General features: G+C 41.5%; 1 protein-coding gene across 1 annotated transcript; it reads left to right on the top strand.

Annotated features, from left to right (window-relative positions):
- The first annotated feature begins 31,562 nt into the window (after nucleotides 1–31,562).
- Nucleotides 31,563–65,624, top strand: NPC1L1 (NPC1 like intracellular cholesterol transporter 1). Its single transcript, XM_073653765.1, has 20 exons — nucleotides 31,563–31,795; nucleotides 32,773–34,107; nucleotides 37,912–38,126; nucleotides 38,503–38,603; nucleotides 39,306–39,478; nucleotides 39,714–39,842; nucleotides 42,914–43,096; nucleotides 43,532–43,646; nucleotides 43,759–43,886; nucleotides 44,008–44,145; nucleotides 44,271–44,360; nucleotides 46,226–46,416; nucleotides 49,060–49,178; nucleotides 52,380–52,506; nucleotides 53,593–53,648; nucleotides 53,749–53,899; nucleotides 55,435–55,666; nucleotides 59,114–59,227; nucleotides 59,343–59,505; nucleotides 64,614–65,624. Exons 1-20 carry the CDS (start codon nucleotides 31,742–31,744, stop codon nucleotides 64,823–64,825), a joined length of 4,026 nt encoding a protein of 1,341 aa, XP_073509866.1. The 5' UTR covers nucleotides 31,563–31,741; the 3' UTR covers nucleotides 64,826–65,624.
- Nucleotides 65,625–72,089: the final 6,465 nt, after the last annotated feature.

Genomic DNA, 72,089 nt, shown 5'->3' with positions numbered 1-72,089 from the left:
GCCATGCTTGATGACAGTGCCGGTGGGTGGTGGCAATTAAGCAGCAGAGCAGGGGTGCAGGAGGGGGGTGACTGCTATGGGGCCCCCCAGCTCACAGGCCCCATAGCAGTCACATGGCCTGCCGCCATTGGAGATACGCCACTGGTGGGAAGGTGTCTACAAATGAATGGTCCCGCCATGATGCACCGAGTGCCTGTACTTGGTTTGAACAGTCATTCTGTGAGAACAGAGTCCCATTAACTGAAACAGAAACTGTGTAGGAGACTTTAAACTGGAGGAGAAACTTCCAAACTTTGCTACAATGGTGGGGTTGTGAAAGACAGTTTTATGTCACAGGTCATACACCATGGCAAGACTGAGCACAGCAACAAGAGACAAGGTAGTTATACTGCATCACCAAGTTTTCTTCCAGGCTGAGATTCTAAAGCAGACTGGGGTTCCAGGATGTGCTGTTCAGCATTTTTAAAGAAGCCCCAAAAATGGGCAATGTTGAGAATCATAGATTCATTGGTTGGCCAAGGAAACAGTGCAGCAAATGAAAGACACCTCCTGCTTACTTGCCTTCAAAATTGGAAGATGTCCAGCAGTGCCATCAGCTCAGAACTTGCATCAACCAGTGAGACATTTCTACACTCATATTCTATTGTACAGAGAAGCTGGATTTTAAGTGAGCTTCAGGGAAGAATCGTAGCCAAAAAGCCATACTTTCAACATGGACAAGGCTAACCAATCCAACTAGGAACTAGGTTGCAGAAAAATGGCAGCGGGCGCTGTGGACTGATGAGTCCAAATGTGAAAAAATTGGCTGTAACATAAGGCAGTTTGTTCAGCAAGGGCTGGAGAGCGGTACAATAATGAGTGTCCGCAGGAACACTGAAGATCGGTGGAGGGTCCTTGTAAGTTTAGGGCTGAAAATTGAGTCAGATTTTCATTAATGGTGTCCTCAATGCTTAGAAATACAGGCAGTTACTTATCCATCAAATGCAATTCATTCTGCGTGGTATCTGATTGACTCTAAATTTATTCTGCAGCAGGACAACAATCCCAAAATTACGACCAATGTCATTAAGAGCAACCCTCAGTATAAAGAAGAACAAGGAGTCCTGGCAGTGCAGATCTGGTCCCACAGAGCCCTGATCTCAACATCATCCAGTCTGTCTGGGATTACATGAAGAGACAGAAGGACAACCTCCCTGCCTTGTTGCTTCGAAACCTGTGTACCTAGAAGAAATTATGCTGTTTTGAAGGCTTAGGACGGTCACACTAAATATGGATTTGATTTCGATTTCCCTTTTGTTCTTTCACTTTGCATTATGTCAATTGATAAAAATTAACTATTATTTTTTTTTTTATTAAAGCATTCTTATTTTGCAGCATTTTTTCCCTCTCCTAATTTTTGCACTATATGCGATATTTTTGAAGATGGTAGTAGTATTCTTTCAGTGCTGAGACTTTCTCCATGACAGGTTTCCTCTCACATTCCAAAACGATAATAATTTATCACTTCATATAAAAAGTATGTAAATGGTGAGTAGACAGCGACCAATGTGACATTGGGGAATGAGGTCATTGCAAAAACAAATTGTATGATCATTGGACTTGGATCGTGTTTTTACTAATTCCTAAGGGATCTGTCGCCCTTGGCCCAATTGTCACCTAAAAGGACACCAGACATGACACATGGTGGGTGGTGACCCCTGTTACCAATTGTGCATCGGAGCCAAAAAAACTACACTTCTGTCCTTTCCAGATTACCCAATTTACTAGGAACATTTCCTGCAGCTCTTAGCTACATAACAATGGCCTAAACTTATCTGCCCTTTGCATGTGTTCTCAGAAATAAGTCATCTAATATCAGTCGCTGGATTCCAGGGAGATATTTATACACTGACTGCTCCATAAGCAGATAGGCGGCCAGTGCTTGTGTGTACACAGACTCATTAGAGGGAAATTCACGTATCTCCCAGATCAGCAATAACAGAATTCCAGGAGCTGATAAGAGTCATCCCACACGACGTCACCCAGTATTACCCAGCGTCATCTCACCAGATCTCCAATCACGGCCACCAGATTGGTAAGAATCAGAAAAGCCACTCCTCAAAGTGACACATCACGGACACGCTGTATCGCTGAGCAACAGAATAAAAGCAGGATGCTCCATTATTGGATACGTTGGTACTCAGTGGTACAGACAATAATGTGGTCAATTACAGGTGTCAGTGGCTTTTACACCTTGAACTTATAGATTGAATGTATGTTTTTCACGCATTGCACATATGTAACAACCAGTTACTAGGAAATTTGTGGAAAAATGTGGAAAAGTCTCTCTAACTTTCTAATACTGTCTATCTTTTAGACCATATATGTCAAACTCTGGGCCGTGGGCCAAACCTGGCCCGTAGGGTTATTATATTTGGCCCCCGACACCAGAATCACCACCCCTATGTGGAGCCCATTATTCTGTATGGAGGACTATGTGGGGCTTATTATTCTGTATGTAGGACTATGTGGGGCTTATTATTCTATATGGAGCACTATGTGGGGCCCATTATTCTGTATGGAGGACTACGTGGGGCCCATTTTTCTGTATGGAGGACTATGTGGGGCCCATTATTCTGTATGAAGGACTATGTGGGGCCCATTATTCTGTATGGAGGACTATGTGGGGCCCATTATTCTGTATGGAGGACTACGTGGCCCATTATTCTGTATGGAGGACTATGTGGGGCTTATTATTCTGTATGGAGGACTATGTGGGACCCATTATACTGTATGGAGGACTATGTGGGGCCTATTATTCTGTAAGGAGGACTATGTGGGGCCCATTATTCTGTATGAAGGACTATGTGGGGCCTATTATTCTGTATGGAGGACTATGTGGGGCCCATTATTCTGTATGGAGGACTATGTGGGGCACATTATTCTGTATGGAGGACTATGTGGGGCCCATTATTCTGTATGGAGGACTATGTGGGGCCCATTATTGTGTATGGAGGACTACGTGGCCCATTATTCTGTATGGAGGACTATGTGGGGCTTATTATTCTGTATGGAGGACTATGTGGGGCTTATAATTCTGTATGGAGGACTATGTGGGGCTTATTATTCTGTATGGAGCACTATGTGGGGCCCATTCTTCTGTATGGAGGACTACGTGGGGCCCATTATTCTGTATGGAGGACTATGTGGGGCCCATTATTCTGTATGGAGGACTATGTGGGACCCATTATACTGTATGGAGGACTATGTGGGGCCCATTATTCTGTATGGAGGACTATGTGGGGCCCATTATTGTGTATGGAGGACTACGTGGCCCATTATTCTGTATGGAGGACTATATGGGGCTTATTATTCTGTATGGAGGACTATGTGGGGCTTATAATTCTGTATGGAGGACTATGTGGTGCTTATTATTCTGTATGGAGCACTATGTGGGGCCCATTATTCTGTATGGAGGACTACGTGGGGCCCATTATTCTGTATGGAGGACTATGTGGGGCCCATTATTCTGTATGGAAGACTATGTGGGGCCCATTATTCTGTATGAAGGACTATGTGGGGCCCATTATTCTGTATGGAGGACTATGTGGGGCCCATTATTCTGTATGGAGGACTACGTGGCCCATTATTCTGTATGGAGGACTATATGGGGCTTATTATTCTGTATGGAGGACTATGTGGGACCCATTATACTGTATGGAGGACTATGTGGGGCCTATTATTCTGTATGGAGGACTATGTGGGGCCCATTATTCTGTATGGAGGACTATGTGGAGCCCATTATTCTGTATGGAGGACTATGTGGGACCCATTATACTGTATGGAGGACTATGTGGGGCCTATTATTCTGTATGGAGGACTATGTGGGGCCCATTATTCTGTATGGAGGACTATGTGGAGCCCATTATTCTGTATGGAGGACTATGTGGGGCTTATTATTCTGTATGGAGGACTATGTGGGACCCATTATACTGTATGGAGGACTATGTGGGGCCTATTATTCTGTAAGGAGGACTATGTTGGGCCCATTATTCTGTATGGAGGACTATGTGGGGCCCATTATTCTGTATGGAGGACTATGTGGGGCCCATTATTCTGTATGAAGGACTACGTGGCCCATTATTCTGTATGGAGGACTATGTGGGGCCCATTATTCTGTATGGAGGACTATGTGAAGCCCATTATTCTGTATGGAGGACTATGTGGGACCCATTATACTGTATGGAGGACTATGTGGGGCCTATTATTCTGTATGGAGGACTATGTGGGGCCCATTATTCTGTATGGAGGACTATGTGGAGCCCATTATTCTGTATGGAGGACTATGTGGGGCTTATTATTCTGTATGGAGGACTATGTGGGACCCATTATACTGTATGGAGGACTATGTGGGGCCTATTATTCTGTAAGGAGGACTATGTTGGGCCCATTATTCTGTATGGAGGACTATGTGGGGCCCATTATTCTGTATGGAGGACTATGTGGGGCCCATTATTCTGTATGAAGGACTACGTGGCCCATTATTCTGTATGGAGGACTATGTGGGGCTTATTATTCTGTATGGAGGACTATGTGAGACCCATTATACTGTATGGAGGACTGTATGGGGCGCCACACGTCTTATACTAATATAATTTTTCTTGGGTTTGAAGAAAACTTGTTCAAAACTTTACTTTCAATCCAGTCCTGATTTTCCTTGAAGAATTTCCGATGGACACTCATCAAACACAATCCAGTCTGTCTGTCCTCCCCCATTGTACTTCTGAGCCAGGTCTTTACCCTTCAAAGGGTACTGAAAGATCGTTCAACAGTAGCTGTGGTGGACTGGAAAGCACTTAAAATGAAGAGTGCGTGCCTTGTTGCAGGGAAAAAAATATTAGCCTCCTCAAAAAGTGCAGCCACTTCAATGTCTTTAACGACCTGTCCTTTCTCCAGGTCCAGACAGGTTCCTACTCCCAGGGCCCAGGCCCTTCCAAATTTCAATAATTACACAGTGAGTGAGTGTATTGTGTAATTTACACTGGCTGGCTGCCACAGTCACTGGCAGCCGGCCCACAGTAACAGGACAAGCGCTCCGCTCTGGCAGGATTCTCAGAGACAGGAAACAGGGGTGGCAGGCAGCGTGCTACGTTAGCATGCCTCAGGAGTCAGGACCCTGATCAGGTGACATGCGGCGTGCTGTGTCACTTAGCGTGCGTTAAAGGTAATCCCGGCCGGACCCCATGCAGTGACACTGCGCAGTTCCGGCCGCAGGGTGCAGAGCAGAGCAGTCACCTGCGGCCGGCCGCAGAGGGAACTTTCACTGGCCGCGACCACCGGTGATCTAAGTGTGTGTGCGGCAGGGCCAGCTCCAGGTTTTTGTGGGCCCCGGGCGAAAGAGTCTCAGTGGGCCCCTTTAACACATACCATGATTCATGATGCACAGATACCGAAGAGAAATATATATAAAGTACAATGCAAAGATTTCACTACTTACATTACATGAGTGATAGCTATTGTAAATTCTACAATAGCTCAGAAACCAGCGAATCGCTCCACACAGTATACTGGCCCCCATAAAATGCTCCATATAGGATACTGGTCCCCATATAACGCTCCCTACAGGATACTGGTCCCCATATAACGCTCCATACAGAATACTGGCCCCCATAAAATGCTCCATACAGAAAACTGGCTCCCATATAACGCTCCATACAGGATACTGGCCCCCATATAATGCTCCATACAGAATACTGGCCCTCATATAACGCTCCATACAGAATACTGGCCCCCATATAACGCTCCATACAGGATACTGGCCCCCATATAATGCTCCATACAGAATACTGGCCCCCATATAACGCTCCATACGGAATACTGGCCCCCATATAACACTCCATACAGAATACTGGCCCCCATATAACGCTCCATACGGAATACTGGCCCCCATATAATGCTCCATACAAAATACTGGCCCCCATATAACGCTCCATGCAGGATACTGACCCCAATATAACGCTTCATGCAGGATACTGGCCCCCATTTAACGCTCCATACAGAATACTGGTCCCCATATAACGCTCCATGCAGGCTGTTCCCCACACATAATGCCTCATGCAGGCTGTCCCCCCCCCATAATGCCCCACGCAGGCTGTTCCCCCCACATAATGCCCCATGCAGGCTGTTCCTCCCCATATAATGCCCCATATAGGATGTCACCCCCCCTTATAATGCCCCATGCAGGATGACATACACACCCCCTTCCTTATAATGCCCCATGCAGGATGTCACAAACACCCCCCTCCCTTATAATGCCCCATGCAGGATGTCACCCCCCCTTATAATGCCCCATGCAGGATGTCACACACACCCTTATAATGCCCCATGCAGGATGTCACCCCCCCATTATAATGCCCCATACAGGATGTCATCCCCCCTTATAATGCCCCATGCAGGATATCACCCCCTCCTTATAATGCCCCATGCAGGATGTCACCCCCCCCTTATACTGCCCCATGCAGGATGTTACACAACCACCCCATATAATGCCCCATGCAGGATGTCACACACCCCCTCCCTTATACTGCCTCATGCAGGATGTCACACACCCCCACCTCACCCCCCTCCCTTATACTGCCACAGGCCTCCATACAATAAAAAAAAAAATCAAATACTCACCTCACGTCTCACCTGCTGCCGTTGCTCCGGTCCCCAGCTTCGCCGGCCTCATCCCGCTCTGCGCTGTGACTGCTCAGGAGATAGCGCGGTGTAAAGACGTCACCGCGCCCTCTGACCTGAGACGTCACAGTGCAGCAGCCGCGGAGGATGCAGGAGCTGCTGTGGAGGTACGGGGAGAGGTAAGTATTGTGCCAGCTGCTGGGGCCCTGAGCAAGTGGGGGGGAGTGGGCGCTGACACCGTTCTCCTCCGCTCACGGGTCCCATAGCGCGCGGGGTGCCCGACAGTGAGGCCCCCCCCCCGCCTGCTCCGGGCCCTGGCATTTGCCCGGGTGCGCCGGGTGCTGACGCCGGCCCTGAGTGTGCGGCGTGCATCCCTTGCCCCACGGTGGGTACGCCCATGGCTGTATCCATGTTGACTACTGGCATTTCTGCGATTGGCTGGCCACATCGCGTCATCGGGTCTTATATAAGACCAGGTGAAGCGATGCTTGGCACACTGTCTTTAGGAAGCATTTCAGGGTGAGTTGTTATAGGAGGAAGAGCTTATTTTAGAGCAGGCTTATAGTCAGGGTTTAATATTGCTATTGCAGTACTTATATACCAAAGCTGCACCATTAAAAGTCATTTTCAGGCCTACATATTTTCCTTACTCTAGTAAAATCACTGTTACCTGCATTCAGTGGAGGGATCGTTTTGAATTACAGGCATATATGCAGGATTTAATATTGCTGTTGCAGTACTTGTATACCACTGTTGTATCATTAAAAGACAAGTCCTTATCAAGCCTACATATTTTCTTTTCCCTATTAATACCTGAAAATTTGCAGGCATATATTATATACCCAATTTAAAATGCACAAGGCGTGCGGTAAGGGACAGGGAAGTGGACGTGCTACTGATGGTGCACGCATAGGCCGAGGCCGTGGGCCAGGTGATACTGTGCCTGCTGCAGGAGATCTAACTTCCTGTCCCATTTTGCATGGGGGGCGCTGGACACCACTCTTGAAGCCAGAACAGTGCAAACAGGTAGTCGATTGGATGGCAGATAATGCTTCCAGAATGTTTCCCAGCACCATGTCGGTGGCACTGGTTTGAGGTCTGTCTTCCGGAGGCCCGGTCTTAGTGCATAGGCTTTAACAGTCTAGGAGTCCCACTCCTTAAAAATGGGAATACAATTTTTTCTGAGGCCCTTCTCTATGTGTCTTCCAGTTCGCATTGCAGTCCCTCCTTCTAATTTTTGGCAGCCTTGCACTTAGGTCTCCCTAGACTCATAAAGCCTATGCACTATCACATAAACATTTTAACAGAATGTGTATGAGGCCCTCCTTTATGTCTAATACAGGGTGTATTGCAGTCCCTCTTTCTTCTGATTTTTGGCAGTTCTTGTAATTAGTGCATAGACTTTACCAGCGTAGGAGTCACAGAAAAATGTTTACTGAGGCCCTTCTCTATAGGTCTTCCAGGGTGTATTGCAGTCCCTCCTTCTAATTTTTGGCAGCCCTTGCACTTGGTGCATAGGCTTTATGAGTCTAAGAATTGCACTACCTAACAATTTGAACATAAGGTGTATGAGGCCCTCCTTTACGTCTAATACAGGGTGTATCAGAGTCCCTCTTCCTTCAAATTTTTGGCAGTTCTTGCATTGTCCGCATAGTCTTTGTGAGTTTCAGGGTGCCTCCTTCATAAATTAAACAGGATGTGTTTGACCATGTCACACACCCTACATTCCCAGATAAGGTAGTAAAATGTTAAAATCACATTTACCGGTGACTGCCGGTGGGTGTAGTTTTATTTCCCCCTCTACTATGTCATTTACAGTAGTCATAGGCGACGGGGAAATACGGTGAGAGATGGCCCGGCTATTAAGGGATGGAGGAGGTTTTTTTTTTCTCTTTTTAATTTTGCCTTGTATTCAAGTCATTATATAGGATAAACTATTTTCTAACATTTTTTCTTGTAAAATCTTTTTTATCTTCGATTTTGTATGTTTATTGTCAATCTATAAAAGTGGAGTAATACTCTGACAACATTGTTCTCAGCAGCGACCTGGGAGTCAGAGATGCATCCAGGCGTCTTCCCCATGCTGTGTCCATCCATTTCAGTGAGTTTTCTGCCCTCCTGCTAGGGTTTCCTATTGATTTCCATTATACTCGTTACTCAAGCCCATCCGAGCATCCGACCTGCTCGATTTGAATACCGAGCATTCGAGCATTTTACATCTTGCTGCTCACTCACTCATCACTAGTTTAAGTATTAAAAAAAAATTCAAATGTAACACCTACACATGGAACTGTCAGGGCAGCTACCGGTTTACTGAAACTTACAGCCACTAAGAAGAGCTTTGCAGCTGCTGTTAAACAGGGACCTACAGACATTAACTGTTTTTCCCCTGAGCTGCAGTGGACTACAATTCCCAGGGACCCTTGTTTCAGTCAGATGACACAGCCTGGAAGGAAAGAAGGAGAGAGAGTGGATTGGAGGAGGAGGGACTTGGGGGAGGGAGCTGGGCAGGAAGTGAAAGTGAAAGTTCAGAGGAGAAGGAGCGTGGCAGCTTGCAGTGAAAGACAGAGCGGTGTGGATCTGCATTCCTCTACACTGCAGAGTGTGGCGGCCCCCTCTGAGATACCCGCACTGCTGGAGAGAGCGCAGTCCTGTCACCCTCTGAAGCAAGTTACATCAAGGACTCGGAGAGTTCTGCCGGCACTCCCACTGTATAAAGGCCTGAATCCTGCCGCCCCCAGCTGGTGTCCAGAGACCCATCTGACTGTTTGAGACACACAGTGAGTGCCCTTCTGAGACTTGTGGTTCTACCAGCGCTATTTACAGTGAGTACACTACAACCCAGACTATTGACATTAATATTCATCTAAGTGCACCAACGGTTCTAATTTGCGCGCCAACATCCGCGGCAACTGGGCCCCAACGTTTGGACTGAGTTAATACAAAAAGGGAAAACCTGCTACGTTATATTTGCAGCGTCGGAGTAGAAGTAAATTGTGATGTGCATATGACTTTTATAGAGCACTGTTACTTGTATTGTATGTTATTCCTTTACACCCACCTTAATTCTGCTGCATAGTAATAAACCTGTTAAGCGGTTTTACTCCTGTTCCCTGTGTGTGTACTGAGCTGTGGCAGGGGCTTCCCGAATCAGCCCCTGGCAGAAGATAACCGTCCTTCTGCAGTCCCAGAAAGAGAGCTCCAATCAAGATTCGGGTGGAGGCACTGCGCCCTAGAGAGGTGAGACCCCCCATAACTCCCAGTGTACCGTGGTAGCCCTAAAGGGGTGTTACACAAAAAAGATCGTCAATGTGTGGGGTGACATCCCTCAGGGCATGGATCGGATGTGATGGAAAAGAATAAACAACATGAGGGAAAAAAAGTAAAAAACAGATAAAGACCAGGCAATTCGCTAATTAACCCCTTAACGACCGCCCATATGCATTAAACCAGCGGTCGTTAAGGGGCCTTATTCCCTCGGGAATAAAGTTACAGTGCCTCCCGGGGGTGTCAGCTGTACATGACAGCCGACACCCTGCAGTATCGGTCCCAGCCGGATTTGTAACTAATTGGAACTGATTAACTCCTTAAATACCACTGTCAAACGCGACAGCAGTATTTAATTGGTTACAATTGGTTACAAGTTACAAGGTTTCAAGACCCTCTTTGTAACCATTGGATCCCCGTGATGAGAATCGCAGGTTCCGATGGTTACCATGATTTATCTTCTATTTTGTATATAAGCTAGGTCTCACAGACTCATTGACAGTCTCATGCAGCGTATGAGACCAGTAATCAAAATAAAAATGATACGTGTCCTACAGTGGGACTATGTAAAAAAAAGTCAAATAAAATATGTAAAAAGGTATAACAACACAAAAGAAAAGCACGCACAAATCACAGTCGTTTTGCCACTGAAAACGCAGCATTTGTGATAAAACAAAAATAAACAAAAAAAGTACATGTAATTGGTGTCACCGTGACCAGAATTACCCGCTCTATAAAACTGACACATTATTTATTCCATATGGCGAACGGCGTAAAAAAAATAATGAAAAACACACCAAAAATGTCACTTTTTCATCATACTGACGCACAAAAAAGTGAATTAAAAGTGATGAAAAAGTCATATGTAAAAAAGCCATGGTATAAATGAAAACGCCAAACCGTCCTGCAAAAAACAAGCCCTAATATGGCTCATTTGGCAAAAAAAAAATAAAGAAAAGTTACAGCTTTAAGAATATGACAATGCAAAAACAAATTAAATTTTGTAAAATATTTTTTTAGTGTGTAAAAATAGCAAAGCATAAAAAACAATATAAATCTGGTATCGCTGTAATCGTACTGACCCAAAGAATAAATGGGTCTTATCATTTTTACCGTACGGTGAACGGCGCAAAAAATAATAAATAAAAGCAATAACTTAATTGCTGATTTTTGTTCATTCTGTGTCTGAAAAATCTGAATAAAAAGGGATCAAAAAATATGTGCCCCAAAATGGTATAAAAAAAATCTGCAACTGGTCCCGCAAAAAATAAGCCCTCATGCAGCTCTGTTTGCCCAAAAATAAAAAAGTTACAGCTCTCAGAATACGATTAGAAGAAGAAGCAGAGGGCACCACAAGAATAATAATAGAAATACACTATGGTGTTCAACCCGTCACATACTAAGCACTTAAGTCATATGGGGGAAGAAAGGAGTATGCATAGACAGGGATCACCAAATTTTTATCATATACTTTTATTAAACTAGACAACTGGACAAACAAACCAATGATTAAAAACATTTAAAAAGCACAAGGCTTCAATGTGACAACAAAGCCCACCACAATATTATGTGGGCTAAACCTCAAGCATAAAGTCATGATAAATACAAATTGGCACACTCCAAAGAATGATTATAACAGTATATCTAACATCTGCTTAAAATGCAAGATAAAGCAGGGGACATATGAAATAGTACTCAAATAGGTAATAGTACTCACATAGGTAAATTCTATTATGCTGTAGGCACAACCATATCAGGAGGAAATGAAGAGCCTTATCTAGAAAAAATGCCCAAAGTGCCATGCATGTAATGTGTGCAAAAATGCATGAAGAGGTAAAGAGAGGGGGAAAAAACCCAAAAAAAAACACGCGTATCGCCACTACCAGGGTGGCTTCATCAGGGGAAAAGTAGTAATGGTAAAGTTCATCCAGTCAAATACTTTATATATCATTAGGTAATTACCTTTAAACACTGTCAGCTGGAGAGAGCTGCCGTCTGACCGGCCGCAATAGTGCCCATACACATGAGCAGTGGAGCAGAGCAAGGGAACACAAACCAGTGACCGGGAAGTGAAGCAACGCCAGCTCCGGGTCAACCATGAAGCACATGGTATGATACACGCGTGCGCGTTGTTTGTTTGAGGGAGTGCGCTATGCACATGCGCTCTCTCTGGAGTGCATCAGTCATCTCCCTGGAAACCTGCGCGCCGGCAGTCAAGCGGGCACGGAGCGCGTCCTGGTTTCAATGTGCACGCGCCCCATTCAAGCCTCAGGGCGTCGCCATGGAGATTAAATATCCAATGGGTTACAAAGAGGGCGTCCAGGCATATAAGTCCAGACACACTCCATAAAATCCCGGTAACCTATGTGTATATATCTATAGTTTAGAGCGCACATAAATAATTCAATAATTGCATGCATAGAAACCTAACAAGAAGCTTCCTAGCAAAATGAGTCCCATATTATTACTAAGGCATGCACATAATCGTCCAAAGTTGATGGCTATCAAAACAGATTATAATGCCATTTGGCCACTCAATCAAAAAATATATACATATATATATATATATATATACACACACACACACACACACACACACATATATATATATATATACACATAAATGCATATTAATTCAGTAGTGTCAAAAAGTAATAATAAACAAATAAAATAGATATAGACCAGAATTTTTTAGTGAATAGTTCAAATACCAGTCGTAAAGAGAATAGTGGGCCCTATCTGCAGGACCCAAAGTTTAGATAGAGGGTAAGGTTGTTCAGAGATAACACGCACATACGTATGGCCATACCATCCACTCAACCATACACAGAGTAAGAAATGTATCAGAGAGTTGTATCCCTTCATGGTATTGTTGACATTTTTATTATTGTTATTATACCCATTGTGCATATGTATACAGATATATTGGTAGAAATAGTTCAAGCAATCAAAAAATTCCACATCACGAAGATGGGCATATATATATAGGGGACACGCATAAAGCGTAAAGCGTGAAAATAATGTTCATCAAAGGAGGTTAAAAAAAATCACTGCATGGTTGTACCCACAGCATATAGCAAAAAGACATATGCCCTATCGGAAAACAAGTCAGCAAGTATACATATTGCGGGGTACCAGTCATTAATACCGCCAGTATCCAAAAAGAGAAATAGCCATTGTTGCCGAAATATAAAAGGGGCATACCTTATGAATTATGTATACGCAGGATATAATGAGAAATATAATAATGCCCCCAGGAATCTAAAGGCATGGAGGTTATCTTGATCTATAAAACCCCGTAAAAAGAAGTTCCTCATTAATACCATTTGGGGCTAAGCTGTTCAGCCTGAAAATCCATTTGGACTCTTGTTGTAAAAGTTCTGGTACAATATCCATATTTCGGATGTTCCTGCGAACCGTTTCCAAGCCCACAAGTCGGATATTCTTTGGTCTGCCCTTATGAAAGTCCAGAAAGTGTGCAGCAATCGAGGTGAGTGTCTTGCCCTTCTCCCGGTCCTTCTCGGCCGTATTAATGGTGGATAGATGTTGCTGGAACCGGCGTCTCAGTTCTTGTGTGGTTTGTCCTACATAAATTTTGGGGCAGCCACAGATGATCGCATAAACAAGATTACGTGTCTTACAATTGCAGTATTCCCGAAGGCGTAACTGTTCAGGGAGTACAGGGAGAGAGATGTTATCAGCAGCCCACATGAATGGGCATACCGTACATTCCCCACAGGGATAGGTACCCCGCAATTTAAAGCCCCTATTTAAAGAACAAGTGGGACATCTAAAGTGGCTAGCTACTAGGCAGTCCTTCAAGTTACGGGCCCTCCAGGCAATCACCCTTGGTTTAGTGGAGATGATATTACAAAGCTTAGGTTCTCCTGATAATATCCCCCAATTCTTGGTAACGACGTGGTAGACATCCTGCCACTGATTGTGGTATGTAGTTATAAAATTGACCGTCCCCCGATTTTTCCGACATTTTGGTATAAAAGTCTCTTTCCTGTCTATATCTCTAGAGAATTGATATGCTGCAGAGATAACCTTACGGAATAGCCTCTGGCAAGGAACCTTTGTGTTAGGTCTCGAGCCTGTAGCTTGAAGTCTTGTTATGAACTACAGTTTCTTTTTAGCCTCAAAAATTGTCCTTTAGGTATACCTTTTTTAACATGGTCGGGATGGAAGCTGGAGAAGTGCAGTACACTATTTGTTGCCGTAGGTTTTCGGAAAAGAGTCGTGGTGAGGGTTGATCCAGTCAAGGTGATCTTGAGGTCCAAGAATTCTACAGAGGAGTATGAATGGTTAGATGTTAAAATGATGTTCCAAGGGTTGTCGTTTAGCAAATGAAGAAAAAACAAACATTCCTCCAAAGGGCCTGACCACAGCATGAGGATGTCGTCAATATAACGATACCATCCTATAACATGCTGTTGAAAAAAGGTTCATCTTTCGTACTTTTGTCTCCTCCCACCATCCCAAGAAGAGATTTGCGTAGGCAGGGGCACATCTCGCCCCCATCGTGGTTCCAGACACTTGTCGATAGAATATACGGTCAAACAAGAAATAATTATTTTGTAATACCATCCGCTAAAGATCCAAGAGAAAGGAATCATGTGATCTCGTACCTGTGGGGTGTACATCCAAAAAATGGGAGACAGTATTTATACCCAAGTCGTGTCCAATATTTGAATATAAGGACTCCACATCCATAGTAACCAGCAGTGTATTCTCTGGTATATTCAGGCCATATTCAGGCCATCCAGTTGTTGTAGGAGGTATGCGGAGTCCCTAATAAAAGAAGGCAAGGATGAGGCTAAGGGTTGTAGGAAATGATCCAGATAGAAACACGGGCGTTCGAAAAGGCCCCCTATCCCCGATATGAGGGGCCTACCTCTCCGAATACGGCGACGAAAAAAAAAACTTTTTATAAAAAAGCATTTTTACTGTGTGGTAGCAGCAAAGCCTAAAAAAAAACCAATATCAATCTGGCATCGCTGTAATCGCACCGACCCACAGAATAAATCCGCCTTATCACTTATATCGCACAGTGAACCACGCAAAATAAGAAATAAGGACTATTCTTGTACTGCTGTCTATATGTTCATTTCAACTCCCAAAAATCAGAATAAGGCTCGGGTCACATTTATCCTGCGCTCTCCGCTGAGTGCTTACGTCGGGGTTTCCATGTATATTCCCCAAAACCATGATTCAGACAAAACCTCCAACGCAGCCACTCACTTATGAGGCAGATGGAGTCCCTTTGGACTGGTCTCTGCTCCGGCGGCGTCCCATCATTTTAGCTGTCTTTTCAGCTCACAATTGTGGGCGACCACAAATCTGTGCATGCTTAAAAAGATGGACACCACCAGAACGGACACCAAACGGACTCCAAAATATCTCCATCTGCTTCATTATGGTGGGTGGTTCCATTGGGGGTTTCGTCTGAATCGTATTTTTGTGGGATTTACACGGAAACCCTGACGTAAGTGATCAACGTAGAACACAAGATTGTGATCCAGCCTTATTCTGGAAGTGATTATGTACCCCAAAAATGTTACCAATAAAACCCCTAAATTATCCAGGACAAAACCAGCCCCCACTCAGGTCCATCATCTGTCACTGGAATTATAGGGGGTCCCACGTTATTGGTAGAACAAAGACTCCGGAAAAGCGACGGCTTTTGCACCCTCAAGTAAAATCCAGTGAATTCTGTGCTCCCAAATCCAAATACCCCCTCCTTCTGAGCCCCACTGTGCCTAAAAAGAAGTAAGCGGCCACATGTTTGGCATTATTGTAGAGGGGAGAGACTATTAAGAGTATTTAATGAAGAATAGTCTACATTTAAATGTTTCTATCATTTTACAGCTGCACACTGTCTGTAAGTCCTTTATTTTGCTCAGCGCTTTAAAAGAAATATTTAGTATACTGGGAGGGAAACTCCCAGAGAGAAAAATCTTAAACTTAGTTCAATCTGCAAACTGCATATAACGGTTGGTCTGGAAGATGAATAAAAGAATGATGATACAGATTGAAACTTAGTGCAATTTTATTAACTAAAGGCAACCATTAATATATGTTTGAATAATTTTTTCAAGGTTAAAGGAATCCATTTTTATTTATTTTACTCACTTATACAGCATCATTAATTCCACAGCGCTTTACAGACAGCACTGTCCCCATCGGGGCTCACAATCTAGATTCCCTCTCAGTAGGTCTTTGCAGTGTGGGAGGAAACCGGAGAACCCGGAGGAAACCCACGCAAACACGGGGAGAACATACAGACTCCTTGCAGATGTTTTCCTTGGTGGGATTTGAATCCAGGACGCCCGCCCTGCAAGGCTGCAGTGCTAACCACTAAATTCATAGCCATTAATTGTATTTATTTCTTTTTCCAACCTTTATAAATTCAACCTAAAAACACACTCAGGAACCCTGTGCACGAGAGGGATATCTTGTGAAAGCCCCTGGTGAAACGCGCGTCGGGATTGAGCATATGATTTATGGTTAGTATCTTAAGGCCCTCATTCTCTGTACCTTCATACTGATGGACTGACATGTATATGTCCCACTTTGGGGTTTACTTACTGCTGTGCACTTTGGTAACTGATATGATATTGCTTTGTTCTATGCTTTGACACGTATAGTGGGTCATCTCCCTATATTTGCAATCATTCTGGTGTTTATCATCTATTACTTATGTAGTACTCCTGATACTTATTTTACCTAGCTCTCTGATATTACACTTTATTAAGCATTTTTTGCACATATTTTGCATTTTTTGCACACATAATCTCTCATGAGATCTATAGCACGGTTATGCAAAGTGGAACAATTTCTATGTATACTTCCATTCATGTATACTTAGTCATTTACGTGCATGATATAGGGACATTGTCCATTTACTTACTGATATAGGGACATTGTCCATTTACTTACTGAGTAACCATTCTTCTTTCACCAAATGTTTGTATGTTTTTAAACTTTACTGTGGTATTTTCTCTTTGTCAAATTATATAATTTGTATTCAAAATACTTTAAATACTTATTATACCTATTATTGCCTTTGAAAATTTGTGGGTCATGTATCTTATTTGTGTTTTTTACTCCACCGATTCTGAAACTCTTTGCAACACACTTTGTGGATCTGTAGGCAATAAATCAATTGAGAAAGAACAATATACCGTAAAAAGCCCAGCTCAACTAATATAACAATTGGTTTCTTCAAATTCAACACAAAATGCAACTTTTATAGACTACAGCAGCCTTGTAATTGTTCAACCCCTTAGTGATAAGCCTAAAGCTTAGTAAATGGCTGTTATAACCTGCCCTTTTGCTAATTGAATTGAACCACATAAAAAAAAATCTTTGGTGCAACACACAAACTGAAGAATATTAGTGAACTAGAGGCCAGTGGCTGGCTATGTAGCAGGTTTGTAGCAGGTCATAACACCCAAACTAAGTAAAAAAAAGATGCGTCATTTAGAGCATGTGCACAGTATTTGCAACAGAAGTTTCTGCACTGAAAAAGCATCTCTTGGCAGGAAATACGCTGCTAAAATACTTGCATTTTTTACGTATTTTTGATGCGTTTTTTTTCCTCTTCATTTGAATGGTGAAAAACGCAGCAGAAACGTTGAAGGAATTGATATTAAACTACTTCAAATCCACAACGAAAAAATAAGCAGCATGTGTATGAGATTTCAGAAATCTCATTCATTTTGCTTATACTGTAAACTACTGTGATTTGGTTCAGCAGTTTTGGTGCAGAAATTTCTGGTGCAAATCCTATGTGCACATACCCTAAGGCAGGGGTGAAAACATCTAGCCCGTGGGTCGTTTCTGGCCCGCGATGCCCTTTTCTCCGGCCCTGGAGATTCCCAGGGACCACAGTGCTCGGGCAGGATTATTTCCAGTCACTGACTAGTTTCAGGATGCACTTTGTGGACAGAGACAGAGTCAGAGTGCTCTATGCTCCAGTTCCACCTATGAAGACAGCAGCTCCAGCGTCTATATGATGCTCCAGCCCCAACGTCGACTGTGATGTATGTGCTGCAGCCCCAATGTCTCCTTTGATGTGTATGCTCTGACCCCAGCATCTCCTGTGATATTTATGCTCCAGCCTCAGCGTCTTCTATGTAATGTATATTCTATAGTCCCAATGTCTCCTGTGTGATGTATATGCTCTAGCCCCAGCATCCCAGTGATGCATATGCTCCAGCCCCAGTGTCTCCTGTGATGTATATACCCCAGCATCTCCTGTGTAATGTGTATGCTTCAGCCCCAGATTCTCATTTGATGTATATGCTCCAGCCCCAGTGTTTCCTGCGTGATGTATATGCTTCAGACCCAGCCTCTCCTGTTATGTATATGCTCCAGCCCCATTGTCTCCTGTGTGATGTATTTGCTCCAGCCCCAGTATCTCCTGTGATGTATATGCTTCAGCCCCAGCATCTCCTGTATGTTGTATATGCTCCAGCCCCAACGTTACTGTGAGATGTATAGTATTTGCTCCAGCCCCAACATTTTCTGTGGAATGCATATGTTGCAGTCCCAGCATCTGTGGGATTTATATACTTCAGCCCCAGTGTCTCCTATATGATGTATATGCTCTGGAGTCTCCTTTGTTATGTATATGCTGCAGTCCCAGTGTCTCCTATGTGATGTATATACAGCAGTCTTGGTGTCTCCTATGTGATGTACAATGGGGAAAAAAAGTATTTAGTCAGCCACCAATTGTGCAAGTTCTCCCACTTAAAAAGATGAGAGAGGCCTGTAATTGACATCATAGGTAGACCTCAACTATGACATACAAAATGAGAAAACAAATCCTGAAAATCACATTGTCTGATTTGGAAAGAAATTTTTCTCAAATTTTGGTCGAAAATAAGTATTTAGTCAATTACAAACAAGCAACATTTCTTTAAGAGGCTCCTCTGTCCTCCACTCTGCCCTCAGTCCTGTTTGAACTTGTTATCAGTATAAAAGACACCTGTCCACAACCTCAAACAGTCATACTCCAAACTCCACTATGGTGAAGACCAAAGAGCTGTCGAAGGACACCAGAAACAAAACTGTAGCCCTGCACCAGGCTGGGAAGACTGAATATGCAATAGGTAATCAGCTTGGTGTGAAGAAATCAACTGTGGGAGCAATAATTACAAAATGGAATACATACAAGACCACTGATAATCTCCCTCGATCTGGGGCGCCACACAAGATCTCACCCCGAGGGGTCAAAATGATCTCAAGAACGGTGAGCAAAAATCCCAGAACCACACGGGGGGACCTAGTGAATGACCTGCATAGAGCTGGGACCGACATTACACAGGCTACCATCAGTAACACACTACGCCGCCAGGGACTCAGATCCTGCAGTGCCAGACGTGTCCCCCTGCTTAAGCCATTACATGTCCGGGCCCATCTGAAGTTTGCTAGAGAGCATTTGGATGATCCAGAAGAGTATTGGGAGAATGTCATATGGTCAGATGAAACCAAAGTAGAACTGTTTGGTAGAAACACAACTCAGCGTATTTGGAGGAGAAAGAAGGCTGAATTGCATCCAAAGAACACCATACCTACTGTGAAACATGGGGGTGGCAACATCATGCTTTGAGGCTGTTTCTCTGCCAAGGGACCAGGACGACTGAGTCGTGTGCATGAAAGAATGAATGGGGCCATGTATCGTGAGATTTTGAGTGCAAACCTCCTTCCATCAGCAAGGGCATTGAAGATGAAACGTGGCTGGGTCTTTCAGCATGACAATGATCCCAAGCACACCGCCAGGGCAATGAAGGAGTGGCTTTGTAAGAAGCATTTCAAAGTCCTGGAGTGGCCTAGCCAGTCTCCAGATCTAAATCCTATAGAAAACCTTTGGAGGGAGTTGAAAGTCCGTGTTGCCCAGCGACAGCCCCAAAACATCACTACTCTAGAGGAGATCTGTATGGAGGAATGGACCAACATACCAGCAACAGTGTGTGCCAACCTTGTGAAGACTTACAGAAAACGTTTGACCTCTGTCATTGCCAACAAAGAATATATAACAAAGTATTGAGATGAACTTTTGTAATTGACCAAATACTTATTTTCCACCAAAATTTGAAAAAAGTTTCTTTCCAAATCAGACAATGTGAGTTTCAGGATTTGTTTTCTCATTTTGTATCTCATAGTTGAGGTCTACCTATGATGTCAGTTACAGGCCTCTCTTATCTTTTTAAGTGGGAGAACTTGCACAATTGGTGGCTGACTAAATACATTTTTTCCCCACTGTAACAGCAGCCCCAGTATCTCCTATGCAATGTATATACTGCAGTCTCGGTGTCTCCTATGTGATGTGTACAGCAGATCTCCCACTGCTTGAGTTCTATATTATATGAGCAGAGATACATTTTCTACTAGACATGCAGTGTAATATATTGTAAATTTGTGTTCAGAACTTACTGCTTTGAGTTCTTTTCATAAATCATCGCAAAGAGTCGACTGTGCTCCCGACCCATTCAAATTAGGAAAAGCAGTTGTGAGTAGTATCATCAATGCCACCCAACATCACATGTCACACTGAAGAAAAGCACTTACAGGCATCACACTAGGGTTGAGATAATTAAAAGTTTGACGAAATTTAGTAGAATAAATTTCAATTTTGTATGAGCCCCGCATGAGGTTTTAAATATCCAAATCGCCCCTGGCAGAAAAAAGGTTCCCCACCCCTGCCCTAAGTCATCAAATAATTCTAAGACTGCAGTAATCAGTAAAGTGGCATTTTGTCTAAAATTTGGAGAAATCACTTATCATTATATTTGTTGTGTTGAACATTTTACATTGTTCTAGTTTCATTGCTTTACTGCAAAAAGTTTGTTCATTTTGGTAATAAACCTACTGTAACTTGCAATAGGGATTAAATAATTTTTTAATGCAACTGTGTGTACACATCTCTAAGTATGAGAAACATTGTAGCTTCACGTGTATATCAGCAGCTCAGCATGCTGTCACGTTTTTCTTTATTTAATTCTTAATTAGAAGTTGTATAGTTAGTAGTAGCGGAGGATCTAGGAATTACCTTGGCTCAGTTCCTTGCTGAAGTCCTTGGATTTGCTCTTATCAGCTCCCGAGCTCTGCACCCTGAGATAATCTGATGGCATCAGTTATTGGGGTCAAATACCAAGGTTGTTCCAAGCTAAAACAATAAGCAATGTCATATTTTAAGGCCAAACTGCCTTGACCTGATCCAGCATTTTTATACAGAATAAATTGCCAATCCTAGATGAAAATTGCATCCAAGTGTCTTGCATTCGGTAAGTTCCTTGAGCCACGTACTCACCTGTATCAGTATATTGTTTGTCCCCCTCCCCTGCCATACACAACTGGCAGCTTCCTAGAAAAACCATGGCGCCCATTCATACATTTTTTTCATCACTTTATTTTTGTCTTGTAGTACTCGTTGACGATTTTTGCACCAAGTTGCTCAAAATGACAAATGTGGAGCATGAATTTTCCACAAAATAAAAATGTTCTTTATTTTTGTTTCTAGTATTTCTTGAGCATTTTTAGAGCAAAAAGTTGCATGTTCTGCTAAAATGATACACAATCTGTCAAAAAATTTCAGAAATACGTAAAACCAGAGACTAGAGTACATTTGTGCCCACAATGACAAACAAAAAAAAGAGATACACATAAAATAGATCGTAAAAAGAAGAATAAAGCACATATGACAAACAAGCAAAAAAGACATTGGAGTCACAGTGATATCTGTGTATAAATCACATAGGATACACTTTAACTGCTATGTATATCACATAGGAGACAATGAGACTGCTGTGTTTATGACATAGGAGACACTAAAACTGCTGTATATATCACATAGGATAAACTGAGACTCTGCTGTATATATCACATAGGATACACTGAGATTGCTATATATACTGTAAAGTCATAAAATGAAGCAGCACACCAATTGACACAGATATGTTCTTTTGATTTTATTGGTTCCTTTTCATATCCGATTTCCAGACCATTATAGTTATTTGACAAAAGGTACAGCATCATTTCAGGTTTTTAAACTCTTTATTGGGCCTAAGTAAGTCACCAAGTCAATATAGAGGGCTATTCAGAGGGTTTCACAGTCCAGGAGGGTATTTACCAACAGGAGAGCCTCAACAAGACCCCAGATAGGTAAATGTAGGGAAGAGAACATGGTTCTGGAGTTATATTTCCCAATTGAAGGCCATTTAATGTTACACATCCTTTGTTGTAAAAGAGAGGCTATATATACACATCACATAGGAAACACTGAGGCTTCTGTATATACATCACATTGGAGACACTGAGATTGTACTTTATATACATCACATAGGATACACTGAGACTGCTGTGTATAAATCATATAGGATACACAGAATGCTGTATATACATGTAACAAAGCTACTCACTTGGGAGCGGGATCAGGTATCACAGGAACCACTTCTATTTAAAAGTTTGGCTGGTTTATTGCAGTCCTCATAACCTACACCACAAAAACTTAAATACAGCCTTTGTCCAGCACAAAGTGAAACATACAGTAAACAGTCCATACAATAGTGCAGGTTCGCCCGCTTGGGATAGAGTCCAGCTTCTTAGTCTTTTTGCAAAGGGACAAAATCCTGGAGGTCTGCACACCTTCACACACAGACCATGCGTAGGACAAGCAGGCCATATTTTACAATGTGAAACATCCAGGGGTGGAGATATGGTGAGCAGCTGCCCCGCCCAACTCTTCAGCTGCTCACATTAAACCCGGCCTTGTCATGGCCGATTAACCAATCTTAGTACTACGTGTACTAGAGCACTACTCCAGGTTTACATCACAGAGGACATCCACCTCTGTGATACATATCTCCCATCCACTTTGTGCCCAGCAGCCATCTTACAACACATCACATAGGACACGCTGAGATTGCTGTATATACATCACATTGGATACACTGAGACTGCTATTTATACATCACATAGGATACACTGAGGCTGCTGTACATACATCACATAGGAGACACTGAGATTGCTGTATATTCATCATATAGGAGACACTGAAACTCTGTTGTATATACATCACATAAAAGACACTGAGACTACTGTATACATTACATATGATACACTGAGACTGCTGTATATCTAACATAAGAGACATTGTAACTGCTATACACATCACAGAGACAGGAGCAGGATAGGAAAGTAGAGTGCACTAACCCCACCAATAAAGAGTGACCCGATGCTGCCACTGGTCACTGTCAGGCTTAATCCAGCGCGTGCATGCTGCGGCAGTGTTCAGTAGTGACTGCTACATACACGCACACTACAGAAAAATTAAAGGGCCAGCGGACAGGAAAAACTGAGTCAACGGCTCACTCTTTGCAGCCCCCATCGATCTGCTCGGAGGTGGCAACAAATGATATAGTGCGCTGTAAACAGTCTGTAGACTGGATGTACCCAACCCCTGAGTCATTCCAGTAGCAGGATACCATGTGATTAGCTTATCATTATGGATTTATTTTAATAAAAAAAGCATTTTCCAACACAATTGTTCCCTTTAAGCTATTACCGTACATCATTCGATGAACATTGTCCTCTCATCACAGAGATCACCAATCATGGATACCAAATCAATAAAATCTCTTGACGTGTTACTATGATGATTTTATGGCGGATTTCAATCTTGGGCTCTAAAACTCCAAAGCAAACAATGGACAAAGGTTCCCTGCAACCAGAGATATAATGAGGCCCCACATGATAAGATGCGTATAACTTTAACCTATATTGCTATAATGCTATGTTTTGTAACAAGTTAATATTTTGTGGTAGAATTTCTTCTTTTATTAATAGTAACGTTTGAAGAGTGTTGGTTTCACTGGCTCTAAACTTTATTAATTTGGTTCGCAAATGCTCCTTTTGTAATACATGGTTGATGTAATATCACCAAGGACTGTCAAATAATATCACAGGTTCTCGAATGTCCGCACACAATTGCAACGGAACGGATGCTCTACTATGTCATCAATCATTGAAGACCACTTTGAGGGAGTTTGCTTTACTTTATATAAGAGCTAATCAACTTTTTGAAGGTTGAGAACAACTTGCAGAGCATTAGAAATATGAATATTAAATAAAAATAATTTAAAAGAATTTAACAAAAAGTATAAATTAGAAATATAAAAGAAAAAAAAAATAACATGTTAAAACTATACAAGCCTTGCAGCAATGCTGTCACATACATCATTTGTATGACCACTGTAGTCAATCACTGGCCTCAGCAGTTGGTTGCAGCATTATTCTAAATGATATCATCATTGCAGGACAGGCAGAGATTTTATAGGTGAATAATTATTTTTCTTTACATTTCCTTGTCTTATGCAACTTTCCTAAAAATCTGGAAATCCCATTAACCACTAGTGATGTGATTTACACATTTGGACACTAGTCCTAAGTTTTAGGAATGCTAAGTCCTTCCACAGTGTTCAATAGTTTTACTTCTGCTTACAGGCTTTTTAGTTTTTATAACTTTATATACAGTGGAGAGAATAAGTATTTGATACACTTTCGATTTTGCAAGTTTTCCCATCTACAAAAAATGGAGAGGTCTGTAATTTTTATCGTAGGTACACTATAACTGTGAGAGACAGAATCTTAGCCCCTTCCCAACATGCCCCGCAAAAAACAAGTCACTGTACAGCTCTGTCAGCGGAAAAATAAAAAAGTGATAGCTCTCAGAATAAAGCGATGCAAAAATAAATATTTTTTCTATAAAATTGTTTTTATTGTGTAAAAGTCCCAAAACATCAAAAACTATATAAATGTGGTATCACTGTAATTGTACTGACCCAAAGAATAAAGCTGCCTTATAAATTTTTACCACTCGCAGAATGGCATAAAGAAAAATCAAAAAAACAATTCCTGTATTGCTGTTTTTTGTTCATTCTGCTTCCTAAAAATTGGAATAGAAAGCTATCAAAAAATGTCATGTGCTCGAAAATGGTACCAATAAAAACGTCAACTTATCCCCCCAAAAAACAAGCCCTTACATGACTCTGTCGGCAAAAATATGGAAAAATTATAGCTATCTAAATATGGCGATGCAATAACTTGTTTTTGCAATAAAAAGCATCTTTTAACGGGTGACAGCCTCCAAACATAAAAACCCAATATAAATCTAGTATCAGTGTAATTGCACCGACCCGAAGAATAATGTTATATAATCACTTATACCGCATGAGGAACTGTGTAAAAATAAATAAAACCAATTCTTCACGTGCTGTTGATTTGTTCATTCTCCCTCCCAAAGATCGCAGTATTGCTCGGCTCACATTTATCCTACGCTCTGCACTGAGAACTTACACTGGGGTTTCCGTGTAAATCTCTGAAATATGTGATGCAGATGGAACCTTTGGTGGAAGAGTCCTTATAATGAGGCAGATGAGGCTGTAATCCGGCAGTGTTGATCATTTTAGGCATGCATAAAAGTACTGTCGGAAACAGTTTGGTGCACTTCTGAAAAGAAGGACAACGCTGAACAGAGGTCAGACAGAGTCCAGAGTAACTCTGCTGCCTCATTATAGTGAATGGATCCCTCAGGGGTTTCATCTGTCATGTCACTCCGAGATTTAGATGGAAACCCCAAAGTAAGTGCTCAGCATAAAAGCGCCTGATAAGTGTGATCCAAAATGTTATGTAAAATGTTCCCAATAAAAGCTTCAACTCAATCCACAAAAAAAGCCCCCACTCAGGTCCGTCATCTGTCAATAGAAATATAGGGGGCTTCCATGTTACTGGTATACAAAAGCTCAGGAAAAGCGCTATGGCTCCTTGGCCACCAGAAGAAATTCAGCAAATTCTGCTCTCCCGTACTGGGTAATACAAAGTACTGGTCACAACAACTGCTGCCATTTTTACCCATTTCCCAGTGTGAAAATGTAAAATCTGTGGCTAAAACAATTTTTTTGTGATAAAAATGTAATTTTTTTTTCTTCACTGCCCAATGGTATATAAAGCTGTGACACATCTGTGGTGTCAATATGATCACTGCACCCATAGATGAATTAATTGAGAGGTGTAGTTTGTAAAATGGGGTCACTTATGGGGATTTTGCTGTTCTGGCACCTCAGGGGCTCTAAAAATGTGACATGTCACCCTCAACCCAGTCCAGCAAAATCTGAACTCCAATATGGCACTTCTTGTCTTCTGATCTTGGCACTGTGCCTCAAAAGTAGTTTTCAACCACATATGGAGTATCGGCGTACTCAGAAGAAATTGCACAACTAATTTTGGGGTCCATTTTCTCTTGTTATCCTTGTGAAAATTAAAACATTTGGAGCTAAAACAACATTTTTGTGAAAAAAAAATTGCTTTCATTTTCACAGATCAACGCTGTAAAATTTTGTGAAGCACCTGTAGGCTCAAGGAGCTCAACAAATGTCTAGATACATTCCTTGAGGGGGGTCTAGTTTAAAAAAATGGGGTCACTTGTGGTGGGTTTCCACTGTTTAGACACATCAGGGGCTCTCCAAACACAACATTCCACCAAAATCTGCATTCCAAAACGTCACTCCTTCCTTTCTGAGCCCTGTCGTGCACCCAACAAATTTGTGGGAAAATGCACAACAAATTGTATGGTACATATTCTCCTTTTACCGTTGTGAAAATAAAAAAATTGAGAATAAAATAACATTTTTGTCAAAAAAAAAATATTTTTTCATTTTCACGGCTCAACATTATCAACTTCTGTAAAGCAACTGGGGGTTCAAGGTGTTCACCACACATCTCGATAATTTAACATTTTTGTAAAAAAAATTTATATTTTAATTTTCATGGCTCAACGTTATAAACTTCTGTAAAACACCTGGGGGTTCAAGGTGCTCACCACCCATCTCAATAATTTCTTTTGAGGGTCTAGTTTCCAAAATTGAGTCACTTGTGGTGGGTTTCCACTGTTTATGCACATCAGGGGCTCTCCAAATGCGACATGGTGTCTGCTAATTATTACAGCAAATTTTGAATTCAAAAAGTCAATCGGTGCCCCTTTCCTTCAGAGCCCTGCCGTGTGCCCAAACAGTAGTTTTTCATCCACATATTGGGTATCGGCATACTAAGGAGAAATTGCTCAACAAATTGGATGGTGCATTTTTTCCTGTTACCTTTGTGAAAGTAAACAAATTGGGGCTAAAAGAACATTTTTGTCAGAAAAATGTGATTTTTTTTATTTTCACGGCTCAACGTTATAAAGTTCTGTGAAGCACCTGGGAGTTCAAGGTGCTCACCACACATCTAGATAAGTTCCTTGAGGGGTCTAGTTTCCAACATGGGGTCACTTGTGGGGGGGTTTCTACTATGGTGCATTTTCTCCTGTTACCCTTGCGAAAAAAAAATGTGATTTTTTTATTTTCACGGCTCAACTTTATAAACTTCTGTGAAGCACCTGGGAGTTCAAGGTGCTCACCACACCTTGGGGGTGCAGTTTTCAGAATGGTGTCACTTTTTGGGTATATTTCTGTCATATAGACCCCTCAAACTTACTTCGAAGGTGATATGTTCCCTAAAAAAAATGGTTTTGTAAATTTTGTTGAAAAAATGAGAAATCGCTGGTCAACTTTTAACCCTTCTATGTTCCTAACAAAAAAAATATATTTTTCAAAAATTGCGCTGATGTAAAGTAGACATGTGGAAAATGTTATTTATTAACTATTTTGTATGACATAACTGATTTAAGGGCATAAAAGTTAAAAGTATGAAAATTGCTAAATTTTCAAAATTTTTGCCAAATTTCTGATTTTTTCACAAATAAACACGTCATATCAAATAAATGCTACCACTATCATGAAGTTTAATATGTCACGAAAAAAACAGTCTCAGAATCAGTGCGATCTGTTTAAGCGTTCCAGAGTTATTACCTCATAAAGTGAGACTGCTCAGAATTGAAAAAAATTGGCCTGGTCAGGAAGGTGAAAACAGGCTTTGTACCAAAGTTATAGCCTCGGGATTTTTTAATTAGTGGTCCAAAGTAATACAACAATAAAGCATTGTTTTTTAACTTCCATGTTGCAATTTCAAAGAAGAAACAGAATAAACAGCATGTGCAGCAATAAAGGCACCCCTAATTAATACTTGGTTGTACGCACTTTGGCATTGCTGACAGCCTCCAAACATTTCTTGTAGCCATCTATAAGCTTCTTGCACTTCTCAGCTGGAATTTTCTCCCACTCTTCCTTTGCAGCTTGTTCAAGCTCTTGAATGTTTGCAGGGTTCTTTTTCCCAATGACAGATTTCAGCTCACCCCAAAGATTTTCAATGGGATTGAAGTCAGGACTCATTGCTGACCATTTTAAAACAGTCCATTTTTTTCTTTTTAAACTTTTCAACCATTTCTGTGTACTTTTGGATGTGTGCTTTGGGTCATTGTCTTGCTGGAGGACCCATGATCTTTGACTCAAACCAAGTTTTCTTACACTGGGTAGGACATTTCACTCTAAAATCTCATGATAATTCTCTGATTTCATGATTCCTGTGGTACGATCAAGGCCTCCAGTACCTAACGTAGCAAAGAAACCCCACAGCATTATGGATCCTCCACCATGCTTAACTGTGGGTAAGGTGTTCTTTTCCTTATAAGATTCATTGTGTCGTCTGTAAACAAACTGTTCCTTTGCCAGAAAGCTCTATTTTTGTTTCATCTGTCCACAGATTATTTTCCCAGAAGGATTGTGGTTTGTCAAGGTACTCTTTGGCAAAGATCAGTCGTTCCTTTTTATGTCTTTTCTTCAGCAATGGTTTCTTCCTTGGCCTTTGCCCCTAAAGCTGTGCTTGGTTTACTGTGCGGTGTATGGTACTTGTTGAAATCATGCCTCCAGACTGTTCCAAGTTGGCCTTCAGGTTTTTGGATGTTTGACGTGGTGTTTTTTAAACAATTCGCACTAACCTTCGAAGAAATCTCGTCAATTTTCCTCTTTCCCCCACGTCCAGGGAGGTTCTTGATGGTTCCATGCTTGGCAAACTTCTTAATAACATTGCATACTGTTGAGACTAGGATACCAAGGTCTTTGGAGATGGCCTTATACCCTTTGGAAGTCTTGTGTTTGCTAATAATAGCAGCTCTGATGTCCTCAGACAGCTCCTTTATCTTCACCATTGTGACAAATGAACAGGGCCTACCATGTGGCTTTTTAAAACACTGAAGTCATCTTTCATTGGCTAAGTCATGTCACATGGGCATCGACAATTAATCACAGGTGAATCTCTTTTGTAATTTACCACAGATGAGTCAAAATGTGTTTTCATACTAAATTAATGTAAAGGGTGCCAATACCAGTAACACAGCATGCTTTAGGTTTTTCTATTTTTCCCTCCCATTGTTTTTTGTTTTCAATTATTGTTTGTCATTTGCTCTTTTGTATTTAACACGAGTGCTCTATACAAAAAAACTGTTTCTCTTGATTCATCTTTTTCAGACGATATTCCACATTATTTACTTAAACTTCATGGGTGCCAATAACGATGAGCAGGACTGTACTTATTTTCCCCACTCTACATATTTTTTTTTACAATATTTCCTTCTTTTAAGTAACTTTCTTAAATTCCTGAAAATCCCTCTAAGCACTAGTCATATGATTGTGATATTTTGACTCTAGAACTAAGTTCTAAGAATGCTATGCTCTCCAAATGTTCATTAGTTCCACTGATGCTCATAGGTTTTATATTTTTTTAGAAGATTATATATTTTTTACATTTCCTTTTTCTAAGACAAATTTTCTAAAATCTTGGAAATTTCTAGGAATACTTTGTCCTCCCCTAGTGCACAATAGCTCTGCTGCGGCGGGTTTCATATTTCTTTTCAAGAATTTTTTTCACAACATTTCCTTCTCTTAGGCAACTTTTCTTAATTCCTAGAAGTCCCAGTAACAAATATTATTATTATTTTGACATTTTAACACACTGACTAAGTTCTAGGAATGCTTTGTCCTCCCCTAGTGCATAATGGTAATGCTTTGTCCTCCCCTTGTTCCGCTGCTGCAGGGTTCTTTTTTTATTAGAAATTGTTTTTACAACATTTCCTTCTCTTAAGCAACTTTCCTAAAGACCCAGAATTCCCAGTTACAAAAATTGATATGATTGTGACACTAGCACTATGTTGAAGGAATGCTATGTCCTCCCCTAGTGTATAATTGTCGTGCTGCTACTTACAGCTCTGGTTCCATGTGCAGGGAATGATGATGTAAAACTCAATTGTTTTAATGATCAAATCATCTTATTTTTACAGCCTATACAAAGATAAAGATAATACAACTGTACAGCTCTAGTACATACCCACTTTTAATTGCCAGGAAAACAGTCGTTATCACTGCAAAAACACACATCATATCAAAGTAAATAATGTCCAAATTAAACAATCAAATAAGGAAATAACATAAAAGAAAAACCAGAACAGCAACCGAGAAAAACTGGTATTCATATTAATTTCTGTGCACTGTATGGAGTTTTATGAGCGTTGTCTGATGGTATTCACATTGTACTAGGCTATCTTTTGAGGCTTCAATGACACTGTACAGTATAAGATTAGATTCCTATTTATGAAACCTCGTAACTTTGTAAAGTTAGGTAATGTAATTCTGTTTAAAAAAGACAAAAGTATCATAAAAGTATCATAACTTTATTCCTAGAAGCAAAAATGGTTTTTTTTTTTAACTGTAATTGTAGGTTTTCTATCCATCTATCTATCTATCTATCTATCTATCTATCTATCTATCTATCTATCTATCTATCATCTACAGTATCTATCTAGGACTGTAAATAACATAAATAAGATCTAAAAAAAAAATAAAACATATTTGATATTGCCATGTGTGTAACTGTACAAACTAACAAGATATCAAAGTATTTATCCCATATGATGAGTGCTAAAACATAAAAATATTGAAATAACAGAATCTATATTTTATGGTTCCTTTGCCTATGAAAAAAAATGGAATAAAAAGAGATCAAAAAGTAGTATAGACCCAATCACGGTAATGAAAAAATCTACAGCTCTTATTGCAAAGAATGTAACCCAGACACAACTCTTTTGACCGAAAATAAAAAAAGTTATAGCTTTTGGATCGTGAGGAGAAAAAAAATCAAAATTGGAGAAGGGTTCACTGGGACTCTGATCGACCAGTGACCCGAATAAAACTGGATTCAGCCATCTATCTATCTATCTATCTATCTATCTATCTATCTATCTATCCAGTGTCGGACTGGGGTGCCAAGGGCCTACCAGTAACCAACTCCAGGGCCCCACTTTTCAGCTACATGCAAATGTGACATTATCCTCAATCACAAATTTATATAACAATGAACTGGGTAGATTATTAAATGAATAATGAAATGCCTTTGTCTGTACAGAGTGATTCAAGTATATTGTGCCATGTACTGCTCGTATAAGAGGGTGGTGGCCCACCGGAGGATTCTCCTGTTCTCCTGTGGGCCAGTCCAAGCCTCTATCTATCTATCTATCTATCTCATATCTACAGAAAATGTCTAGCAGTTACTTGGTCTCTATTGATTCAGTACTATCCCTCATTGTGTGAGTGAATGCTGTAGACTGAGCCATCCCTCCACCCATTCCTCTCCTAGTTAATAAGAAGCAGAATTTATCACATCTGTCAGTCCCAATTGGCTCCTGTGCAAAAGCCTGAGCTAGAAAAACTCCGATCAATATTGCATTGTAAGCGTTGCTTGTACAGTTGAACATCCCGGCTCCTGGCACAGATATCATCCAGCTTTCCTGACACCCACCCGGTGGGCTAGTTTGTAGGAAAGAAAGATGCTTCCCAGGATTCTTGCACTGGTAATATTTGGAGTTGTGTTCCCTCTGCAGGTTGGTAGCCATTTAAAAATTGAGTATTTTTGATAGATTTGGAAAATTTCAGAACATACTAAACTTCTATGGGTCAGTGAAAGAATCAGCGGTATGTGTACTGTATGCTGTATATGTATAGTGGCCATGGCATGGCAACCTCGCAAGCTTGTTCTGTGCACATCAGGAGCTTATGAATGCAATGGATAGATTGTTTTTGAATCATCCATCCGAACTTGCTTTTGATAGAACCAATATCAAGGCTACAGTCATTCCATAATTTGATCTGGTATTAATTTTAATACTGGGTCCTTTATAGATGTAGAACTATTTTCAGTTGTCCTAAGGTTGTACAGTCCGTATTTTTCCGATTTTTAGACAGGAATTTCATGTACTTGGCTAGAGGCAGCTTTGATCAACTTTTGTTCATTTGGTCTAAGTAACCTGATAGGACACTTAGAAGAGAATATACATTTGTACTTTATTATAGCTCTAAACATTGCCTGACCAAACTGTCTTATGTCCATAGTTTTCGAGAAGCCTTGGGTAAAGAGAACCAACTTTACTTTATTATAACTCTAAACATTTCCTGACCAAACTGTCTTATGTCCATAGTTATCGAGAAGCCTTGGGTAAAGAGAACCAACTTCTTCTTAATTAAGACCAAGAAGTTTAGTAACATTTTGAGAAACCAGGCATCAATGGCTCGTATATGTTTAGGCAGCTTCTGGCTCCCATTTCCATGACTTCATTGTGCATTTGTCATCTCTTTTTATTTTGTATAGTCACCTTTATCTTCATTTTTGTGTGTTTTTGTTCTGTTTTATCTCTATCTGCATACAAAGTTCACTTTGGTTTTTCAGCCTGTCTCTGTAATGCTGGGTGCTAGTCCCGGATGCAATTTCCTACTAGATTTTACGTTATTGTTTTGTTACTGCTATGGTACGGATAGAACATTGCCATATTTCCTGTCAACTCCATTTTTTTTTTGTCGATAGGTTATAGGAAAGACCACCACAAAAGAGAATGGATATTGTTCCATTTACGAGGACTGTGGTAAAAATCCTGAGGTGACTAATCCTTTGTTCGTAACAAACATTCCTTGTGAGTCCAACACCAAAGCCAGGAAATTATCTGGGCTACACCTCAATCAACTGAAAGACGTTTGCCCGATGCTGTACAATGGTGACAATGACACATATGCCTGCTGCTCCCCTGCACAACTGCTAAGCCTTACGAATAGCTTCGCCCTTTCTATGTCCATCTTGAGTCGATGTCCGTCATGTGCTGAAAACTTTATGAACATTCATTGCCAGAATACCTGCAGCCCAAATCAGAGCACTTTCATTAATGTTGCCCGCACACACCCTTTCAATGTCAGTGGGGAAACTAAAATGGGCGTACTGGAATATGAGTGCTTTTATGAGACCCGATTTGCTGACAGAACTTTTGACTCCTGTAAGAATGTCCGCTTGCCCGCCACTGGTGGGTTTGCTATTTCTACAATGTGTGGAAGATATGGAGCAGAGTTTTGTACCACTCAACGTTGGCTTGACTTCCAAGGAGACATCAGCAATGGGTTGGCACCGCTTGTCATTGATTTCAAACTTGTAGATAATACAACTGAGGTTCGTGAAGGAATCATACCACATGATAGCACAGTGTGGAGCTGTAGTGTTGGACCAGGGGGAGATTCAGAATCTGCTTGCACTTGCCAGGACTGTAAAGAATCATGCCCAAAAGTCCCTCCACTAAAGCCACTGCCAGACCCTTTCAAACTAGGACATGTAGATGGGTACTTGATAATAAGCATTGTAGTTTTTGCTACTTTGTTGTTTTTCTTCTTAGTGTTTTTGGGTATAGATTGTGCAGCAGAAAAGTGCAAGAAAGACAAGAAAAAAAATAAAGAGCCACCACGTGTCCAACATTCTGACCTGAACTGCTCAGAGAAAGTGAGCTACATGACTAATCGATCGTTGGAGAAGGCATTTCAATGGTGGGGCACTCGTATAGCTACTTACCCTAAAACGGTCATTTGCATCAGTGTAGTAGTAGTTGCTATTCTCTCAGCGGGCATGGCTTTAATTAAATTGACTACAGATCCAGTGGAACTGTGGTCAGCACCAAACAGTAGAGCCAGACAGGAAAAGGACTTTCATGATGCAAATTTTGGTCCATTCTTCAGAACTAACCAGTTAATCATCACAGCTAAGAACCAACCTTCATACTCTTACGATTCCATCTTCTTTGGAAAACTGAATTTCAGTGGAATTCTCTCCAAGGATATCCTACTGGAACTTCTGGACCTGCAGACCCAGCTGCAAAATATTGAAGTAAGTGTACAACTACGGTCAGTTCATCTTGGAGATGAAGGTCTCAGGCAGTAGTAAGATGTTTATTTGAAAACCATTGGCAGATCACGCTAAATTTGGTGAGATCTGCTGAGAACCTGAGATCTTCAGTGGTCATACATAGAATAATATCAGCAGATCCCACTAAAATAACATGGATCTGTCAATAATCTGAATGTTAATATTTCATGTACAGTATATTTCAAGCTTAAAGGCTCAAATGTACATTAGAGAAAATCATCCAAACATACTGATTTCGATGGGACTGGCCCACTGTGTTATGCATATAGGGGCTTCTTGCCTTTCTCCTAGCAGATGATGTCAGGAGGAAGAGGGGTCGAGCATGTTGAATTTCAATGCCCCATCCTTTTGTTCTCCCTTCTTCCCATTGACAATACACGGCTTTTACCAAGCGCTCATGGGTATGAGATAATCAGGAAAAATGGCTGTGGACCAACAACTATTGAAGGTTTATGGACATCTTGAAGTAGTCACTTAACTCCAATCCTAATACATATGTTACAACTTACCGAAACTTCTAATCTTTAATGTTGATCTGATCTAATGCTCTAATACTTCTGATCTAAAGCTCAAGTGATAACTGTCCATCTAGAAGGAATAATAATTTAATGCAATCATTAAGGAGTTGGCACCTCCTGGTGGTGGTTGATATTTCCATGCCATCCTGGTACTAGGACGGACAGGTGCTTATCAACTCTTTTACTCATATCTTGCAGAATAAAACAAATAAGGGAATGTATCACCCTTTTTTTGATATCTCCCATCTGATAGCAGTATGATGTAGGGTCAGAGACCCTGATTCCAGCGATGTATCACTAGACTGGAGCTTAGGTGGCAAAAACCTGGTGACAGATTCCCTTTAAATCAGATTTTAAGCTGTTTTCCCATTCCTATATTTGCTCTGTGGAGAGAAAAACTTATGTTGTTTAGCAAAACCCATATTAATGAAGGATGGAGGACTCTTATTTCGGGCCCCTTCTTTAGGGCCACATATTGTCTTGTCTGCCTCCATGGTATTTATGCCAATGGAAAGCACCAGTGTTTCAGTAAGGAATAAATAATAGATTCAGATTTAGATCTGTGGATTAGTAAGTAATGTGATTCATAAAAAGTTCCCATTCATTCGATGTTAGCAAATAGGATTCCTTAATTTATTGCATGGGCAGCGGGGAGCACATAGTAGTATATACGTGGCTTCCTCTGTTTATCTAGATGTAGAGATATACGGTAATGTCATTCTCTGATTTACAGACTATTAAATATTGCTCAATAATTCATAGTCTACTCATACAAGTCACTATATACGCTAGTTATGTACGTTGATGTCATGGAGGCCAAGAGACATGGAGTTGCTGATGGATTTGGCATAGACTTGAAGTTGGTGTCACTCACACTGGCGTATAACACAGCCGAGTGCTCTCTGATAGATCTGCTATTATTTTCTCATGCCGATTCATCATGAAAAAACAATGTCATCATGATGTGTGGCTCTGATATTCAGATCACGCACACCCATACAAGTCTGTGGGTGCATGTGAAACATCGGACTGCACTCAGATGTCACCCCAGTTCAGTCCGATATACGTTCACATAGACTATGGAGAAGATGGACAGAGACAATGGAGAAGACGGAGACATTAAGTTCTCCATCTTCTCCTCACCAGTGCTGTGATTCTCTCATGCGTGAGAATTGGATCACACTCAGATGAAACTCGGATCAAACTCTGACAGAGTTTGAGCCGAGTGTCATTAGCATAATTGGCCCGATTTTCTCGCAAGAGGGAACATACACTCTTGTGACCCCGGCCTAAAATTGGAAATTGGTGCACGTCGGTTTTTGAAGATGAATCATTGGCCAAGGTGAATTGAAAAGTGATCACCATAGCATTAGAAAAAGTTTCTCCAGCATTTTATTAGTAATCATACACAGCAGCAGAATCTCCAGGGTTCTCAGTAATGGTGGATACCCAATGGTGATTGGCAGGAGTAGTACACATTATGGAGCAGATACTTTACAGTGATTTGCATTATTCTCTTATTCTAAAGCTCGAAGATATTCATTACTTGTCTTTGATATCAGTGATGTTTTGCTTGATTTTACATTGGCCTATTGTAATATTTATTAATACTGGAGTTTCACTTTAACATATATGCAAATTGCCTCCTCAGAGAGGAAGAGGAATTGAACTCTAGTGCCACCTATTGGAAGTAGCAATCCTAAAAGGCTATAATATTGACCCCTTTACGAGCCTTGTCATATGACTTAGGATAAAAACCAAACCAGAATCTCAGTTTGCAGAGACGTGTTTCGGGGTTCTGCCCCTAATCAGTGCAAATCATGAGATCAGATTTGACTGGGATCTAAGGGGTAAGGTTTTTCCTCCTGGAGAGTGACAATCAAGGCCTGGCATGTCAGAGTGAGAAGACATATACACCATGCATGATCCCCTGGGAAATTAAATATGCAAATTGTCTCTTCAGAGAGGAAGAGGACTTGAACTCTAGTGCCACCTATTGGAAGTAAACTCCTAAAAGTCAATATCGACTCTTTAATGAGCCTTGCCACATGACTTAGGAGAAAAGCCAAATCAGAATCTCAATTTGTAGACACAGTGTTTTGGGGTGTTGCCCCTCATCAGTGTAATACATTTTTGTAATTGTAAAGATTGTGTAATGTTTAAAAGATTGTGTATGACCAGGACACAAGACTAATGCTTGAGATAAGATGTGCTGATAGTAGAATATTTCTTTTCAAAAAATCCTAGAAGATAATTTAAGGGGTTTACTCATAAGAAGAGTTGAGAGCACATCACAGGTCACTGTCTAAACACTGGGGTGCGCTTGCTGGGACTCTCATGATCAGACATTAAGATCCCGATTCATCATTTGCGGAGGTTTTTTTTATGTCACATTTCCTTTTTTTGCTAGTGGTATTTGTAGTCGTTTTTGTGCCAAATTCTTCAAAATGGTACATACGGTTAATGAATTTTGCTTTTGCACAATGGAAAAAAGTCTTGAACCCTTTTTGTGACTTTTTAATGTGGACATTTTACAAAATGTCACAAAAATGTCACAAAAATTTCTAAGGTACATAAAATCACTTTGGGGAGGAGTGGGGTGGGAGTACAACGGAACAACAATTTTGTGGAATTTTTGAAAAGTCACACATGATGAATCAAACAAAAACATCTAGAAAAACTAAACCCACACCACAACCACAAAAAGTACAAAAAAATAAAAACAAAACAAAAAGAAAAACAAAAACAGACAAACGATGAGTTTGGGCAGATCACTGTCAGAGAATACCTATCTGTAAATTGCTGTATAATCCTTTTTTTTTTAATTTTCCCTGCCTAATATTAGGATTACAATGTGAGTCCAGCTCTTACTGGACTCATAAAATACTCCTTTTAATTTGAGGATTATACGGCCATTCTGACATGTTTTTTTAAAGTAAGTGCGCCAACCTCACCGGGTCTAGGAGATCTATTTAATAGTGTCTACAGTTTGTGTTGTAAAATCTGATGACAAATCCACTTTAAGGACACCCTTCTACTAGATAGAACACATAGTGGCACCCACTCTGGTGGTCATCTTACAACCATGTGTCAAATGGGTATAAGAAGGTTCCCCATTCATCGGAAATGTGTTCCCCCCCCCATTATTTCCTTTGATGATATCAAGGTAGGCAAGCCAAGCTTTTCTATAGATCTTGAGATACTCTTTTTGAGCAGAGGGTCATGTCTTAATTTTCTTTCCTTCCAGGTATGGTCAGAGAAGCATAAAGTGAATGTCAGCTTGAAGGATATTTGCTATGCACCCCTGAATCCTACAAATCCCACATCAACCGACTGTGCAGTAAATAGCTTGATGCAATACTTCCAGAACAACGTAACGAGGTTCAACATGGAGGTGACACAAACAACATCTGGAGAAACAGGTCGTGTTGGCTGGAGGGATCATTTCATGTATTGTGTCAAGTAAGTATTAGGTTCATTCAAGTGCTGGAGGACCAGAAATACTATACTATGGGGATATTACACATTTTGCAAGGAACTAGTGGGATAGGGATTTCACAATGCACCCCGCCATCCCTGGTTGTTCAAGTTCAGCAAAATAGATGGTCAACCATTCATGGCATTGCCTCCTTCCAACCATTTTTCAGGATTGATTTATCGTAATACTACATTTTACCCCCCCACTACCATCCCCTTCACAAATCGGCAGCATTTTCTATTCGTCAGGAAAGGCACTGTGCAGACAAAATGGAGCCCTTTCATTTTTAAGATTGGTTGGGCTGCTAGAGTCTTCAAAATATCAAATCAATGAAACCAAATATACTTTTTTTTGTTGCAGTTCACCACTGTCGTTTAAGGATATTACAGACCTGGAACTGAGCTGTATGGCAGATTACGGTGCGCCGGTCTTCCCCTTCCTCGCCGTGGGTGGTTATGATGGTAACACTCTCTTATTTTATATATAGTAACTTAGGTCTCATGTAGTTAAAGCAAACGAAGGTATCTAGCCGCTTGGATATAGAACTTCTCTAATTTATTAGTACAGTTTGAAAGGTTCCAGCTACATTAAAAATATTGCATGAAGGCAAAAATGTACGCGTTTTAGACAAACAAGTGTCCTTAGACATGGTATACTCATGTAGTTAAGGCAGAAATTTGGAGAATTACCAGTTGCAACCAGTTGGATTATTCTTTCCATTTTTAATCCAATAATTAAAGCTAGAACTAATCATCGATTCATCGTATACTAGATATCGCATTAGTGTAGCTCTGAACAGAATTGCCCTCTTTAAGCCAGACTCAGAAGTGTTGGCCTGGATCATTCTTGTATCATTTAGTTGGCAAATCATTCGAATGACTGTCATGGAGGAGATATGTATAACTTTTGTTGGCTATGTCTACTTATGGCTTTGGATTTTGGTCATTAATTAATTGGAGGCTATGAAAAAACTTTGAATATGGCCAAAATTACAGTTTCAATGAATTGTTATCCAGATTTATAATAATTCAGATTGGGAGCTAGGAGATTTATTCCGGTATGGCTAAAATATTTTGCCATTCAGTCGTTTTGGAAGGACAGGTGACAACTTCTGGCTAGCTTCTCACTAGTATCTCCAATAATCTTTTACTCTTTGCCCTCAGACAACCGTTTCTCGGAATCCGAAGCTTTGATTTTGACCATTTCTTTGAACAATTTCCCACGTTCTGACCCTAAGTTTGACTATGTCATGGTTTGGGAGCAGAAATTCCTAGACATTCTGCGAGAATATTTGGACAATCCAAAAAGTAATTTCACCTTTGCATACATGGCAGAAGTAAGTGTCTTTCCACACCAGCATTAACGAAACTTATGGATAAGTATATAGGCTTGACCAAGTATGAGAATTTTCATTTTCATTGGAATTTTTGACATTTTCCTGCACTTGGTATTTTATTGACAGTAGTTTTCAACTATTTCATATTCAAACATCACCTGTTAACTTTACTTCAGTCTTTGTCTGTTAAAATTCTCTTCTTTTTCAGTAATATCTCATTTTGTTTTGTCAACAGAGATCTCTGGAGGATGAAATCAGTCGAACCACAACGGAAGACATTCCCATTTTTGCCATTAGTTACCTGGTGATCTTCTTGTACATTGCCTTTGCCCTGGGAGAGTACAGCAGTTGTCGGAGAGTGCTGGTGAGACAAACTTCATATTTTTTATTTCGCACATATCAATTAGATTTTTTTTTTGTTAGACCTGTTCAAATTTTGCAGAATCCATTGATTGGCTGGGCTGGAGTATGATGTCAAGAGAATGCTAAAAATGTACACTTTAGAATTTTCCTGCACACGGAAAAGAGGGGCTCACCCTCCTGAGAAGCTTGTGTTACACGGGAGCACTACTGGCAATGTGGCCGCGTACCATGATAAAAAAAAAATTGTACTTCTCCTCTATTGCAATCACCTGGCTCTTGCCAAAGCATAGTTGAAAGGCAAGGTGCTCAAAAACTGTTTCTGCCTATCCACCCTCTGACTCTGGCTACCACTTACCTCTCCATGTGTGTCATTCCCAGAGTATAAAATGTTCTTCGAGGTAAGATTTTAGCCTCTATGACTGAATTAGATTTACATTAGACCCTTTCGATAGATCTTCTCCTTAGTAAGTTCTTGTTCCAAGTTTGGGCATGGTCATCCCTGATGCTCGCTTCAATCCACTTCTATCCTCATAGGACAGTTTGCATGCCTACATGAATCTGGTAGACCAATTCAATGATAAATTGGGCAGCTTCAAACATTAGCCCAACACGCCAAACATACCAATACTTTAACCTGAGCCAGCTTTCTTCTGACAGTATATACAGTTGTGCTGAAAAGTTTACATACCCCGGCAGAATTTTTCCTTTCTTGGCCTTGTTTCAGAGAATATGAACGATAACAAAAAAACTTTTTCTCCACTCATGGTTATTGGTTGGGTGAAGCCATTTATTGTCAAACTACTGTGTTTTCTCTTTTTAAATCTTAATGACAACCAAAAATATCCAAATGACCCATATCAAAAGTTCACATACCCTGGTGATTTTAGCCTGATAACATGCACAGAATTTGACACAAATGGGTTTGAATGGCTACTAAAGGTAACATCTTCACCTGTTACCTGTTTGCTTGTAATCAGTGTGTGTGCATAAAAGCTGAGTGAGTTTCTGGGATCCAGACAGACTCATGCATCTTTCATATAACCACTGACGTTTCTGGATTGTGAGTCATGTGGAAATCAAAAGAATTGTCAATGGATCTACAGGAAAAGGGAGTTCAATTGTTGTATCGCTCATCACTAATCGGGATACCTACACTATTAAAAGAACCAGACTAAGTCCTCCAAATGTTTCTTCTACTCTTATAGAATTGTGCTCAAAAGTTTACATACCCCTGCAGAATTTTTCCTTTCTTGGCCTTGTTTCAGAGAATATGAATGAAACACAGGAAAGGGATACAAAAAAATATCCAAGGAATTAATAATGCCAGTCAGCAGTGTTGAAACTGTGATTAACAAATGGAAAATCAGGGGCTCTGTAAAAACCAAACCACGGTCAGGTGGACCAACAAAAATTTCGGCCACAACTGCAAGGAAAATTGTTCGGGATGCAAAGAAAAACACACAAATAACATCGGCTGAAATTCAGGACTCTCTGAAAACTTGCTGTGTGGCTGTTTCAAGATGCATGATAAGGAGGCTGCATGGTCGAGTCGCCAGAAGAAAGCCATTACTGTGCAAATGCCACAAAGTATCTCGCCTACAATACGCCAAACAGCACAGAGACAAGCCTCAAAACTTCTGGAACAAGGTAATTATGAGTGATGAGACCAAAATGTAACTTTTTGTCCACAACCATAAACTCTACATTTGGAGAGAGGTCAACAAGGCCTATGATGAAAGGAACATCATTCCTACAGTAAAGCACAGAGGTGGATCACTGATGTTTTGGGGATGTGTGAGCTACAAAGGCACAGGAAACTTGGTAAAAGTTGAAGGAAAGATGAATGCAGCACATTATCAGCAAATACTGGATGCAAATTTGCACTCATCATCCCAGAAGCTGCGCATGGAATGTACTTGGACGTTCCAATATGACAACGATCCAAAACACAAGGCCAAGTCGACCTGTCATTGGCTACAGCAGAACAAAGTGAAGGTTCTGGAGTGGCCATCTCAGTCTCCTGACCTCAATATCATTGAGCCACTCTGGGGAGATCTCAAGCGCACAGGAATTTCCAGGAACTGGAGGCTTTTTTCCAATAAGAATGGGAAGCTTTACCATCTGAGAAAACAAAGAACCTCATCCACAACTACCACAAAAGACGTTAAGCTGTCATTGATGTTAGAGGGAGCAATACACGGTATTAAGAACTGGGGTATTTGAACTTTTGATCAGGTTCATTTGGATGTTTTTGGTTGTCATTAAGATTTAAAAAGAGAAAACACAGTAGTTTGACAATAAATGGCTTCACCCAACCAATAACCATGAGTGGAGAAAAAGTTTTTTTGTTATCATTCATATTCTCTGAAACAAGGCCAAGAAAGGAAAAATTCTGCAGGGTTATGTAAACTTTTGAGCACAATTGTATAAGAGTAGAAGAAACATTTGGAGGACTTAGTCTGGTTCTTTTAATAGTGTAGGTATCCCGATTAGTGATGAGCGAGCATGCTTGTTACTCGAGATTTAAGAGCATGCTCGGGTGTTTTCCGAGTATCTTCAGCGTGCTCGGCTATTATGTTTTAATCACTTCGTGCTCATGAATTGCGACTGTTTCACAGCTTTAATACATGTGAGGAATATCTACTTCTTAGGCATTCCTCACATGTATTAAAGCTGTCAAACAGTCGCAAATCATGAGCAATGAGTGACTAAAACATAACACCAAGCACTGCTGAAGATACTCGGAGAGCACCCGAGCTCGCCAAAAGGGTTAACAGAACATACTCGCTCATCACTAATCCTGATGTTCAGAACCTATATAGTCAATTGTCATCAAGGGTGGGCTTCTCCATACTTTCATGATGTCAAGATCAACCAAAGCCTAAGACTTCTACCAAAGGAGAATAAGATATCCAAACCAGACCTTTTCTGAACTAGTAAGAAAATAACCCGAAGGAAGACCAGTCAGACAATTATATTTCAAAAATGTTCTTTCAGTCAAATTCATGCTCTTGTACCTTATAGTTTATAACTCCATCGCACACCATTGTAATGACTATTACTTTTCCTCAGGTGGACTCTAAAGTGACCCTCGGTCTGGGTGGAATTCTGGTTGTCTTAGGAGCCGTTTTGGCAGCAATGGGTTTCTTTAGCTACATTGGGATAGAATCATCACTGATCATTGTGGAAGTTGTGCCTTTCTTGGTTCTAGCAGTGGGAGCTGATAACATTTTTATCTTTGTCCTTGAGCTTCAGGTAAAACAATTTCTTTAAAAATCTCATCATTACTGAAATCTATCTAGTCTTCTTGAGATAAATGGGCTGACCATACAAAAAGAAACCAGGAACATATGTACAGTACCATGAATATGTAGATCATTAGAAGAGAGCTACAGCTTAGGTTGGCTGAAGTGGGACCCTGAATCCTAATCTTAACAAACATGGGCCTGATGAACTTCCCTAGGTCGATGTCAGATTTTTAAGCGAACAAAGAGACTTCCTTCTTCAATAAAGGAGCAATCAAGGGGATCATTCCTCCTATTTATTTCCCTGAGCAGAAACGTATATTCACCCAACTATGTGTGGATGCCTCATTTCAGTTTACCATGAAAATTATATATTATATATATGTTACCGTATATTAAGTCCAATAAGTTCTTATCTACAGTATAAAAAATGTTCTTCTTTCAGAGAGATGAACGTCGGGAGGGTGAACGACGAGAGGAACACATTGGAAGGGTCCTTGGTGGTGTGGCCCCCAGCATGCTACTTTGCAGCCTGTCGGAGTCGCTGTGCTTTTTCTTGGGTAATAATAGCTTTAATGTGTCTACTAGGGTGTAGCTATCATTGTAGACTTGCTTTCAGGTTTTAACATTTTCTGCACCATGTCACATCTTGAATTACCTTCTTTGGTGCAGGTTCCCTGACACAAATGCCTGCTGTTCGGACCTTCGCCCTGAATGCCGCCCTTTCCATCCTCTTTGATTTCATCCTGCAGATCTCCATGTTTGTGGCCCTCGTGTCTTTAGATGCTAAGCGGCAAGAGGTAACATGAGGAACCTGGGGCACCGGGGTGAAGACTACATCATGGGCAGATGCCGGGTTAGGATAACATTATACATTACCTCATATGATTGATCATTATTTCCACTGTACTCTTCCAATAGGCGAATAGATTTGATTTCTGCTGCTGTGTCAAAAGCAAAACTGAAAAACCCAAGAAGAAATCTAAGGGGCTTCTGGTCTCTTTCATGAAGAAAGTCTATTGTCCCATTCTTCTGAATTCATTCAGCCGAGTGATAGTGGTGAGTAATCGATAATCCATAATGCCCAATTTAGTATCTTTTTTATCTGCACATGATCCATTACTTTGCTTTTGTACTTCCACGTTACATCCCCTACTGATCGCCGTGTGCTTCTCTCTTCACAGATGATTTTGTTCATCTTCCTCTTCTGCTGTGGGATATATTTCATGATGTATTCTCGCGTGGGCCTAAATCAGGAGCTGTCTGTACCCCTGGTAAATAGATTATTTATCTCTGCATACATGATACCAAACCAAAGTGATGCTGACCGATGCAGAAATGGATGATAAGCTTGGGTCTGGGGTCTTTTCCACCTTTATAACACTATGAAAACTGATTGTCACAGTGGTAAAAGCGCTATTGTAAGCGGGTTTTCCATTTTAGAAAACCCAAATTATGTACCGTATTATAGGACTTTGAGCTAATAGAGAGGGGCCCTCTGTTTAGGATCCCATCATTTCATTTACAAGGAGCGTCCCTTTCTGTGGAGGACCTGTCCTGACCTGCTTTACACACACACACACCATGACTTTGAATGGACTCTGTGTAATACTTCATTTCTCCTGTGGTGGTGCTGCAGGGAATTTGAACACTTGCTGACAAGGTTTTCTTCAAATTAGAGATGATCACTGAGGGCTAAAGCTGGAAACTTTATGATCTTCTTGTGGTCCAAGGAATCGTTCTAACTTATAGAGATTGAGCAGCTTGGAAAACCCCTTTAAAGCGACACTTTTGCATAGCATGCAGTACAGATTCTGGGAGTTCATGCTGCAGTACTTCTGCAGGGTTGGGATAATGAAGTGTCTAGGGTGCCAGCTTGAGGGGGTGTAATTTTTGATGGGGCATAAGGAGTGTCAGACAGAAGAACTTTAGGCCCACCAGAGGATTTGATTCTGAGGGCCCATCTTTATCCCCTACTAAAGAGCCCCATAGCAACTGCAAGGTTTGCACTATGAACTCTCCTGAAGGAGAAGCCAGGGCCCACCGGAGGATTCACCGGTTATCTGGTGGGGCAGTCCAACCCTGGGCATAATGACCAATTACATTTAGTGCACTGGAGAAAAAAATAGCACTTACCATAGAGCAATAGGCTTTGCCTATTGGACTGATTAAAGTGAACCTGTCAACACAATTCAACCCCCAAACTGTTTTTATGGTCATGTTGCTCTCTGAAAGATAATGTCATCCACACCTTTATTTATGTATTTATGCAATATGTTGCTCCCTGACTAAAAAAAAAATCCAGCTGTTTAATTCATATTCAACTTTGGCTCTGGGTGTGGTCAGAGCACTTCCAAAGCCTCTGCCTCCTGACTATTCTCCACACAGCTCCACCTTCCCCTGTTTGATTGACAGCTCACCGGCTTGACCCCACAGTCAGTGAGCAGTACATCAAGCAGAGGAAGATATGGCTGGGTGGGAAATAGTGCTGGGGAGGCTGAGGCTTGGGAAGTTCATAGTATCTGGGGATAGGAATTTAACCCTTAGGCCACGTTCACACGTTCAGTATTTGGTCAGTTTTTTACCTCAGTATTTGTAAGCCAAAACCAGGAGTGGGTGATAAATACAGAAGTGGTGACGTGTTTCTATTATACTTTTCCTCTGATTGTTCCGCTCCTGGTTTTGTCTTACAAATACTGAGGTAAAAAACTGACCAAATACATAATGTGTGAACGTGGCCTTATGGTAAGTGACGCTTTATTTTATTTTTATACATATCTATACACGTTCCTCTCCAAAAATTCTAACCCCTTTGTCTGGGCTGTATTTATTATTTGAGTGATTTTTGTATGTTGGAGAGGTGTTATCGCATTGGCCAAAGTCCAGCTAAAATTCGGCTTTCCCTCTTGAGAGTAACTGGAAGCTACAAAGTGCAGTCCATGATACAATGTGATGTGGGAGAAGACCTCCTAGAGAGGGAAGACTATAAATACGCCAATAGGGTCTTTTCAAACGATGTATTAAGATTTGTATCGATTTCTGCTGCGGATTTGCTGCTGACAGCTCTGAAAGTTTAATATAGAAATGCAACGTATTTTCTTTCATACATCAAATTTTTGCATGAATTATCTCTCCACAGGATTCCTATGTACTTAATTATTTTAATAATCTGAATACGTATTTTGAGGTCGGAGTCCCTACGTACTTTGTGACCACAGCTGGATATAACTTTTCCTCATTAGATGGAATAAATGGTATCTGCTCCAGCGCAGGCTGTGATAATAACTCAATGACACAGAAGATACAGTATGCTACTGATTATCCGGACAGGTAAATGCTGCTGAGATAAGCGTGACATTGAACCTTGAGATGAATATCCTAGCTTGTTTCATCTAGTATATACTTATAGTATAGTATTTTTTGTGGGGTGGTGTAGTGGTCACAGCTAAAATGCTCATATTGTACTTGCCAACAGTGTGCACCCCTGACCATTGCTATACTTGGTACTGATGATGATCTCATTGCAATAATCCAATGATCTTAAAGGGAACCTGTCAGGGTGATATTAATACTGAAACTAGTCGTATTCCTGTAAAGACCCAAGTTGCAAAATAAAAAGTATGCTTGTCTTGTTGGAAGAGTACTAAGGAAATGCTGATAAACTATGAATGCATCAACACCCCCCAGTGCAAATTCAGGGTAATTTACGTGTGAATTCAAAGCTTAAAAAGGACCTGTTACTTGCTTAAAAAATTGCGTTAAATACCTTCTAAGAATCTCTGACCTTTCCTGATTCTGCCGCTCTTTTCTGTTTTGCGCTGCGTCACTCCATTGCAGAGATATTCATATTTGATTCTTCTGGAGCGCACTATGTGAAATCTCTGTTTTGCGGTCCAACTGGGCGTTACTTCAGACTCTTCTTTTGGGGCGTGTACTTTCATCCCTCCCTACCAGATTCTGCCAATCACAGCTTGAGACTGCTAGACTGCTAGATCAGATGCTTGCTGAGCTGTGATTGGCAGCGTCTGAGAGGGAGGGATGAAAGCACACTCCCGTTGAGAAGACACTGAAGAAATGCCCAGTTGGACTGCAAGGCAGAGATTTTACATAGTGCACTACAGAAAAAAAAAGTAAATATCTCTTCAATGGAGCAACGCAGAGCAAGACGGAAAAGAAAGCCAGAATCAGGGAAGCTTAGGGATTTTCATAAAGTATTTAACTATTTTTCAGAGGAAATGACAGGTGCTCTTTAATTTCTCAGGGACGGCACATCGGATTACTACAAGCCAGGTCTCATTTTTATTGTTGTACTAAGATTCAAACAGTCATAACACTAGTTTCAGTAATAAAATTCCCCTGGCAGGTTCCAATTTAATAGTTTGGCCTCTGAATATCCAGAATTGAATGTTAGGACATGTGATATAAATCTTGCCATAGATGCACTGTTAATTACACCAATCAGATAATAATTAGTCGGTTTGATTATTGGTGCCTCTTGCTAGAAACATATTATATATACCATAATATAATATAATATATATATATATATATATATATATAAAATGTATAATAGATTATTTATATATGTATTTGATGTATGGTAAAAGTAATCTAACAAAAAAATTACAGTGACTTTCACTATAGAAAGTTTAGACCATCAAAAAAAGAATCTGACTTGGTGGGATGTGAAGACTATCAAATAAATGCAGGGAGTGTACTGTCTCTCCCTAATGGTAGCTATTGGAAAAATAACTACCTTGCTAACTGCTACGTGTGAATGGAATGTAAGGATTATCTACCTCATCTGTGCTCTTCCTTCATCATTGTGCTATCTACTGTTCACACCCTGAGTCACAGCTTATCTCAGGTGAAAGCCCAGTTACCTCTGTGCACACTCACTCATCTAATCATACCCTTGATTGTGTATAATACATAGAATAGTCTTTGGACTTCATTGCAATTCATTAAATATAACACTGATTATTATAATTATTGTTCCTGGAAATTGAAGAATTTTACAACTTGGTCTTAACACTTGTGAACGATATTTAAAGGGGTATTCCCATATTGTATATTCATGATATATATCAACAGCATATCCCATAAATGTATAGTAGATGCAGGTCCCATCAAAAACCGGTCCCAAAGCTTGTTACTATCAGTATAGTCTGAATTTTCATTCATTTTTTTTCAATTACTGAAAGCAGCATGCAATGGGGCTTAATTTATGAGATAAATAATGGTCCTATTGACCCTATACAGAGAAATCTAGGAGGTTAACTATTATAATACAAACGTAAAATTCAAAGATCTGTGGGCGCCCAACATCTGTCACCACCATCGTGCACAACTGAAAACTGCTCCGACAGCGGCTGGAGCTAAGCGCAGTACAGGTCGGAACGCAGCAGCGCCATACATGTTTCACTGGCTGCTGTGAGTACTGCACTTTATCTTCCACTCAAGCAATGATGGCGACTGCTGTGTTTTGCCCTTACATCGCTTATATCTTTGCAGTGTTCAGCTGACCTGTAGTGGTGCCGGGTGTCGGATCCCCTCCAATCTCATATTGATGATGCTACATGGATAACTCATCAATTATTCAGTACTGGACAACCCCTTTAATGGCATATTCGCAGGATATGGGAATACCCATTGAAGGGTAGATGCACACCTGGTGAAAAAAAAATCTCTTGTGGATCTTTTGTCAATTCCACAACAAAAATCCAAATATGTAGAAGATTGTGCTGTGGATTTATTTTGGATTTCACCCTACACAGGATACGGAATTTTTCAGCATGGGGTTTCAAGACCTCATTCACATGGATTGTACCTTATTTGCTTTAGTTTTGCGGTTCAGGTTCCACACTGTACCATATAATAAATTGTAAAAAAAAATCTCGTTCTGGTCTTGTACATTGTTCTCCTATTGAGCTGAAACAACATTAATTATTGTATGGCTCTGTCTCTTTTCAGATCTTACTTGGCGGTCCCAGCTTCGTCCTGGGTTGATGATTTTCTGGATTGGCTAAATCCCATATCGGATTGCTGCAGATTATTTAACAGCAATGGCACATTCTGCTCCTCCACTTCCCGTAAGTATTAGCTACGGCATGAGAAGGAACACAAAACAATCACAACACAACTACCCGGTAATAATGTCTTATTTGGATGAGTTTTTGTAATGAATAGCAGTGTAGATGTCTTTAGGGTAGGATTCCATGATGTGGCTGAAAACCATTCCTACATGAGGTGGAGAATGAAGGCACAATTTTCCAGAAAAGTTGAGTTATTACCAGGAGCCCTAACTCAAATTTAGACGTTTCTGGCACTCAGTCTAGAACAGAAGTAATACACAAGTTTGTGATTTCCAACAATCTCCTACAATTGCCTGAGTGTTCATTTATTTATACCCTTCATGAATATAGGCGTTCTTTACATAAAGTTAGAGGGTTCATACATAATAGCAGAATTCATAGTTAGGTAATTTGTGAAAGACAATCCCTGTGTCCTCTCAGCCCTAAACAGTTCCCGTTTTAGTATATTCTGGTTAGATCTACCACATTTGGAGACCTGAAGACATTAACCCCTTCCTTACTCTAACATCAGCAAATTCAAAAAACCCCAATATACATTAGAGCAAAGTCGGCCAAATCTCCCCCAACAGATGATGTTGGGGTAAAGGCAAATCAGACATGTTGAATTGAAACACTTTTGTCTCTCCCCATTGAAAAAAACATAAATTTCAAAGATTCCGCAACATAAAGACGTCCCATCGATGTACAGTACAGACCAAAAGTTTGGACACACCTTCTCATTTAAAGATTTTTCTGTATTTTCATGACTATGAAAATTGTACATTCACACTGAAGGCATCAAAACTATGAATTAACACGTGTGGAATTATATACTTAACAAAAAAGTGTGAAACAACTGAAAATATGTCTTATATTCTAGGTTCTTCAAAGTAGCCATCTTTTGCTTTGATGACTGCTTTGCACACTCTTGGCATTCTCTTGATGAGCTTCAAGAGGTAGTCACTGGAAATGGTCTTCCAACAATCTTGAAGGAGTTCCCAGAGATGCTTAGCACTTGTTGGCCCTTTTGCCTTCACTCTGCGGTCCAGCTCACCCCAAACCATCTCGATTGGGATCAGGTCTGGTGACTGTGGAGGCCAGGTCATCTGGTGTAGCACCCCATCACTCTCCTTCTTGGTCAAATAGCCCTTATACAGACTGGAGGTGTGTTTGGGGTCATTGTCCTGTTGAAAAATAAATCATGGAACCAACTAAACGCAAACCGGATGGAATAGCATGCCGCTGCAAGATGCTGTGGTAGCCATGCTGGTTCAGTATGCCTTCAATTTTGAATAAATCCCCAACAGTGTCACCAGCAAAGCACCCCCACACCATCACACCTCCTCCTCCATGCTTCACGGTGGGAACCAGGCATGTAGAGTCCATCCGTTCACCCTTTCTGCATCGCATAAAGACACTGTTGGTTGGAACCAAAGATCTCAAATTTGGACTCATCAGACCAAAGCACAGATTTCCACTGGTCTAGTGTCCATTTATTGTGTTCTTTAGCCCAAACAAGTCTCTTCTGCTTGTTGCCTGTCCTCAGCAGTGGTATCCTAGCAGCTATTTTACCATGAAGGCCTGCTGCACAAAGTGTCCTCTTAACAGTTGTTGAAGAGATGTGTCTGCTGCTAGAACTCTATGTGGCTTTGACCTGGTCTCTAATCTGAGCTGCGGTTAACCTGCGATTTCTGAGGCTGGTGACTCGGATAAACTTATCCTCAGAAGCAGAGGTGACTCTTGGTCTTCCTTTCCTGGGGCAGTCCTCATGTGAGCCAGTTTCTTTGTAGCTCTTGATGGTTTTTGCAACTTCACTTGGGGACACTTTCAAAGTTTTCCCAATTTTTCACACTGACTGACCTTCATTTCTTAAAGTAATGATGGCCACTCATTTTTCTTTACTTAGCTGCTTTTTTCTTGCCATAATACAAATTCTAACAATCTATTCAGTAGGACTATCAGCTGTGTATCCACCAGACTTCTGCACAACACAACTGATGGTCCCAATCCCATTTATAAGGCAAGAAATCCCACTTATTAAACTTGACAGGGCACACCTGTGAAGTGAAAACCATTTCCGGTGACTACCTCTTGAAGCTCATCAAGAGAATGCCAAGAGTGTGCAAAGCAGTCATCAAAGAAAAAGATGGCTACTTTGAAGAACCTAGAATATAAGACATATGTTCAGTTGTTTCACACTTTTTTGTTAAGTATATAATTCCACATGTCTTAATTCATAGTTTTGATGCCTTCAGTGTGAATGTACAATTTTCATAGTCATGAAAATACAGAAAAATCTTTAAATGAGAAGGTGTGTCCAAACTTTTGGTCAGTACTGTACCTATCTGCAGCAGGCCCTATGTATGCCATAAATGTCTGACAAGTGAAGTAGGGGCACGTTTCTGACTGACTCCTCCACCTATTTGGAGAACAGGGGTCCTCTCATCCACATTCTGCCAGGCGTAACTTTCACATGACCTCCTCGTTGAGGCTTTACCTGGTCGCCAGTGGTGTGACTCCTATATAGAAGACATGTTGTAAGGTATATGCATGGGATGTCTACTATGGGAAAACATCATCTTTAACGCTTTATTCACATATCGTTTCGTGAACACATCAGAGATATGTTCCAGGAAAACAAAGGCTAAATGTATTCATAGGACCTCACGTAGACAGTGTATGACAATAGGGTATCTTTTTTGTCTTATGCTTCACCAGAAAAGCATAGTCTGCTGTACTTTTCTATATAGTGGGAGAACATAGACAACGTATGCAACTGTGTCACAGTGGTGTAACTTGAAACTTGTAGGCCCCAATGCAAAATGTCCAACAGGACCCTCAATTATTGCAGATCTTATATAGCAATGGAATTTTTATAGGTGCCAAAGGGAACTTTTGGGCCCTCTAGGCTCAAGGGCCCGGGTTCGATCACAACCCCTGCACCCATTATAGTCACACCCCTGAGTAATCACATCATGGCCGTGCAGCCAAAGGCCCAATTTTCACAAAAGAAAGCTCGATATAATGGCACATGACGAGTGACTGTGTGTGGGGGTGGGGCACACAAACTTTGTATTAGAGTACAAAAGCGTCCTGGAAGTTAATGTATGTCGTACAATAGGATACAATCTCTCAGATATAGATTAGTCGAATATACTGTAATATCTGCCTTTTTCTGGTTTGGACTGTACAAACTAATTATAATTATTTTTCTGACAGCCACACATACATGTATAAGGAAATGTATGAGACATCCAAATGGAACTCTAAGACCAACAGTGGAAGAATTTAACCAATATCTACCCAATTTCCTGGGAGACTATCCAAATCTAAAATGTCCAAAAGGGTGAGTAAAACCGTCCTTACATCTGGCCAGCATTCCAGTATTTTAATAATGAAGGTCATATAGAACCAGATATATAGTCACTTTTGGGTGCTTATGTAGCACTAAGGTTATGTTCACACTAGGCGTTTTTTCAGTGGTTTTTTTCTGCAGCAAAACCGGTTTTTGGCACGTTTTTCAGTATCCCAAAGTTCAGCTTTGCTTCCACCACAGAAGCATGAACACAGGTCACCAATGGCAGTGCATTTACTTACTTTCACACTTTGGTCTGCCATTGAGTTGCTTAGCTATTGTTCAATTTCACACCTTGGTCAAACACAATTTGGATTAGCACAGTTTAATTAAATTATTGACCTGTACAAAGTAAACACTGCCTGACCAAGGTGTGAGATTGAACAATACTTGGTCAGTAAATATTTACTTTATACGTTTCACTAATTAAATTAAACAACTGTACTAATCCTAACTGCCATCTCAGATGACCAAGATGATAAACTTGGGAAAATCACAAAAATAAATGCGTTTCACATACTTCAGTATTTGCTTTTTTTCACTAAAAACGCAGCAAAACCTGATGGCTATGTTCACACTAGGCATTTTTTCAGTGTTTTTTTACCACTAATTACTTTCAATGGGTGAAAAACGCTGAAAAAACGCTGAAAGTATGTCACATACTCTATTGTGCAAAAAAACATGCAAATCACAAAATACTGACGACATAAAAACTTGAAATCTCACAGACTTTGCTGATACTGTAAAAGACAGCTAAAAATTAGCATAAAAAAGCGCATAAAAAAACACTGAAAAAATGCATAGTGTCAACATACCCTAATATTCCACAGCGTTGGCTTAAAAACCACATTGACCTATCAGTATGTTTGTGAGGGTCTAGAAGAAAACTTGAGAAGTCAAATAAATATTGAGAAGGTGCAAAACAGATGTTGTCCTTGGTCAGAAACCCAGGTCCCCGGTGCAGCACGGCACAGAGACACCATGCTGTATTCTTCATAGATTGTTCTAGTCTTTACAAATATAGTTTACATGGACGGATTGGTTCCAAATATAATATGATTGTATATTTCTTTCTAGGGGGCTGGGTGCTTATGATAATGCTGTTAAACGCAATGATGCGGGAGAAATTATAGGTAAGGAACATTGCCTGTGTTGTACTTATGAAATGCCCAGTTCTATCTCTCGTACAATATTGATATTAATAAACTTACTTTGGTTTATTATCTGGTGCAGCATCTCGTTTTATGGCCTATCACACACCCTTGAAGAACTCACAAGAGTATACAGGAGCGCTGAAATATGCCCGAGAACTGGCTGCTGATATAACAAAGTCTTTGAGGAACATTACAGGCACGGATCCTAACTTTGCCGTTTTCCCTTACACGTGAGTCTTCTACTTTTTCCTTGTAAAATGATCATAAGAAACACAGCAAATATCGGGACACTTTGGGTTTGCTTTTAAGTAGAGTTGGTGCCAATCGATTCCACAGGACCTGATCCATTGATCACGTCAGTAATCAGTGGCCGCTGGATGAAAGCCCTGAAAAACCACCTCCTACTTCCCGGGAACCATGACTCTTCTCTAGATTAGCCGGACTGTTGTGACATCATATGTTCATCGCGGCACAACGATGACGTTATGTCAGGCCGGCTAATCAGAAGAAGAGTCGAGGATGCCGGCAGGGAACAGGTAGTTCTCAGGGCTCCCGTCCAATGGTCACGGATTACTGACATGGCCGATGGACCCAGTCCGGCAAATCAATTTGCATCAACTTTAGTTTTAAGTAAAGTCTGTTACAAATGATTTCTTATCAATGGGTGGGGGGCTGACTCCTAGGAGATTATTCTCAGAATTAATGGGGCCATATTTAGTTTAGCAATATGGCTCCTTTAATGTTTTCCCGCAGGGTACTGCAGCACATACCTAGTCACTTAAATGAAGCTGGGCTGCACTTTCCTCCACAGGTAGTAACCAAGAAAAAGGGACTTCCATCACTGCCTTTGCAGGATGCACGACTCCCACTAATATTAAAGAGATGTTCCCAAAATAGTAGGTTTTCCCATAATATAGGGAATAACTTACTGATTGCTAGAGATCCCACCGGAATTCTGCATGCTCGACCTCTGTTCCATTCATTGTCCATGGAACTGCAGGAGAAGGTCGAGTACAGCCCTCTGCTATTTCCGGAAGTCCTATGGCAATGAATGGAGGGGAGGTCGAGCATGTGCCCTTCTGTCTCATTCAATATCAGGATTTTCAGAGCCCAGTAAATTCAGAGAAGCCAAGGCACCAAAACAGCAGGTTCTTGATAAAAAACTTGAAGTTTATTCCTTTAGTTAAAACAGGAAGACAAAACAGGCAACATTTTGGCCATTAATGACCTTTCTCAAGCCTTAAAAATACAGCTCCAAAGCTTTTCAGAGCCCGTTCTCGGGTTCCAGAGCCCTGCTTAGTGGATCTCTGTGGGTCTCCCATCAGTCGGATCTCCAGCGATCAGTACATTATTAAAAAATATGAGTCTGTTCCTGGGTTCCGGAGCACTGCTTAGTGGATCTCTGTGGGTCCCCCATCAGTCAAACCCCCAGAGATCAGTATGTTATTCCCTAGCCTTTAGTATTACCCATTAATATTATGGTTAATCTTGGTGATTTGCCATAACATTATGTACTGGGAATACCCCATTAGCTACATGTGCTCCAATGATGTTCACTGGAAGTCAAGTGCTGTATACTGTATGTAATCTAAACCCTGCAAAAGAAAAGAAAAAAGCAACAAGAGAATAAATCTAAAATCAGCAGTTCGTACCATAGTAATTATACTCTCTTTGCATGTACCGTCATATACATATATATATAGTCTTACTTGGCTTTCACATTAAATGATCCTTATTCTCACCATATGTAACGTTCTTTACACAGGATCACATACGTCTATTATGAACAGTACCTGACTGTTGTCCAGGAGGGGCTTTTCACCTTAGCCATTTGTCTCTTGCCCACCTTCGCTGTGTGTTGCATCCTCCTGGGCATGGACCTGCGTTCGGGCTTAATTAACCTGATTACCATTTTTATGATCATCATAGACACAGTTGGCGTCATGACTATATGGGGCATTGATTATAACGCTGTCTCTCTTATCAACCTGGTAACGGTGAGTGACTACTCCTATTATATACAGTGGGGAAAAAAAGTATTTAGTCAGCCACCAATTGTGCAAGTTCTCCCACTTAAAAAGATGAGAGAGGCCTGTAATTGACATCATAGGTAGACCTCAACTAGGAGAAACAAAATAAGAAAACAAATCCTGAAAATCACATTGTCTGATTTGTAAAGAAATTTTTTTCAAATTTTGGTGGAAAATAAGTATTTGGTCAATTACAAACAAGCAAGATTTCTGTCTCTCACAGACCTGTAACTTCTTCTTTAAGAGGCTCCTCTGTCCTCCACTCATTACCTGTAGTACTGGCACCTGTTTGAACTTGTTATCAGTATAAAAGACACCTGTCCGCAACCTCAAACAGTCACACTCCAAACTCCACTATGGTGAAGACCAAAGAGCTGTCGAAGGACACCAGAAACAAAATTGTGGCCCTGCACCAGGCTGGGAAGACTGAATCTGCAATAGGCAAGCAGCTTGGTGTGAAGAAATCAACTGTGGGAGCAATAATTAGAAAATGGAAGACATACAAGACCACTGATAATCTCCCTTGATCTGGGGCTCCACATAAGATCTCACCCTGTGGGGTCAAAATGATCTAAAGAACAGTGAGCAAAAATCCCAGAACCACACAGGGGGACCTAGTGAATGACCTGCAGAGAGCTGGGACCAACGTTACACAGGCTACCATCAGTAACACTAACAGCAAAGCCACACTAAGAAGAATTAAAATTCCCCCAAAAATTCAAGAAACAACACAGCAAAAAAAGGGCAGCAAAGCTCACCTGCCCAGCTCCTCAAAGCCAAATGCACCACCAGGATGCCGCAGACCCACATAAAGATGGCAGCTACACAGGTGCAAAATACTGATGAGACAATCACTCACAACCTACCATTTCATGGAGTGGGTGACTGCTTAGTATTTGAATTGCACACAAAAAGGCTTGTATAGGGTGCTGTTCACACTAGGGTAGTGCACAGTATCCGGCTTACAGCCTATTAGTTACGCCAATACTATTAGACTAGGCGGGCTGCCCGCTACTATCCAAGTGCACCCCCTGGGAACAGACACCCTAGTTTACAATGTAACACTACACCCTAGTTTACATACCCGCCTAGTCTAATAGTATGGGCGTAACTAATAGGCTGTAAGCTGGATACTGTGCACTACCCTAGTGTGAACAGCACCCTATACAAGCCTTTTTGTGTGCAATTCAAATACTAAGCAGTCACCCACTCCATGAAATGGTAGGTTGTGAGTGATTGTCTCATCAGTATCTTGCACCTGTTTAGCCGCCATCTTTATGTGCGTCTGCTGCATCCTGGTGGTGGATTTGGCTTTGAGGAGCTGGGCAGTTGAGCTTTGCTGCCCTTTTTTTGCAGTGTTGTTTCTCGAATTTTTGGGGGAATTTTAATTCTTCTTAGTGTGGCTTTGCTGTTAGTGTTTTGAGTAGGACTCGTAACCATGAGGACCCTTGTCGTGGGTTACGAGCTTACATATTTTGGCCAAAATATCAACTAATACCTCATATATTATATAAATGTATTTTTGCACATTTTTATTCCAGGGTGCAGCCAGGCCCATCAGTGCGGGCATTGTAAACCAGGGTGTCTGTTCCCAGGGGGTGCACTTGGATAGTACCGGGCAGCCCGCCTAGTCTAATAGTATGGGCGTAACTAATAGGCTGTGAGCTGGATACTGTGCACTACCCTAGTGTGAACAGCACCCTATACAATCCTTTTTGTGTGCAATTCAAATACTAAGCAGTCACCCCCTCCATGAAATGGTAGGTTGTGATTGTCTCATCAGTATTTTGCACCTGTGTAGCTGCCATCTTTATGTGGGTCTGCTGCATCCTGGTGGTGCATTTGGCTTTGATGAGCTCGGCAGGTGAGCTTTGCTGCCCTTTTTTGCTGTGGTGTACCATCAGTAACACACTACACTGCCAGGGACTCAGATCCTGCAGTGCCAGACGTGTCCCCCTGCTTAAGCCTTTACATGTCTGGGCCCGTCTGAAGTTTGCTAGAGAGCATTTGGATGATCCAGAAGAGTATTGGGAGAATATCATATGGTCAGATGAAATCAAAGTATAACTGTTTCTGTTTGATAGAAACACAACTCGTCGTGTTTGGAGGAGAAAGAATGCTGAGTTGCGTCCAAAGAACACCATACCTACTGTGAAGCATGGGGGTGGCAACATCATGCTTTGGGGCTGTTTCTCTGCCCAGGGACCAGGACGACTGATCCGTGTACATGAAAGAATGAATGGGGCCATGTATTGTGAGATTTTGAGTGCAAACCTCCTTCCATCGGCAAGGGCATGGCTGGGTCTTCTTTCAGCATGACATCCCAAGCACACCGCCAGACCAACGAAGGAGTGGCTTCGTAAAAAGCATTTCAAGGTCCTGGAGTGGCCTAGCCAGTCTCCAGATCTAAACCCTATAGAAAACCTTTGGAGGGAGTTGAAAGTCTATGTTGCCCAGCGACAGCCCCAAAACATCACTGCCCTAGAGGAGATCTGCATGGAGGAATGGGCCAACATACCAGCAACAGTGTGTGCCAACCTTGTGAAGACTTACAGAAAACGTTTGACCTCTGTCATTGCCAACAAAGGATATATAACAAAGTATTGAGATGAACTTTTGTAATTGACCAAATACTTATTTTCCACCAAAATTTAAAAAAAAATTCTTTCCAAATCAGACAATGTGATTTTCAGGATTTGTTTTCTCATTTTGTCTCTCATAGTTGAGGTCGACCTATGATGTCAATTACAGGCCTCTCTCATCTTTTTAAGTGGGAGAACTTGTACAATTGGTGGCTGACTAAATACTTTTTTCCCCACTGTATCCATATTTTGCAGGGGCAAAAGCAAAATTTTTAAAGGGCAATTTCTTTATTTTTATTGCCCATAGCAAAGGTGGCGAAATACCAACTTACCACACTTACTATGTTCCATGCTTTTACATGGGATGATTTTTAGTATTGCCAATAGTAATAATAATGGTTCAGGGGTTAGCAATTATTATTTCAGATAGTCTATAGTTTATAAAATAATACCTAAAAATCTTAGCAATTTAGGGTTAATAAGAGGTTAACACTTAATATCTGCTGTGGTCGTAATTTCCATTTTTTATCATTATTTTTATTATTATTTTTTTAATAAAGTCCATACTAAATAATATTTCTTTATTCCTGCAGTCACCACTAGGTGGAGCTTACCACTATACATTGATACAACTCCCATAGAACGCAGTACTAATTTTTATGTGGAGAGCTCCCCCTAGTGGTGATTTTGGGCAGAAAGTATTTTATTGTAGATCTGTTTGGTTACCTTATAAGAGGGTAAAGGGGTGTATGACTAATAGGTAGTTTCTCTCTCACTACTATAATGGCCAGATAAGCTAATGTCTCTTCTATCCCTGTCATTTTCCTCATAGGCCGTTGGGATCTCAGTGGAGTTTGTCTCTCACCTTACACGATCGTTTGCCATGAGCAACAAACTCACCAAAGTGGACCGGGCAAGAGATGCTACTATCTATATGGGCAGTGCTGTGAGTATAAGAGACGGGATGAGGACATGTTATTTTAGAGGACACACGTTGACACATATTCCCCATTTTGTTTGACCCCCCTGTGTATGATTCCATGTCCTTGTGTTGCACACAGGTATTCGCAGGAGTAGCAATGACAAACCTTCCAGGAATTATTGTTTTAGCATTTGCCAAAGCGCAGCTCATTCACATCTTCTTCTTCCGCCTTAATCTGACCATAACTCTGCTAGGACTGGTGCATGGCCTCGTCTTCCTCCCCGTCGCACTCAGTTACTTTGGTAAGTTGTATGCAGTTAGGCAAGAAAAATAATTATAGTGTTTTCTGATGAGTCTAATTGGGGCCTGTGGCATGGCTGGTGCAAAAAGAGCAAAAAAACTGATATAGCCTTGTATGTACATACTATACCTAGATGTTTATACATATACTATCAGGCTCGGACTGGCCCACAGGCAAGCAGATGAATTCCCAGGTGGGCCCCTGTGCAAAAGCCTAACCCCCACTGCCTTATCTGAGCATTAGTTGGCGCAGTACTTTAAGGCAGCATCTCATCAAATATTTGACAAACTACTCTGTTTATTATTACATAGTAGCATAGGTAATTTTATGAATGAGGGTGAAGTAATATTTATATTAACAGTGGACCCCCAGAGTCAATGTTATTGGTGGTCCCTTGGCACTCAGTCTGACACTGCATACTATACTTTGTATGATTATTTTTTTTATTCTTGCATCAAGTTCTGCCATATTGCAACATCACTCATGAGTGCCAATAATGAGGAACATAGAAGACAGACTATGCTTGCCCTTTTGCTAAATCCAATCTTAAGCCCCCATATCGCTATCTCCCTTATACACAGGAGTAAACAGCTCAGCCGAGCATTCCTGTGTTCTCTATGTGAGAGTCACTGCCAGAATCATCTCCCAGCGAATCAAGGCACCAACCAGATTCTTCTTTCCCCCTAATAGGACAGTAGGAAGACCACCATACGTAATAGACTGTTGGCCATTTTAGTCTATGGTGTATGAGGCCTTTAAATTGGATGCTGCCTTGTGTAATACCTTCTGTTGATGCCCTCTTATGGCGTTCCATATAGAGCTTAATTAATGAAATAATATAGGAGGGAATTTATTAAAACTGGCTCATATCCAGCTGAAATCGGTGAGTCCCCCTTCCAGCACGGGCCTAGTCGCACCCTCTGCAACTGCAATCATTGCGCCCCAGGTACAATTCCACACATTCAGCTGAATATATTTTTGACCATTAGCACTGCGGATATAGAGTGAGAGACAGTGGTGTAACTAGAGTCCGATGGGCCCTGATGCAAAATTTGACCCTCCCCCCACCTGTCAGATATATGAGCCCTCATAGTGTTCTAAATCCTATAAGGACATATGTGTTTCCCCACCTCCCCCATTTTGTAGTAATGTCCCCTATCCTGGTATATGTGTCCCTCATTCTAGCCCCATCCCTGTATATATCCCATATCCTGGTATATATGTCCCCTATCCTGGGCACCTTCCTGGTATATACAGTGCCTACAAGTAGCATTCAACCCCCTGCAGATTTAGCTGGTTGACACATGCGGAATTAACTTGGCATTGTGACATTTGTACTGTAGATCAGCCTGGAAGTGGGAAATGCACTGCAGCAACTTTTTTTTTTTTTTTAAAAAAACTTTAAAAGTTAATTCAGAGTGTCATTTATTATTCAACCCCTCAAACCACAAGAATTCTGTTTGGTCCCCCTAAAGTATTAAGAAGTAGTTCAGGCACCAAGAATAATGAGCTTCACATGTGTGGATTAAAGATCTCTTTTGCCAGCCTTTTCTGACTATTTAAGACCCTCACCAAACTTGTGAACAGCACTCAGACATGGTCAACATGGGAAAGACAAAGGAGCATTCCAAGGCCATCAGAGACAAGATCGTGGAGGGTCACAAGGATGGCAAGGGGTACAAAACCCTTTCCAAGGAGTTGGGCCTACCTGTCTCCACTGTTGGGAGCATCATCCGTAAGTGGAAGGCTTATGGAACTACTGTTAGCCTTCCACGGCCTGGACAGCCTTTGAAAGTGTCCTCCCGTGCCGAGGCCAGGCTTGTCCGAAGAGTCAAGGCTAACCCAAGAACAACAAGGAAGGAGCTCCAGGAAGATCTCATGGCAGTGGGGACATTGGTTTCAGTCAATACCATAAGTAACGTACTCCACCGCAATGGTCTCCGTTCCAGACGAGCCCGTAAGGTACCTTTACTTTCAAAGCGTCATGTCAAGGCTCGTCTACAGTTTGCTCATGATCACTTGGAGGACTCTGAGACAGACTGGTTCAAGGTTCTATGGTCTGATGAGACCAAGATCGAGATCTTTGGTGCCAACCACACACGTGACGTTTGGAGACTGGATGGCACTGCATACGACCCCAAGAATACCATCCCTACAGTCAAGCATGGTGGTGGCAGCATCATGCTGTGGAGCTGTTTCTCTGCCAAGGGGCCTGGCCATCTGGTCCGCATCCATGGGAAGATGGATAGCACGGCCTACCTGGAGATTTTGGCCAAGAACCTCCGCTCCTCCATCAAGGATCTTAAGATGGGTCGTAATTTCATCTTCCCACAAGACAACGATCCAAAGCACACAGTCAAGAAAACCAAGGCCTGGTTCAAGAGAGAAAAAGTCAAGGTGTTGGAGTGGCCTAGTCAGTCTCCTGACCTTAACACAATTGAAAACTTGTGGAAGGAGCTCAAGAATAAAGTCCACATGAGACACCCAAAGAACCTAGATAACTTGGAGAAGATCTGCATGGAGGAGTGGGCCAAGATAACTCCACAGACCTGTGCCGGCCTGATCAGGTCTTATAAAAGACGATTATTAGCTGTAATTGCAAACAAGGGTTATTCCACAAAATATTAAACATAGGGGTTGTATAATAATTGACCCACACTTTTATGTTTAAAATTTAATAAAATTCAACTGAGCAACATAACTTTTTGGTTTGTAAGATTTATGCTTCTGTTCATAAAACCTACTCTCGTTTGCAGTTTGAAGGCTCTAACTTATTTGCATCTTATCAAACCAGCTAAATCTGCAGGGGGTTGAATACTACTTGTAGGCACTGTATGTCCCTCTGATATATAAATATGTTCCCCATCCTGAGACCATCCTGGTATATATGTCCTCCATCCTGGAATGTTTGTCCCCCATCCTGGTATATATGTCCCCCATCCTGATATATATGTCCCCCATCCTGGGCCCATCCTGGTATATATGTCCCCCATCCTGGTATATATATTCCTTATCCTGGTATATATGTCCCCCATCCTGGTATATATGTCCCCCATCCTGGTATATATGTCCACCATCCTGGTATATATGTCCCCCATCCTGGTATATATGTCCACTACCCTGATATATATGTCCCCATCCTGGTATATATGTCCACCACCCTGGTATATATATCGCCCATCCCGGTATATATGTCCCCCATCCTGATATATATGTCCCCATCCTGGTATATATGTCCCCCATCCTGGTATATATGTCCCCATCCTGGTATATATGTCCCCCATCCTGGTATATATGTCCGCCATCCTGGTATATATGTCCTCCACCCTGGTATATATATCGCCCATCCTGGTATATATGTCCCCCATCCTGATATATATGTCCCCATCCTGGTATATATGTCCCCCATCCTGGTATATATGTCCGCCATCCTGGTATATATGTCCTCCACCCTGGTATATATATCGCCCATCTTGGTATATATGTCCCCCATCCTGATATATATGTCCCCATCCTGGTATATATGTCCCCCATCCTGGTATATATGTCCGCCATCCTGGTATATATGTCCTCCACCCTGGTATATATGTCCCCCATCCTGATATACAGTATATGTCCCCCATCCTGGGCCCTTCCTGGTATATATGTCCCGCATCCTGGTATATATGCCCCCCACCCTGGTATATATGTCCCCCACCCTGGTATATATGTCCCCTGTTCTTCCACTGTTCTTTAGTGCATCTAATATATATAATCGTCTTATCCCGTCTGTCTGTCTGTCCAGGAAATCCCGTGTCGCTGATTGGTCCGGCCGCGGCCAATCAGCGACGCAGGATTTCAGAAAAAGATGGCGGCCGTTAGTGGCTCATCTGCCGCACGGAGGTCAGCGGCGATGCAGCCGGGAGATGACCGGCGCTAGCCGGTCATCTCCCGGCTGCTCGCAGCAGAAGTACCCCGACCGGCGGCGCCGCTGACCTCCATGCGGCTACCGTCGGGAGATCAGCGGCTAGCGACCAATCAGCGATATTGGCACCAAATTTAAACACTGCTCTGCACAGAGGTCAGCGGCGAAGCAGCCTGTCATCTCCCTGCTGCTCGTAGCATAAGTACCCCGACCGGCGGCGGCGCTGACCTCCATGCGGCTACCGTCGGGAGATCAGCGTCTAGGACCGCTGATCTCCAAAAGGCAAGTGTGAAGGGAGGATCGGGGAGCGGCGCCGCCGGTCAGGATACTTCTGATGCGAGCAGCCGGTCATCTCCCGGCTGCTCGCAGTGGAAGTACCCGCACAGGCAGCGCCGCTCCCCGGTCCTCAGTAATATGATTCTCTGATTGGTCGCGGCCACTGGCTGCGACCAATCAGCGATATTGACGCCAAATTTAAACACCGCTCTGCTGGTTGGTCACGACCGCCGGCCGCGACCAATCTGCGATTTTGGCGCCAAATTTAAACACGCTGTCCGGTCCTGACTAACAGGGTTCGCTGATTGGTCGCGGCCGGTGGCCGCGACCAATCAGCGATATTGGCACCAAATTTAAACACCACTCTGCTGATTGCGCCCGGTCGGCCGCACACATATTCTAGAATACCCGATGCGTTAGAATCGGGCCACCATCTAGTAAAAAATAAACAAATCTATTCACCTTCCCTCCGCTCCCTCGCCGCGCGGCTTCCTCTTCTTTAACTGTCATGCGCCCCCAGTTACAGGCAAGTCGACATCAGCTGCCAGCCTCTGATTGGCGTGTATTGCGGTGCAGTGACCTGGTGGGTCTCTGCGCTACAATGCATTTCAGCTGAATGTGCATCTTTGGACACATATCCAGCTGAAATAGGCGCCGGAAGCCCCCCTCCCGCACAGGCTTGGTCACGGTCGCACCCTCTCTGGCCTCAATCGTTACACCCCTGGTGGTAAAGTTGCATAAGGACACAACTCCGAATGGTAACATCCACTTTTCAATTTATTCATACATTTCTAAGAGGAATAACAGAGGTACGGCACAATGTTCAATGCTAAGCAGAATTGTTATTGTCAGAAGGGCTCCTCATTAAGAAAAGGGAAATGTATCTAGGTTTGTCTTCTGTGCTGACGCTAGGAATCATTTATTTGCAGGTCCCAATATAAACCGAGCCGTGTTACTGCAGTGCCAGGAGAAAGAACAGGTGGCCAAGGACAACAAGGAGCAGATTGATCCTAATGCTTATTATGAGACCACCCTCCCGGGAGATGGGAAAGCAAGGAATGAGGAGAACGGCATCCATATGTACAGCAACATGGCATTCCAGGAAGAAGAGAAAAACACAAAGGAGAACGGAAAATCTTAAAAGAAAAAATAGCCTTAAGGACAGACTTTGTATGACTGCTAGTGCTGTCCATTACCTCATGAACTACTTCAAGATCCGGCCACTTCTTCAATAAGCGACATGTATTCAGACATGGCACCATAGACTTTACACTAAATGTGACTCTGATGGACATTATGTAAAGGTGTAGTCTTCTGGGTGCCAGAATGTTAACAGGGCCCCCAACTATCGCACCTAATTTATAGCACTAGTTTCTTCATACAGGCTCGGACTGGCCCATTGGAGAACAGGTGAATCCACCGGTGGGCCCCTCTGCAGAAGTGGGCATCAATCAATGTGAACAGTAGGTGGAACAATATACTTGATCCACTATATACAGACAAAGGCAACATCATTCATTTAAGAAACTACCCAATTAACTAATACATAGAAGCATAGCTAAATTTGTGAATGAGGGTAATGAAATATTTGCATATAGCAAAAAAGCACATTTTGTGGCGAGCGTCTTTAAACGCACAATGGACATGAGTTTTCATGAAATAGCATCCACTTTGCTCAAATTGTTAAATGCAGCAGATTTTCTGTACAACAAAACGTAGTGGAAAAAATGTGACTTTTCCGCTCTTTGGAAACATGGCCTAAATGTCCTGAGTTTGTCATTCTCTAAATCATGGTAAGTATGCTGTAGTTAAGCCGCTGCTAAGCCCACCAGGACTATCTTAGGCAGGACATAATGTGGAAGCAGCTGAATTTTTTCTTTTGTTTCCGTTAATATTATATCAAGAAATATTGTACAATAAAATAGTATTTTTGCACCTTGTCTGTTTTACCAAGCAGTGGTCAAAAGCTGCAAACGTCTTTGCTCTGGATCAAGGGTTCTGGTTGATAATATTTACCTTATTCTGTCGATTTTTGGTGTTTAACTCAAAAGCATGGAGATCCTATGGCCCCTCCAAAGGGCTCTTGAAAAGAGGGGGCAGCGCTGCTTGATCTAACCATTTTTCTTACTGAGAATCCGTGCAGGATTCTTCTCGGCAGAAGCATTATAACGCTAAAAATTGTCCCAAGGGTCAGTGAGAACCAAATAACAGATCCTGTGTTGATGGGTGACAAAATCCCTTCCCATTAATTGAAAGCCCATTCTGATCCTTATTATGGAGTTTCTCTTTTCTATGTATGTCATTAGTTTGATCCCGCTGTTTATCAGGGGCAGACTTAGGCTGGTGGTCTAGGACCTGCATGCATCAAAGTATTTCAGAGTTAAAAACCCTTTCCCCTGACTGCAATTTGTTTTACAAAAACTACTCATTTACTGCACTCTCCCCCGGTCCAGCGTTAACTGGTGTAACAAACAGTGACAGCGCTGCAGCCAATCAGCGAACTCAGGAGTTCTGCCCAAGTTTACAATACTAACAAATCAGAGCTTCTAAGCTCAGTTATTGGCTGCAGTGTTGTCAACAGGACATCAGCGCTGCAGGCAATCACAGAACCGTGGCGGGGACTCCACGCTGGACCTGAGGAGGGGGAGTTAAAAACTGGATTGTTTTTTAAAACAAACTACATCTGGGGTACAAGGGTTTTCCAAAATCAGAAAACCCCTTTATGGCCTCCTTCACGCGTCCTGATATTTCCGGTACTGGCAAAACCAGTACCAGAGATATAAGTGTCCATGTGTTGCATAGGTGTTGCATACGTGTGGTAACCGTGTGCTGCATCAGAATCACACGTATCAGTGCCTGAGAAAAGCCAACTCAGTTTGTGCTGTTCCCAGGCACCGGGTGCTAAAGGCAACTCACATTGTTGTCCCCTGCTAGCGCTGAGACCAGCGTGAGCAGGGGACAATGTTGAGAGTTGTATTCAGCCCCCGCTGTCTACATCAAGTGTAAAATGAAGAATAAAATTAAGAAAAATACATTATACTCACCTTAAAACCTAATCTCCTGAAGCCATTGTCCCCTGTAAAAAGACAAAAATAAAAAACAACAATATCCCTCACCTGTCCGAAATTTAAAGAATCCATAATGCCCCACGCCGTAATCCATCTGTGCGACATGTGCTCTTCAGCATGAACGGTGGCATGAGGGACCGCTTATGCTGAAGGGCAGAGGAGAATGACTCGCTGCAGCGAGAGCACTTTAAGGAACAAAGAGGCTTTCTTTTTACTCAGTGAAGAGCTATTAATGTTTAGGGGCACAAAGAAAATTTGCATTACTCTGTGGGGCACAATATAATATTTGGGACACTATCTACCTGGCACTATTGTTTTCAGGATGGTCATCTGTTTGGCACTATATTTTAGGGGTAATTGTATTAATGACACCATTATGGCATTGTGCCATACGACAGGTGCAGCAACAGGGGCGATTGGGGCAGCCATAGGCTCACAATTGGGGACAGCAGCCGGATAAGGAGTTTGTATAGGATGGTAATAAAGGGGACAGTGCTGATAATGCAAGAAGTCACATGTGTCTGTTTTGCAAACTCTGTAGAAACAACGCAATGGAGAAGAAGAGGGCACCAACGTAAACTCTGTAGAAACAGTTGCGACTGGAAGAGGCCATCATGATGATCTTAGAAAAACCTACAAGAAGCAAAATGAACATAAACCCTGCTGTAAATAAATAAAAAGCAAGTGAGTTTGGTTCAAGCTCAGATAATTTTGTGTTTTTTTCTTTGTATTTTTTTGCATTCTGTGCAAACCTGGGTGTGGCCTCCCTGGCTAGAGCTGGATAATCCATTTAAAGCTTCCCTATCCTGGTGTCCATAGTTTGGGACCTAGTCCTTTGTCTGCCCTTATTCACACATTGAGGTCAACTCTGACACATGGTAAGGTTTTTAATATTAGACAGTGTAGGACTATCCCGAACGGGTACACCTTGTCGTGGTGGGATAGCTTATATACTATTTTTGATCAAAAACAGTGTTACTAAGAACCCTATTTTATTTAAATGCTCTTGCTTTTTATTTATTTACAGCAGGGTTTATGTTCATTTTGCTTCTTGTAGGTTTTTCTGATTCATGGCCATTGTGAAACATGCATTTATGTGCTGCATGTTTAGCTACTTAAACCAAGCTCAAATTTTGTGTTTAATCATGATGATCTTAGCCTGATGGAAAAGTCAGGAAAAGTGAATGACTCCCATTAGAAAAGACATCACCTGTGAGTCACTGGATTTAACTGTGACGCATTATGTGAATTAGGGGTCCCCCCTGTGCTGGACCCCTAGTTTTGCCTGTGAGTTAAAGGATGTCATTCTTTCTGCCACCACTAGGAGTGCATTACTTGTGGCTATATTATTGAGTTCAATTAAACATATAAAATCCTATGCAATCATCTTCTCCTAGTGGCAGCAAGACATAATTGTATCTTGCTGCGGTATGAATGTGTGATGAGAACCACGTGACTCTTCATAAACAAGAAAGACAACCTCAATCTTCACAAAAATTAGAGGAATTTATTAAAATTAAATCACATCCTTGCCTGAGATCACCACTAACTCCTGCATCATCCAATGCAATATTATAGATTTTTAAATAATTAATTAATTAAAGCTGATCGGCTGCAGTCCTTCAGTATTTAGTCAGAGCCGATCAGTGGCTGCTGATTGGCTGCAGTGGTAATATGACACAACAATGGTATGTGACCGGTTGAGAATGGCAGTGGTGACATGTAAGTGTATGGTGTTATTCTTATTGTAAAGTCTTTATCATATTGGGTATGGATCAATATAAGATCATTATGGGCGTGACACACGGCACCGGACCGATCAGCTGTTAACAGGTACCGCAGCCGCTGGAAGTACAGTGCGCGGAGCCAGGACTCGACAGCGCCGTACATTGTGCAGTGGTCATTCTCAGGTAATGCAGCTCACCTTTCTGAGTATTGATGATCACCTCAATCTCACAATTGTTAAGACAAGTTCAGATGAGCACATGAAAAAGTGCCCAGAAGAACAATTTATTTTTATCTATATGCTTTTCTCTTTTTTTTGTTTGTACCTTATTCTTCTTTCAATTTGCACCTTATTTAAAGTCATTTTTTACGTTTTTATTTTTTATGTGCTCTTCTATCTTTTTTAGTTTACCCTATGGGTAACTTTAGGGTTTCCAGATGTTTTTGGCTGACTTTTTTGAAAAAGTTGTAAATTTTGATGGAAATTTTCTGCAGTCTTCCCTCCCCTCCGGATTGATTTTATGTGCTCCTGAACTATTTGTGCAAATTTTGCACCATTTTTAGCAGCTCTTGCAACATTTCATACTAAAAAGTTGCAAAATTGGTAAACGCGAAAATGAAATGCATTTTTAATTTTGCTCAAAATTCATGACCCCCGTGCCCAGCTTTGATTAATTTGACTGAAGATGAAAAAATGAAAGTGGCTTAAAAAAACACAAATTATTATTATTATTATTATTATTATGAATTATTCATATAAAAATTCTCATCTGAGGTTGCCAGTTCATTTAGATTGGTCCTTTTCTATCCATTTTGTTCTCAGACCAAAAAGACAGCTCTACTTACTAAAACCTACTTTCCAGGGTGAGGTCCCAAGCAGGGACAGACAGGGCCACCAGATCATTGGATCCTTCAGATAAAAAAAACAGAGTTCAAAAGGTCTGGCAGTAGATAACCCCATACTATGACCTGTGGGCACACTGATAGCAGCATAATGTAGATGCAGTTAAAGGGAATCAGTCAGCAGTTTTTTTTCTACGGAATCTGAGAAGAAAATGATGTCGGGGCAGAGACCCTGATTCCAAGGATATGTCACTTAGTTTCCTGGCTGCAGCGGTTGTGATAGAATCACAGTTTTCTCTGCTGCAGATCTAGCAGAGCTCAGAATGCTGAGCTGTGTATAGCTCCACCCACATTACTGATTGGCTGCTTTCGGTGTACACGGTACATTGTCACCAAGCAACCAATCAGTGGTGGGGGCGGGGTTATATTAGCTGGACTGCACTGCACAAAACACCTATTCCTGCTGTGATAATCTCCTGATGATAAATCACTGATTGTATTGAAACTATAGCAAGTTTCTGAGCAAGTGAAAAATTGCTGGAACCAGGCTCTCTGCCCCTACATTATGCTGTGCTCAGATTATAAAGCAAAAACCTGCTGACAGATTCTCTTTAAAAGTCCATAACATGTTTTCTCTGCCAGTTCATGGTGAGTCCTCAAATTCATGTAATCCTATGGCCTGAGGTGCTTAACATTCTCCAGTGTACAAAAAAAGTCCCCATTTTTCAATACTGACCAACACCACAGCAAAAGTACATGCAACCTTCACCTGCACAGTGTGTACTGAACTGACTTACGTTCCCTCCCTAAAAAAAACAATGCTTTGCACCATATAATACTCTTTTACCCCATAGTCTGGGCCGGGGTTTTGCATAGAAATGATGGGCTCCATGGCAAAAGTCCTAATTGGGCACCCCTTATCTCCCCCTAAAAAATATTCTATTGAGTAGGCAGGTTGCGGCACATAGGCACAGTCACAGAAGGGCGTACCTCCCAACTTTAAAAAACAGGGAGCGGAACATGCATTTAAGCAAAGTATTTTTTACCCTATTTGAGCCTCTTAGTGTTTTTACCAGCTACTCCCTTCATGGCCCCCATAGAGTATGATGTCCCTACAGTACCTCCAGCAAAGTATGATGTCACCACAGTTCCCCCAAAATAGTATACTGCCACAGTGTATCCAATATAGTAAGATACCCTCAAAGTTACTCCACACACATTATAAGGCCTTTAAAGTGACCCCAACACAGTATGATGCCCCCACAATGACCTCCAACTACAGTATGATGCCCCTGCAGCCCTCCAAACAGTATGATGCTCCAATACTGTATGATGGCACCCTAGGTACCTCCACACACGGGATAAAGCAACCACAGCCTTCCACACAGTATGATGGCCCTCACAGTTCCCACAACACAGAATGATGACCCCCACAGTCTCCCCACTCACAGTATGATGCCCCCTTTCCCTGACACGCTGATCCACTCTGTGCAACATGCAGACTGAGGCTCCACACAGCAGGTGCTATGTAGTGATGTCATCGCTCCTGCTGTACTGAGCCTCATATGCACAGGCTGAATGGTGGAGCGTGGAGCTGATATATCCCTGATGCCCCATTGTGTTCAACTGTGTTTGCATCCTGAGGATACAAATATCACTGTGATTAAGATAACGAGCAGAGAGGGGAGGAGGAAGGTGGGGAGAATCGACAACCCTTATGATTCACAAGCACCAAAGCGACTAACTAAAGTAAGTAGGTATTGATTTTATAGTGACCAGTTGACAGGCATGGGAGAAATGGCATGTTATGCCAGACAATGGGAGGGGGGAAATATTGTAAAGGTGTACATAGGCGGGGATTTGGTGGAATAATAAACAGATAGGCGGGGATAGCTTGGTGTCTCTGCATTCAGACCTCTACCATGGGCCATACAGTATGTATAGATTTACTTTTCTATACCCTGTATGCCCATAGTAGAGGTCTGATATCTCCAAAGTGGTGACAGATTCCCTTTAAGGGTTACACTTCCAAGGGGCACAGAAGAAGAACGATTTTTCCTCAATAAGGCAGCCACACATAGCTCTACTCAGTGTCGGACTGGGGTGCCAAGGGCCTACCAGTAACCAACTTCAGGGCCCCACTTTTCAGCTTCATGCAAATGTGACATTATCCTCAATTACAATTGTATATAACAATAAACTGTGTAGATTGGTAAATGAATAAGATGCTGCCTTTATCTGTACATAGATATTCACATATATTGTGCCAAGTACTGCTCATATAAGAGGGTGGTGGCCCACCGGAGGATTCTTCTCTTCTCCGGTGGGCCAGTCCTAGACTGGTGCTACTCACGAGAGGCACAACTCCTAAAGTGCTTTGTTAGACAGTATGATGTGGAAGTGATTTTTCCTTTAAGGCAGGTATAGAACAAATTTATTATTTCCAATGTATAATCTACAAAGCTATAAATAAGTGAACGTATAGCAGCATTCATTTACCCGGCACTGACAGCCCATGCTGTAAATAATGTCATAAATATACATTCTGGATGTGTCAAATATTAGTCACGAAGGTGTGACGCCCCGGGACTTATTGTGAGCCACAGTGTGTCTATGGCAGGCGCTGAGTAAGCCGTAAGTCTGGGCTGGTACTGACAACACAATGAATATTCCTAATTTAATGCTGAGATTTCCCATCTGATCTCAGAGAACTTGATATATGGAGAAATCTCCATTATTCATATATTTTTCCAGGGAGACAAAGCTTTC

Source organism: Phyllobates terribilis, unplaced genomic scaffold, assembly GCF_046119375.1.
Source record: "Phyllobates terribilis strain yellow unplaced genomic scaffold, ASM4611937v1 Scaffold_11__3_contigs__length_659146591, whole genome shotgun sequence".
Taxonomy (NCBI): domain Eukaryota; kingdom Metazoa; phylum Chordata; class Amphibia; order Anura; family Dendrobatidae; genus Phyllobates; species Phyllobates terribilis.
This window is presented reverse-complemented; position numbering and strand designations above follow the sequence as displayed.

What these genes read in the sequence shown, in the direction of transcription:
- NPC1L1 (XM_073653765.1), top strand. Translation starts at nt 31,742, where the DNA reads ATGCTTCCCAGGATTCTTGCACTGGTAATATTTGGAGTTGTGTTCCCT. An exon ending in CATTCAGCCGAGTGATAGTG is followed by an intron (nt 44,146 to 44,270) that starts GTGAGTAATCGA and finishes CTCTCTTCACAG; the next exon opens with ATGATTTTGTTCATCTTCCT. An exon ending in ATTCTGCTCCTCCACTTCCC is followed by an intron (nt 49,179 to 52,379) that starts GTAAGTATTAGC and finishes TTTTTCTGACAG; the next exon opens with CCACACATACATGTATAAGG.